Here is a 70,134-nt window from a genome sequence, read left to right on the forward strand (position 1 = left end):
AGATGTCACAACAAACCTGGCTATATTGCTTTACTCCAATTGCAGATAAAGTCCACAACATAAGTGAGTGGCCACAGCTCCTTACCCGTTCATTCTATGAGTGTCAAGGGAGCCTGTGTTTCTTTCCCAGAAAGTGAGGGGTACAATGTCCCTAGCTCCACCTCAAACAAGGGACTAGAGACTAAGAGCTAGTAAGATGTCGTTGTGCTTCTGCGTGGACATGGGTGATTCTTGGTCAGCCTCAGAGGGTAAAGTAGGGTGCAAACTGGAGAGAGGAGAATTGGACCCAGGTCAGAAGTGGTGGGAGCCTTGGGCAGTGGCTCTGAAAGTGAGTGGGACTTGTGTGTGCTCCCAAGTTTTCCAGCACCCAAAAGCTGAAAGTACTGTGGTTTGGGTGGTGGCATTGCTTGGGTGCCATTAAAGATTTTTGGTGCCTCAAAACTGAGGGAAATATGACTGAATAGTTAGAAAAAAAATGTAAGGAGAGTGAAGTAAGAGTATTCATCACAGCCAGGCACCGGTGGTGTATACCTGCAATCCCAGCTACTCGGGAGGCTGGGATGTGCGGATCATGGTTCAAGGCCAGTTTGGGCAGGATTGTCCTGGAAGTATCACCAATGAACTGAATACTAGAAGTGGAGCTGTGGCTCAAAATGGTGGAGCAGACAGTTCAGGGACAGAACCCACACCCAGAGTTCATGCCCCACAACTGACCAAAATATGCCCCCCACTGTGGAAGCAGGCCCTGAGGAAATGTCTAGTATGGCTGATTTGAGTGGAAAGGCTTCTTGATGGACAACATTTGAGAGACACGTGGTGGTTATAAAACAGCGTCTCAAATGTCTGTTCCCATAGCATCTGGTTATAATGATATTAATGACACACGGTGCACAGACGTGAGGCCTTAATTAGAGGCGTCTAGAGTTCACTAAAGGACAGCTTAAGTTGAGCACTGAGCCTGCACCTCTCGAGGGAAATTCTTTTTGCTGAGCAAGCATCCTTGCTGTCAGGGTTAGGCCTTACTTGTCTGGCTTCCTTTATGATGGCTGCGAGCTGGGGTTGTAGGATGGGTTTGGGAGTCTTCGTGGGGTAAGGGAATGTGTGGGCTCGTCTTACAAGTGGCTATGGCAACCGGGGACCTTGTTTTGTGTCAATAGACAACCAAGACAGAGTGAGGGGGCCTGGTAGAAAAGTTGAATGGATGCGTGGAAGGGGTGGGAAGGCAGAAGGGATGTCCTCACATGGTCCCCAACAGCCCAGGTGGGCAGACATGGAGGCTGGACCTGGGCTGCTCCTGAGGGATGAGTCCAGCTTAGCTTGCATAATACCAGGTGCATCAGAGGGCTGACCTTCCTTCCTGACACTTTTGTTTACACAGTTGCTGCCCAGTTTAATCAAGCTTCTTGCTGCACTTGAAAATCCCCTGTCTTGATGATCCAGAGGTGGGAAGGGATGAGCAGTCTATTTCCAGAACCCAAAGAGGTTTAGGATCAAAAGCTTTGTGCTCTGTTCCTCCCACTGCCTTCCCCAGATGAGCTGGACAGCTCGTACCTCTGCATGAGACTGGATGTTAATACCCAGAACTGCTGAAACCGCTGGTCCACTCGCCCACTAATCCTAACTCATCCTGTTCCTTAAGTGGGGGTGGCTCTTAGTTCTAAGACCTAGGTTCTGGGCATCCTCATTCCAGCTTTGGGCTTCACCAGTGTCTGGCAGGGTCTTCTGGTCGAGTGACACCAACTGACTCTGATCAAGAACTGCCACAGGCCTTGGGACTCTGTCCTGACTGTCCTGGCCATCCCATCTGGTGGCAGATCACAGGTACGTGGCCACTGAAACCCAAACCATCCCAGAAACCTGTGCAGGCCCAGGGAGCAGCAAGGATTTGGTGGGGGTAGGGGCGGGTGCAGGAGGCTCTTAATTGTCAATCTGGGGAGAGGGGAAAGAGGCTGTGGGAAAAGAAAGCACCTCTAAGTATGAACTGAACTTAGGAGAGAGAGAGAGACCATGTGTGAATGAGCACAGCCCAGTTATGGCCCAGGTGGTGTCCCTCATGTTTTGCTTAGCTGCTCTACCATTTGAGCCACAGCTCCACTTCTGGCCTTTCTTGTGGCTAACTGGAGATGAGTCTCCTTTTCTTACCTGACTAGGTCTGAACCATGAGCCTCAGATTTCAGTCTCCTGAGTAGCTAGAATTATAGGCATGAGCCATTGGCACCCAAGCAAAGAGGATTCTTAGGAGAGGTGTATTTGAAGTGATTATGTTGTGGATTTTAGGAACATTTTCTGTTTGGTATATGATTCAGTCATGAAAGTGAGTGGAGTGGCACACAGCTGTAAATTCAGCACTGGGGTGACGGAGGCAGGAGACTCATGAGTTCTAGGCCAGCCTGGTGGGCTATATTTTTTTTAAAGTGGGGGGAAGGGAAGAACCAAGAGTTTGGCCTAGTGGTGGAGTGCTTGCCTAGCATGCACAAAGACCCTGGTTTGATTCCTCGGTACCACATAACATAGAAAAAAGCCAGAGGTGGTGCTGAGGCTCAAGTGGTAGAGCTCTAGCTTTGAGAAAGTCCAAAGACTGTGCTCAGGCCCTGAGCTCAAGCCCAGGAATGGCCAAAAAAAAGGACATGGCTATATAAAACAATTTAATTAAATTTTGGTTTTGGTGTTACTCCTGGGTCTTGATCTTAGCACTTGGATACTCTACCTGAGAAAACTCAAGGCTAGTACTCTACCACTTAAGCCATAGCTTCACTTCTGACCTTTTGGTTGTTAATTGGAGATAAGAGTATTTTAGACTTTCCTGCCTGGGGTAGCTTCAAACTAGAATTCTCAGATCTCAGTCTCCTGAGTATTTTAGAATTATAGGCATGAGCCACCCACACTGCATATGATAAGAGTTTCAGATTCAACTGAATAAAATTGTGACACTTCCCAAAGTTTAATCATAAAAGTAAAATCTTAGCTGGGAATGTGGGTTAGTGGTAGAGTGCTTGCCTAGCATGCATGAAGCCCTGGGTTCTATTCCTTAGTACCAAGTAAACAGAAAAGACTGGAAGTGGTGCTGTGGCTCAAGTGGTACAGTGCTGGCCTTGAGCAAAAGAAACTCAGGGACAGTGTCCAGGCCCTGAGTTCAAGTCCCAGGACTGGAAAAAAAAAAGAAAGAAAAGGAAAAGGAAAATCTTGCTGGGCACCAGTGGCTCACTGCTGTAGTCCTTGTTACTCAAAAGGCTGAGATTTAAAGATCCATGTTCAAAACTAGCTGACAGAAAAGTCCCTAAAAGACGTTTATCTCCAATTAACTATCAAAATCTTGTTCAAAGTGGTAGAGCATTAGCCTTGAGCAAAATTGCCCAGAGACAGCACCCAAACCCTAATTTCAAGCCCTACAATCCAAAAAAAAAAGTAAAATCTTTCATTGAGCGGGGAGCCTGTGGCTTACATCTGTAATCCTAGCTACACAGAAAATCAAGATAGAAGGAGACAGAAGGATTAGGTTCAAAGCCAGCCTAGAAAGAAAAGTCCACAAGCCTCTACATCCAATTAACAAGGAAAAAAGCCAGGCTGGTGGCAATAACTCAGGTGGCAGACCACCAGCCATGAGTGACAAAAGCAGAAGCCCTGAGTTCTCCAGAACTGGTATATACACACACATACATACACACAATAGAAATCTAGTTAGACTTCCTGGCGAAGTTTACCGAGAAAAAATAAAACAATTTTAAAAAGTGTATCCATTATTGGCATGAACATTGGAGAAGGTGAAGGTTGAAGTAAATATCCAGTGAACATATGACCTCTCACAAGGTTTTATATTGAGAATGTTCTTGACTTTGGGATCACTGCCTCTTTTTCCAGTCCTCTAACACCTGATATACATCCCAAGGGACTGACAACATGGCAGCCAACCTGAAGACCAGTAAGTCTCATGTCATTTTCAAGAAGGTCTCCAGGGACAAGTCGGTAAGTGACACAGAAGTGAGTAGCTTGATGGGAATCATTGGAAAAAACTCATCAGTGGGACTTTTCCGTGTATAGCTAGGATCCGTCAGAGCACTGTGGGGGCCAGGGGAGTTCTAGGTTTGTTTTCCATCCCTGAACAGGACATGAAGGAAGGATCACTCAGACACATACTTTCTCTTCAACCTCAGTCAGGTTTTAATCCTACACCTTCAGTCTTCTGATCTCTAGGTATCTACACTCACAACCTGACTTTATCTCTTTGACTATCTTGTTAGTACCTGTGATTCATTTGGCCCTTTGTCCCTCTTGTCACCAGTCTGGGGAAAGCCTGGGGGCCCAATGGATGGGATACTTCCTCTTTCTGTGCACCTGCCCCAACATACAAGACATCAAACCTCAGCTGGATCTTCAGAGACACTGGATACAGAGCCAGCATTCTCCACCATGGCCTCCATATTATGCAGGGATGATGCCCATTGCGGCTCCATTGGATGGGCCAGATGTGGCTAGGAACTTGCTGTCCTGAAAGGCCCCTCCCCCAGTCTCTGTTGATGAGGCCTGCAGTTCCACTTGAAGGCTTCTTTGGGTCTAGTGATGTAGCTTAGCACCATTCAGTGCAAGCAATGCATCAAGTTAACTTTTCTAGTAGCCCTATTAAGTAAGAATAGGGGCTGGGAATGTGGCTAATCGTCGAGTACTTGCCTAACATGGAGCCCTGGATTTAATTCCTCAGCACCACATAAACAGACAAAGCCAGAAGTGGTATACTGTGGTTCTAATGGTAGAGCACTAGCCTTGAGCAAAAGGAGCTCAGGGACAGTGCCTAGGCCATGAGTCCAAGACAAATCAATAAGAATGGAACCACACTGGGGCCGGGAGTTTGGCCTAATGGTAGAGTGCTTGCTTAGCATGCATGAAGACCCGGGTTCAATTCCTCGGTACTACATCCATGGATAAAAGCCAGAAGTGGTGCTGAGGCTCAAGTGGTAGAACTCTAACCTTGAGAAAGTCCAAGGATAGTGCTCAGGCCCTGAGTTCAAGGCCCAGGACTGTCCAAAAAAAAAAAAAGAATGGAACCACACTCATGCCTTTAATCTTAGCTACTCAGGAGGCTGAGATCTGAAATTTACAGTTCTAAGCCAGCCCAGCAGAAAAGTCCCTTTGAAACTCTTTTTATCTCCAATAAACTACTCAAAGAAGCTGGAAGCGGGGGGCGGAAGCGTGACTCTAGTGGTAGAGTGCTTGCCTAGCATGCATGAAGCCCTGGGTTCCATTCCCTGGTACCACATACTCAGAAAAAGCCGGAAGTGGCACTGTGGCTCAAGAGAACCAGCCCTTAGCAAAAAGTACCCAAGAATAGTGCCCTGAGTTCAAGCCCCAGGACTGACTGGCAAAAAAAATAATAAAATAGTAAAATTTAAAAAAGCTGGAAGTGGGACTGTGGCTCAAGTGGTAAGAGCACTAGCCTTGTGCACAAAATGGCCCACGGGTAGCACCCACACCTTGAATTCAAGACCCAGGACCAGCAAAAAAAAAAAAAAAAAAAGAATAGGGGACCGGAAGTGGTGGAGTGCTTGCCTAGAATGCACAAAGACCTGGGTTTGATTGCTTGGTACCACATACGTAGAAAAAGCTAGAAGTCAGGCTGGGAGTTTGGCCTAGGTAGAGTGTTTGCCTGGCATGCACGAAGACCCAGATTCGATTCTTTGGTACCACATACATAGAAAAAAGCTGGAAGTGGTGCTGTGGCTCCAGTGGTAGAGCTCTAGCCTTGAGAAAGCCCAAGGACAGTGCTCAGGCCCTGAGCTCAAGCCCAGGACTGGAAAAAAAAAAAAAAAAAAGCTAGAAGTCGGGGCCGGGAGTTTGGCCTAGTGGTTAAAGTGCTTGCCTAGCATGCATGAAGACCCGGGTTTGATTCCTCAGTACCACATACATAGAAAAAAGCCGGAAGTGGTGCTGAGGCTCAAGTGGTAGAGCTCTAGCCTTGAGAAAGTCCAAGGACAGTGCTCAGGCCCTGAGCTCAAGCCCAGGACTGGCAAAAAAAAAAAAAAAGCTAGAAGTGGTGCTGTGGCTCAAATGGTAGAGCAGATCTCACCTTGAGAAAGCCCAAGGATAATGCTCAGGCCCTGAGTTTAAGACCTACAACTTGCACCAAAAAATAAGACAAATAGGGCCAGGTACTGGTGGCTCACGCCTGTAATCCTAACTGTTCAGGAGGATGAGATCTGAAAATCACCATTTAAAGCTAACCTGGACAGAAAAGTCTGTGAGACCTGAATATTCAATTAACTGCCAAAAAACAAAGTGGCACTGAGGCTGAATGTGGTAGAGTGCTAGCCTTGAGCACAAAGCCCTGGGTTTGATTGCTTGGTACCACACATATAGAAAAAAAAATGTTGGAAGTGGTGCTATGGCTCAAGTGGTAGAGCTCTGGCCTTGAGAAAGCACAAAGGCAATGCTTGGGCCCTGAATTCAATCCCCAAGATTAAAGAAAAATAAAAAAAAGAACTGGGCCGGGGGTTTGGCATAGTAATAGAGTGCTTGCCTACATGCATGAAGACCTGGGTTCAGTTCCTCGATACCACATACATAAAAAGCCAGAAGTGGTGCTGTGGCTCCAGTGGTAGAGTTCTAGCCTTGAGAAAGCCCAAGGACAGTGCTTAGGCCCTGAGTTCAAGGCCCAGGACTGGTGAAATAAATAAATAAAATGATGACATACTTCATTTCATTTTTGTGCTGGTATTGGGGCTTGACGTGAACTCAGGGCCCTGCACTCTAGTGTAGCCTTTTTTTTTTTTTTTGCTCCAGGCTGATACTTCGGATCCTTTACTAGTTGAGCTACATCTCCACTTCCACTGAGGACATACTTCACATCCCATTTGCTAAGCTGTGGAAATGAGTTGCGTTTTACATTTATGTGCATTGTCCATCTGGCCACGGTCCAGCTCTCACCCATGTCCAGTAGCTATGATGTTGTGTAGATCTAGCCTCATGCTGATTTCAGAAGCTCATGCTGGGCACACACAAATTCTCCAGTCATTCTGGTGCTATGCACAAAGTCCAGGCTCTCCTCCTAGCTATGAAGTGTCATTTTCAAGTACTCCCAGTCTTTATTCTGGATGCAGCGTGCCATCCGCCAAACGCCTCCACAACCTGTGTCTGTCCACCCTACTTCAATCCGTCTTTTTTTTTTTTTTTTTGCCAGTCCTGGGTCTTGAACTCAGGCCTGGGCACTGTCCCTCAGCTTCTTTTGCTCAAGGCTAGCACTCTACCACTTGAGCCACAGCACCACTTCTAATCTTTTCTGTTTATGTAGTTCTAAGGAATTGGACCCAGGGCTTCATACATGCTAGGCAAACACTCTACCAGTAGGCCAAACTCCTGGCCTCTGCCCCTTATAGAGTATGGCAGAAGAGGTGCTTTTCCGCCAAACTTCACCACTGTTTGACCTGTGGGACTCATAGCTCGGAGCCTCAGCCATCAACTCTTCTCAAATAGCGAAATCTCTATTAGGGTTAAAACAAACCAGACCTTCTTTACATCCTTAGCCACACCCCTTTCCAGTTCACTCCCTCAGTCACTGCTGGAGAGCACAAAACATTCCCCTTGTCTATCTACCTTCTTCCCTTCCCTTGCGCTCTTTGCTTCTCCCTCCTCTCCCTACCTACCAGACCTTCTCCTGTCAACCTACCTCCAAGCTACTGCTACAATGATCCAGATCTTGTTGTTCTCTCATAATAAGGAATCTGTGCCTATCTCGGAGTTGTAGTGTGGGTGAGATAAAAGAGAGTCCTTTGTGCAAACTGGATGAGCTAAGCGCTGCTTGACTTAGGTCTTCAATTGCCTTTTTATAATAATGCTCCTGCATCTTCCTAGATGCTGCAGGCTTAGGCTCTTAAAGACCCATGAGTCTGCATCCCTATCTGGTGGCCACACCCTGCAGAGGGAGCCATAGGCAATTCCAGAAGTATCATCTTTGTTCTGCAGTCCTGGGGTTGAAGGGACACCAGTGGGGTTGCAGCCTAGCTCCCCCACTGAGTGAAGAGATTTTGGTTGCAAGAGGTATGGGATGAGCAAAATGACAGCCAAGTCAAGGCCACAGTGCTTCCTTCCCATCCAGCTTTGCCCCCTCCCTCCCCAGGGTATGGGTTCAGGTTCACCTGTTGCAGCTCAGCTGGTGAGGTTTCAGTGATTCCTCCTGAACTCCTATCTCTTTACTTAGTCTAGAAATTCTATGGATGGGGGAAAGAAACTTTTCACCGCCCCACTGCAATGCCAATGCATAGCAGGAGGCCCATTTATCTAGATGTAGCTTAATCCTAATGCAACTTGGCAAGTCATCCTGATTAACATCAGACCTGGCTTATTGGGGGGGAAGAAGGGGTAGGGTAAATAGGAAGACTTCTTTGAAGCTGCTATGGGGGATTGAGGTCAGAGTACACTATATCTGAAATCCCTCATCCTTGCCCACCCCTGGGAGAGAAGGACAGGACAGAGGAGCTGCACCCGTTTCAAGACGAATGAAAAGGGCTACCGGAGGCCGGGAGTTTGGCCTAGTAGTTAGAGTGCTTGCCTAGCATGCATGAAGACCCAGGTTCGATTCCTCGGTACCACATATAGAAAAAAGCCGGAAGTGGTGCTGAGGCTCAAGTGGTAGAGCTCTAGCCTTGAGAAAGTCCAAGGACAGTGCTCAGGCTCTGAGCTCAAGGCCAGGACTGGCAAAAAAAAAGAAAAGGGCTACCGGGGAAAGAATGGAATGGTAGATTGCCTTCCATGTACAACTTAAAGCCCTGGTTTGGTCTCCAGCACTGCAAAACAAAGCAAGCAAGCAAACTCAAACTACAGAAAAGATTGAAAGATTCAATGGATTTTTTTTTTCTTTTTGCCAGTTCTGAGGCTGAACTCGGCCTGAGCACTGTCCTTGGGTTTTCTCAAGACTAGATCTCTACCATTTGAGCCACAGCACCACTTCTGGCTTTTTCTATGTATGTGGTACCAAAGGATCGAACCCCCAAGTCTTTGTGCATGCTAGGCAAGCACTCTACCACTACGCCAAACTCCTGGTCCCTGCTTTTTATTTTATTTTATTTTATTTTTATCCTGGGGCTTGAACTTTAGGCCTGGGCACTGTCCCTAAACTCTTCAGCTCAAGGCTACCACTCTACCACTTAAGCCACAGTGCCACTTCAGGTTTTCTGGTGGTTAATTGGAGATAAGGGGCTTACAGATTTGCTTGGGCTAACTTAGAACAAGGATACTCAAATCTCAGCCTCCTGAGTAGCTAGGATTACAGGTGTGAGCCACAGGCACCTGGCTGGCTGCAGCCTTCCCATCCAGTGTTCTTCAGTCATGTAGATTGTACACCCATTCTTTCCACAGGTGACCATCTACTTGGGGAAGAGAGATTATATAGACCATATCAGCCAAGTGGAGCCTGTGGGTACGTTGAATTTGAGATCAAATCTTTTATTTCATTTACTTTAAATTTTGTGCCGGTCTTGGGGCTTGAACCCAGGGCGGGGGTGCTGTACCTGAGGTTTTTTATTTTTGTTTTTGCTTTTGGTTTTTTGTGGGGCTATTGCCCTACCCCTGGGCCTGGGTATTGTCCCAGAGCTCTTCAGCCCAAGGCTACTACCCTACCCTTGAGCCAAGCCCCATTTCCCATTTTATAGAGGTTAATTAGAGATAAGAGTCTCCATCCTTGATCCTTTGTACGGGTCCTTGGTCCTTGGTCCTTTTGTCCCCAGGCTGACTTTGAACCTTGATCCTCAGATCTCAGCCTCCTGAGTAGCTAGGATTACAGGCTTGTACCTGAGTTATTGTTTGTTTGTTTGTTTCAATCAAGGCTAGCACTCTACAACTTGAGCCATAGTCCCACTTCTGGCTCTTTTGGGTGGTTAATTGGAAATAAGACTGGCTTGAACCATGATCCTCAGATCTTAGCTTCCTGAGTAATTGGTATTATAGACATGAGCCACCCAGTGCTTGGCTCCCCAAAGAAAACTTTTATGGTGAAAGGATACTTCTAAATCACACACATAATTTTTTTTAATGGGTTGTGGGCTTGAAGCTTTGCCTTGTATGTGCCTGGTTTTGGGTTCTAGTCTAACACTGAAAAGGCAAAACAAACCACACACAAAAAAAAACCCTTCCTGGAAAATTATCAAAACCTAGTAAATGGGGCTGGGAGTTTGGCCTAGTGGTTAAAGTGCTTGCCTAGCATGCACGAAGACCCAGGTTCGATTCCTTGGTACCACATATATAGAAAAAGCCGGAAGTGGTGCTGAGGCTCAAGTGGTAGAGTTCTAGCCTTGAGAAAGTCCAAGGACAGTGCTCACACTCTGAGCTCAAGCCCAGGACTGGCAAAAAAAAAAAAAAAAAAACCTAGTAAATGACTTTGCTAGCATGTTGTCAAAAACTAAATCTAGCTTCAAAAACCATGGAGAGATAAAAAGATTTATAGCTCAAGACCTTCAATACAATATTAATTATAAAGAAAAAATTCACCCTAAATACCCTCACAGAAGGGGTTGGCTAAATAATTTATGATGCTTTATTGAGCATACTAATATGTAAGCTACATGAATATTTGCTTAAGAATATTTGTTTAAGAATAAAGTTTACAAAATATAGTTGAGTGGGCGGGCACTGGTGGTTCATGCCTATAATCCTACATATTCAATCTGAGGATTGTGGTTCAAAGCCAGCCCAGGCCAGAAAGTCTATGAGACACTTGTCTCCAATTTACTACAAGAAAGCCAAAAGTAACCCTGAGTTCAAGCCCTACAACTGACAAAAAAGAAAAGAAAAGAAAATAGTTGAGGGGCCGGGAGTTTGGCCTAGTGGTTAAAATGCTTGCCTAGCATGCACAAAGACCCGGGTTCGATTCCTTGGTACCACATATATAGAAAAAAGGCGGAAATGGTGCTGAGGCTCAAGTGGTAGAGTTCTAGCCTTGAGAAACTCCAAGGACAGTGCTCAGGCCCTGAGCTCAAGCCCAGGACTGGCCAAAAAAAAAACCAAAAAAAACCCACACACAACTCCTGTTCCCAAGGACACAACATTCTACAGGGGAAACTGACATCAAAACAATAAAAATGATGAATAAAAGTATTTAAAAAAAAAAGAAAAGAAAATAGTTGACTAAGGAAAGAAATTAACTGATACATATGTAGTGGAGGATTTTTTTTTTTTTGCCCCAGGCTTGAGCTCGGGGCCTGAGCACTGTCCTTGGACTTTTTCAAGGCTAGATCTCTACCACGTAAACCATAGCACCACTTGCGGCTTTTTCCTAGGTATGTGGTACCGAGGAGTCAAACTTGGGTCTTAGTGTGTGCTAGGCAAGCACTCTGCCACTAGGCCAAATCCCAGCCCCTGTATTGGAGGATTTTTGGAGAAACATTCGTGTGATGAGGTTCTGGTGGCCATACCAGTAATCTTAGCTACTCGGAAGACTGGGATGTGAAGATCAAGGTTGAAAGCCAGCAGGAAGGTCCAAGATACTCTTTTCTCCAGTTAACCAGCAAAAAGCCTGGTAGTTGGGCTGGAAGTTTGGCCTAGTGGTAGAGTGCTTGCCTAGCATGCACAAAGACCCAGGTTCGATTCCTCGGTACCACATATATAGAAAAGGCTAGAAATGGTGCTGTGGCTCAAGTGGCAGAGTGCTAGCCTTGAGGAAAAAGCCCAAGGATGGTGCTCAGACCATGAGTTCAAGCCCCAGGAAAAATTTTTTAAAAAGCCTGGTAGTGGAGCTGTGGCTCAAGTAGTAAAGTGCTAACCTTGAACAGAAATGCTCAGAAAATGGTATCTGAGCCCTGAATTAGAACTCTGGGACCAGCATAAGAAAGGAAAGGACGAGAGAGGGAGGGAACCACATCATAAGTGGGCTTGATGGTACAGTTAGTAATCCAGTCCTATCTCAGAAGCTAAGAGAAGATCTAGAATTTGAGGCTAGCCTGAACTACATCACAAGACTCTGTAACAGAATGAAACAGAACAGCCACACTGGCAGATAAAGCAGAATGCAGTTTTGTAAGATGCTTTGGCCTTGGTCTCAGCCTTCCCGCTCTGTCCTTTGCTTTAGATGGTGTGGTACTGGTGGACCCCGACCTTGTGAAGGGAAAGAAAGGTGAGTCTCTCGCCCTCCATGTCATGCAGGTATGATTTCCTGGTTGGCTATAGCATGGCATTTGTGTATGTTGGGGAGAGGAGGAAGCCATGCTAGCTGGGAGGCAGGGAGGTACAACCCAGAATTTATTCTTGCACTTCCTTGCAGCGTCAGCTGGCTCTTGACTTCTAAGTTGAGATATGTGTGTTGAGTCATTTGATACTAAGGACAATAGTTTACAGGGAATTAGAAAAGACTTAAGTTATGTGAGGATAATGCTGCTGACTCAGTTGCACTCTCAATAATGCCTTCTGAGGAATTGCTACTGGCAACCATGAGGCTTTGTCCTCCACCCAAGATCTGCCCACTAGAACATGCCAGGCATGGGCCACCGACAGTGTCAGAAGCATGGCAGGGATAAGGTAGAAAATTGTCTTTCTATCTTATCCTCATTTTTCTGGGGTCCCTGAGCTCTGACAGCCCCTGCCCTCTGCCACAGAAAGTACAGGGATTATTGGAGCGCTGTGGGCAAAGGTAAAGCCAGGTGATGCCAAGGCCGGGGGCTGGTGCCTCATGCTTGTAATTCTAACTACTTAGGAGGCTGAGATCTGAGAACTGTGATTCAAAATCAGTCCCAGCAGGAAAGTCCTTGGGACTGTTATCTCCAATTAACCAGCAAAAAGCCAGAAGTGAAGTTATGGCCCAACTGGTAGAACACCAGCTCAGAGGGAAAAAGTACTGGCACAAAACAACAACAATACACACACACACACATACACATGCGTGAGCACGCGCGCGCGCGCGCACACACACATACACACACACACACACACACACACACACAAAGCCAGGTGCCTTTCTGTCACACTAGAAGGAAGAGGGGGCAAGTAGTCACTGGATTTTGAGTCTGAGGGGCAGCGGGACTCACGTAGACCAAATCCTCTCCCAATAGCCACTGGAGACTTGGAAATGCTACTTCTGATGGAGCACAATTATTTACGTCTTTAATCATACAGAATTATCCAAAGTGGTGTTAGGAAAATATTTTATAATGCTCAGAACAGTGTACCTAGAAGGCTATAATGGGAGAGTTTGGGGGTTGGCCTCCCAACCCTCTACTCCCTGCCCTCCTTGGCCCATGGCCCCCTCTGACTCTGGCTCATGTCTGTTTTGCTTCCAGTCTTTCACTTCCTTGTCTTCTTCCCCTTGAGCTCTGAGCAGACATCTGGCCCTTCCAGCCCCCAGGCCCTGTGATTATGGGTGCAAAGAAGGGAGGGGTGGGGTGGAGGAAGCCGTAAGGATTGGTAGGTGGCCGCTCTCTGTCTGCAGAGTCCTAGCATCCTGGAACAAGCGTGTGATTACCAGAGAAATGCCTCCCAAACCTGTGACGTTGCCAATTAGGGTAATGACTTCAACCCCCGGGCAGACACGGAGTCTCCTAAGCATAGTATGGCTCATATGGGGCTGACCTTATGACATGGCCGACCCATTCCTCAGGTCAGTGCCAGGGCATCAATGGCTGTGTGTCCCACGGGCCAGCTTAAACCCACCTGTGTCTTGTTCCCAGTGTTCGTCTCTCTGACCTGCGCCTTCCGCTATGGCCAGGAAGACATTGACGTGATAGGCCTGACCTTCCGCAGAGACCTGTACTTCTCTCGGGTCCAGGTGTACCCTCCCGTGGGGGCTGCCAGCGCACCCACCGCACTGCAGGAGAGCTTGCTCAAGAAGCTGGGGGGCAACTCATACCCCTTTCTGCTCACGGTGAGTTCCTGCCTGCCCCCTCTCCTGCCCTGTCTTCTTTTTTCTCAGCATCTTCCATGGGATTGGGGCAAAGGGAAGGGGTTGGAGGGAGGACTTTACCTCTGTGGGTCTCTAAACTGCATCCTGGAAAGAAATTCTAGATTGCACAGTCTGTGATTGTCCATTTAAAATCCTTGAAAATAGCTTCTCTGCCTTTGAAAGCACCACTTCAACCTGCCCTTCAGATATTTCCTTTTGTCTGACCACCTGATTAGATGAGCATGTGTTCCTTCTCTCACTGGCTATAACATTAAACTGGCGCCTGTAATCCTAGCTACTCAGGAGGCTGAGATCTGAAGATTGAGGTTCAGAGCCAGCCTGGGCACTAAAGTCTGTGAGACTCTTATCTCTAGTTAACCACTAGAAAACCAGAAGTGACGCTGTGGCTCAAGGATTAGGGCTGTAGCCTTGAGCTGAAGAGGGACAAGGCCCAGGCCCAGAGTTCAAGCCCCATGACTGCCAAAAAGAAAAAAAGAAAAGAAACTGGCTTTGCAGTTGGCCCCAGGGAGCTCTAAGCAGGAATCGCTCCCTGTGGGACAGGATATCTAACTGGAATGAGATAATCATCTTTTATTGTTTTCTTTCCCTCCAGTGCTAGGAACCCAAGGCTTTGTGCATGCCTGTCTTGAACATCTATTAGAAACCTTTCAGCTGGTGCCAGAAGCTCATGCCTGTAATCCTGGCTATTCAGGAGGCTGAGATCAGAGGATCCTCGCTTCAAACCACAATCCTTAGATCTCAGCCTCCTGAGTAGCTAGGGTTACAGGCGTGAGCCACTGTGTCCAGCCAAGTAGCTAGAATTCTAGATAGGAGCCACCAACAAGCCTGCCTCTGACAGCTTTCTTTCTAACCACATAGCATTTGGAATTAACTAATGCCAAACTGTATGAAGCTTATTTATTGCCATGTTGTTTACAACAGCAGAGAAAGGAAGCCAGGAAAGTGGTGCATTCAAGAGACATTACAGCAGTGGTGCGGGGATGTGGGAAGTGGCCATGAAGCTCTCTGAAGAGGGTTGGGGATAATGAAGTGAGGGTGCAGACTGCAGATCTGGTCCATTTCTGGAGGACATGTGCACCCGCACGCCTCCTCATTGGCATCTGTGCACATGCAGGCCACGTAGGGGAGATTATGAATTGCTCTGAAGCTGGGTACCGGGACTGTAGGTGACCAGGCTTTTTTCTTCTTTCTTGCTCAGTGTCTTCATTTTCCAATCTTGGGTAATGGTGACATGTTGCTCTGTCACATATACAAGAGCCCCTCTTGGAGAACTGTTTGTTCATTTGTTTCTTAACAGTTTCCTGACTACTTGCCCTGTTCAGTGATGTTGCAGCCAGCTCCACAAGATACTGGAAAGGTAAGTTCAAAAAGAGGTCATGTACCTGCACAGTCTTGTTCATCACTGCACTGTTCACAAGAGCCGAGCAATGGGAACGATCCAGATGCCCCACTACAGATGAATGGATACAGAAAAGGTGGTACATATACACACAATGGAATTCTATATAGCCAACAGACAAGAGAAAATAATGGCATTCACTTGGCAGTGGATGGGACTAGAGCAAATCATGTTGAGGGAGACAAGCCAAGACCAAGGAACAACAGGCGCATGGTATCCTTGATACGGGGATACTAGATCTAAACAATACAAGAGGGGCCGGGAGTTTGGCCTAGTGGTTAAAGTGCTTGCCTAGCATGCACGAAGACCCAGGTTTGATTCCTTGGTACCACATATATAGAAAAAGCCAGAAGTGGTGCTGAGGCTCAAGTGGTAGAGCTCTAGCCTTGAGAAAGTCCAAGGACAGTGCTCAGGCCCTGAGCTCAAGCCCAGGACTGGCAAAAACAAAACAAAACAATACAAGAGTGACGACTCAACATTCAGTTACTCCAGGTCACTGTCATGAATTTGGAGATATAAATATATCTATGTAGACATATAGGTTTAGAATAGCATATATATTTTATAGACATATATTGATATATTACATAGATCGATGTGTATCTATGACATATAAAGATTCAGCTTAATTTTAATTATGTTCTTAAATTTATGTGCCAATGATTGCATATAGAGATTTTTTTCTTGAATACTTGTTTGTAGAACAGGACATTTGAAATACGATGTAAAAACTCAGTGTTGATTAAATTTTTTTTTGCCAGTCTTGGGGCTTGAGCTCAGAGCCTGGGCACTGTTCTTGGACTTTCTCAAGGCTAGTGCTCTACCACTTGAGCTACAGTATCACTTCCAGCTTTTTTCTACGTATGTGGTACTGAGGAATCAAACCCGGGTCTTCGTGCGTGCTAGGCAAGCACTCTACCACTAGGCCAAACTCGGGCCCCGATTAAAAAGTTTTAATAAAAAATAAAATGTCAAGGAGCCAGACACCGGTGGCCCGGGCCCGCAATCCTGGTTACTTAGGAAACTGAAGTCTGAGGATTGTTGTTCAAAGCCAGCCTAAGCAAGAAAGTCTGTGAAACTCTTTCTTTTTTTGCCAGTCCTGGGGCTTGAACTCAGGGCCTGAGCACTGTCCTTGGGTTTTTTTCCTCAAGGCTAGCACTCTGCCACTTGAGCCACCATTTCTGGCTTTTTCTGTATGTGGAACCAAGGACTCAAACCCGGTCTTCATGCATGCTAGGCAAGCATTCTACCACTAAGCCACACTCCCTGCCCCAAGAGTCTCTCTTTTTTTAGTGCCTGGGCTGGCTTTGAACCTTTGATCCTCAGATCTCAGCCTCCTGAGTAGCTAGGATTACAGGTGTGAGCCAAGGCACCAGGCTGATATCAGTATGTCTTTGGACCCAGTGCTCATCTCAGCAGTGTTTAGCCATGAACATCCTGTGAGCAGCAGGCCTGACCCAGCCTAGATCTCATGTTAATGCACAGCAATAGACAAAAATAAGTAACAGTGGGACAAATCAGATGACCACAAGCACGCTGGAGTCACTCAAGCTTCTGAGAGGTAAGGGAGAACATGGATAAAGCTGGCTTTCATGGCACACACTTGTAATCCTAGCTACTCAGGAGACTGAGATCTAAGGATTGCAGTTTGAAGCCAGTCCAGGCTTCAAAAGTCTGTGAGACTTTTATCTCCAATTAATCACCAGTAAATGGTAAGTGGCTCAAAGTGGTAGAGCACTAGCTTTGAATGAGAGAGAGCTCAGGGACAGCCCCCAGGCCCTGAGTTCAAGACCCAGGACCACCAAAAAAGAAAGAAAAAAAAATAGCCAGCTCAGGCAGAAAGTCAATTAACCACCAAAAAGCTGAAAGTAGAGCTATGGCTTAAGTGGTAGAGTACCAGCCTTGAGTGGAAAAAGCTTAAGGACAGTGCCCAGGCCCTGAGTTCAAGCCCTAATACAGGCACATGAACACAAAGAAGGTCTGTTAGTAAGGCCTGTTAGAAGGCCATAATTTCCCAGGGGAAAGCCTTCTAGGCAGAGGGAGCAGCCTCAGGGTATACTCTGGGGGCAGCAAGGGACAGGGCACCCAGATCTCCATGGGCCTTGTAGATTCTGTGTGTGTGTGTGTGTGTGTGTGTATGTACGTGCACGTGCTGGTTCTGAGGTTTGACCTAAAAGGGTAGGCACTGTCATTTAGCTCTTTTCACTCAAGGCTGGCACTCTACCACTTAAGCCCTAACTCATTTTCAGTTTTTTGGAGGTTAGAGCCTCAGGGACTCCCTCACCCCCCACTCCTGTGCTGGCTTTGAATTGTGCTCCTCAGATCTCAGCCCTCTGAGTGGCTAGGATTACAGGTCTGGGCCCCTGGTGTCTGGCTCCACTTGTTTGTTTGTTTTTTTACTTTGTGCAGTAGAAGCCACTGGTAGGCTCTGAATGGCAGGCTCTGACTTAGATTTCTAAAGGGTTGCCATGGCTACTTGTTGATCATGGAATTGGGGTTGGTGAAGCAGGAACACACTGTGAGAGCAGCAAAGAGGAGCGACTGGACTGACCCCGCCTCAGGCAGAATGAGGGAGTGGAAGTAGGAAGAGAGAGCAAAAGGTCTAAACACTCAGACCCTGAGGCCAGTGTCCCAAGATGTGACCAAAATAACCTGGATTATGGGGGACAATAATGGAAGATGACAAGGGTGAGGGCAGAGCTTATCATTACAGGGTCATGACCAGTTCATGGTTTATGGTTTGGGGATTAGAGGTGGGATTTAAGAGCTGGAGGTACAGTTTAGCAGTAGAGCACCTGCCTGGCAAGCTTAAGACCCTGAGTATAAGCCTCAATACAGCCGCTCAAAAATAAGAATAAATAAAAAGAAGAGAGAGAGAGAGAGAGAAGAAAGGAAGGAGAGAAAGGGAGGGAGGAAGGGAGGGAGACAGGGAGGGAGGGAAGAGAAAGGAAGGCAGGCAGGCAGGCAGGCAGGCAGGCAGAAGCCAGGCATCAGTAGCTACCCAAGAGCCCAAGATCTGAGGATCATGATTCAAAGTTATCCGAGGCAGGAAAGTTTGGAAGTGGTGCTGTGGCTGGCTCAGAGTGGTGGAGTGCTAGCCTTAAATAGTTCAGGAACAGTGCCCAGGCCCTAAGTTCAAGCCTCCTGACCAACCAAAAAAAGAAAAAAGAAAAAAAAAATCATTTAAAAACCTAGGATGGGGGCTGAGAGTTCGGCCTAGTGGTAGAGTGTTTGCCTAGCATGCATAAAGACCCGGATTCAATTCCTCGATACCACATACATAGACAAAAGCTGGAAATGGTGCTGTGGCTCAAGTGGTAGAGCTCTAGCCTTGAGAAAAGTCTAAGGACAGTGCTCAGGCCCTGAGTTCAAGCCCTACAACTGGCAAAAAAAATAAATAAAAATAAAAATGAAAACCTAGAATGGATGCTGGAAATGTGACTTAAATGGTAGAGCACATGCCTAACAAGAGTAAGGCCCTGGCTTCAAACCCTAATTCCACCAAACACCAAATAAACATGCTGGGATGGAATGGAATAGAATAGAAACAGAATGTATATTACATGAGACAAAACGAAATATTGTATCATGAGTGTGGCTTTGTACTTGCATTTCTACTTTTTAAACTATATTCTAGATCTTCTGAGGTGGGACTTGTGTGGGAGACTCAGAAGTCCCACTGAGGTCTGAGGGCTGAAGGTTTCTGGCAGATACATTTATTTGACCCCTGCGTGCTTAAAAGTTCTTCTTTTTCTTTTTCTTTTTTTTTTTTTCACAAGTACTAGGGCATTGTCCCTTGAACTTCTTTGCTCAATACTGGTGCTCAACCACTTGAGCCCCACAGCTCTACCTCTAGCTTTTTTTTGCCCGTCCTTGGTGTTGGATTTAGGGCCTGGGCACTGCCCTGGTACAATTTTTTTTTTTTCCAGACCTGGGCTTGAGCTCAGGGCCTGTGCACTGTCCTTGGACTTTCTCAAGGCTAGAGCTCTACCACTTGAGCCTCAGCACCATTTCTGGCTTTTTTCTATGCATGTGGTGCCGAGGAATCAAACCCGGGTCTTCATGCATGCTAGGCAAGCACTTTAACCACTAGGCCAAACTCCCGGCCCCCCTGGTACACTTTTGTTCTAAGCTAGTGCTCAACCACATGAGCCACAACACCACTTCTGGTGTTTTCTGTGTATGTGGTACCAAGGAATCAAACCCAGGGTTTCCTGCATGTAGGCCACACACCTGGCCATCACTTCGAGCTTTTTGGTAATTAACTGGAATTAAGAGTCTCACAAACTGGGCTGGGAGTGTGGCCTAGTGGTTAAAGTGCTTGCCTAGCATGCATGAAGACCCGAGTTCGATTCCTCGGTACCACACACATAGAAAAAAGCCGGAAGTGGTGCTGAGGCTCAAGTGGTAGAGCTCTAGCCTTGAGAAAGTCCAAGGACAGTGCTCAGGCCCTGAGCTTAAGCCCAGGACTGGCAAAAAAAAAAAAAAAAAAAAAAAAAAGAGTCTCACAAACTTTCCTGCCAGGTTGACTTTGAGCCTCAGTGCACAAATCTCAGCCTTCCTTCCCAGTAGCCAGGATTATAGGCGTGAGCCACCAATACTTGATTAAGTTATTTTGTTTTGTTTTTGTTTTGAATTAACATCAATTACTTGCATAAGAGGATTATAGGTATAAGATGTGTATGTGTACTCACTGCTTTAGCACTTTCCCACCTTCCCTCTTCTTTTCCCAAGTTGAAAAACTTATACTTCACAAATGAAGAGCTTTTACCCAAAACGAGTTGTTGGCACTGTGGCTGTGGCTGCTGACCACACTTGGCTGCAGTCGAGCTACAGATGGCCGCCAGGGTTGAGCGTGTTCACACCCCCAGAAGGCCTGGGCATTAGCAGACTTCACCCCAGTCCTGCCAGCACCTGCTGTTGGTAGAAAATAGGAAACCAGCAATGGGCATGCTCAAAAAGAGGAGCCAAAGACTCTCAAGGGTCTGCAAGGCACCGTCTGACATCAGCCTTTCACTGTCAGCACACTTCTGCATCTTGTGGTTCTGGGACAGCCTGAGGGACAGGGCCTCCATCCAGCCCCAGGGAAAGGCAGTGCTAACTGCTGTCCTGTCTGTTCTCATCTTCAACAGAGCTGTGGCGTAGACTTTGAGGTGAAAGCTTTTGCCACGGACCTTGTAGATAGTGAAGAGGACAAGATCCCCAAGAAGTAAGAATTATGGGAAAAGGGCTGGAAATGTGGCTTTGTAGTAGAGTGCTTGCCTAGCATGCATGAAGCCCTGGGTTCGATTCCTCAGTACCACATCAACAGAAAAAGCCAGAAGTGGTGCTGTGGCTCAAGTGGTAGAGCACTAGCCTGGAGCATAGAGAGGCTCAAGGACATATTCCAGGCCCTGAGTTCAAGCCCCACAACCAGTGAGGCGGGGTCGGGGAGGGGGGGGCAGAATCTCATGGACTTCCCTGCTTGGGTTGGCTTCAAACTGCAAGCCTCAGACCACAGCCTTTTCAGTAGCTAGGATTATGAGCTACTGGCGCCTGGTTCTTTTTTCTTTACCCAAATAGGTTCCTCCCCTGGCCCTGAGCCCTTCCTAGACCTCCAACCCCCCAAGCCCTCCATGCACATATCTTGAATGTTTACCACAGCAGCCATAAAGCATCAGTGCCACATAGCACTTTGAAGCCTGGTCCCTGACAGCCTAATAGAAGGAAGAAGGCCTCTGGGGGTGCCAGGGATCAGCCTGTGCCATCCCTCCTCTTCTAAGGACATTGGGGATGATCCTGAAGACCCTCAGCTTGTCTATGTGGAGAGGGGGGAGGCCAGGCTGCCAGGACACTAATCCAGACTCCTTGGGCCTTTTCCTTCAGGAGCTCTGTGAGCTTACTCATCCGGAAGGTGCAGCATGCCCCACTCGAGATGGGCCCCCAGCCCTCTGCGGAGTCCTCCTGGCAGTTCTTCATGTCTGACAAGCCTCTGAACCTGTCCATCTCCCTTAGCAAAGAGGTAACTCCTCCCCCACCCCCCACCCCAATCCCAACACTGTGCTGTTCCTGCACTAGATGTGATCCTCCTCATCTTTCTGCAGAGAAAACAGAATTTGTTCTAGACCTTTCTGTAGAGGAAACATTGCTATCCCCTCATCTTCAGACACCTTGATTCTTGTGGAAAGGCTGAGATGACTCTTGAAAGCCCTAAGATCGAGGCGCTGTTAGCTCACCTGGACCAGTAGATACTCAGAAGGCTGAGATCTAAAGATGGCAGTTCTAAGTTTAGACCAGGCAGGAAAGTCTGTGAGGCTCTTATCTCGAATGAAGCACTAGAAAAAGGCTGGAATGGGGGTGTGGCTCATGTGGTGCTCAAGAGTAACAACAGCCTTGAGCAAAGAAACCAAGCAAAGCCCAAGGCTCTGAGTTCAAGAGAGAAATGACAGCACTTCAGTGCATCCTCAGCTGTCTTTGGGGAAGACAGAGAACTAGGAAGAGGTAGAGAGAAGTATGCACAATTAGTAAACAGTATTGATCTAAATAAGGGAGGGAGGGAAAGGAGGAAAGGATCCCCTCTCTAAGGTGAAAGATACCACCTTGCCTGATTCACCTGTCCTGACTCATGTCTAACCTTCCAGCTGTATTTCCACGGGGAGGCCATCCCTGTGACTGTGACCGTGACCAATAACACGGATAAGACGGTGAAGAAAATTAAAGTCTCAGGTAGGAACTTCTTGGTTTGGTTTTGTTTTGTTGTGCTTTTTGCCAGACCTGTAGTTTGAACTCAGGGCCTGAGCACTGTCCTTGGGTTTTCTCAAGGCTAGCTCTGTACCCCTTGAGCCACAACATCACTTCTGGCTTTTTCCTATGTATGTGGCACTGAGGAATCAAACCCGAGTCAATGGGCAATGCTAGGCAAGCTCTCTACCACTGGGCCACACTCCCAGCCCAAGAACTTCTTTGTTGTTTTGTTTTTGTTTTTTCCTTTTTCTTTTTTAATTGTTATTATAAAGGCGATGTACAGGGGAATTACAGTTACATAAGTCAGATAGAGTCCATTTCTTTGGGGGCACAGTCACCCCTTCCCTCCGTCTCTCCTGTCTTCCCTCCCATCCCCACCCAAAAGCTGCCTAGTTCATTGTCACCGTGGTGCCCTGAGGAGCACTGCTGCCTTTGTTCACACTTTGTCCCTCCATTTCTCAGCCCCCCTCGTAGGAGTTTCTTTGAAAACTGGAAAGAAGGTGTTGTAGAATTGCTGGGGGCCAGTGCGGTCGGATGAGGTCTTTCCTCGAGGCCCTGACTGACGATAGGACCCTCGGGTCAGCCTCTTTGCCTTGATGCCTACTTGGCCATGAGCCTCCCGTGCTTCTGTGTTGCTCCTTCCCAGCTAGAGCCAGCTTTCACAGGAAGGCCGGGGCAGAGCCCCGGGTCTCCCTTTGGAGACCACTGAGGAGTTTTGGTGACAAATGCAGTAAGAATTGTGGGAAAGGCACTGAATGGAAAAACTAAGTCTCAGCATTCATGGCAGCTCCCAGCTGCTTCCTCAGTCCTCCCAGGAAGGAGAGCTTTGTAAGGGGTGGAGTGTTACATGTCACCTCAGTGACCACTTGTGACGGCTGACCCTGGTCATGTACTGCCGTGACCGCTGGTTATTCCTACATCATCACATAGGACATCAAGGGGCAGAATGGGTTGACCTGGAAGGGTCCTAGGGTTTGAATTCGAGGCCTGGGCACTGGTCCTGAACCTTTGTGTTCAAGGCTAGTGCTCTACCCCTTGAGCCACAGCTCCACTTTTGGCTTTTTGATAGTCAGTTGAGATAAAGAGTCTCATAGACTTTCTTGTCCAGGCTTGGCTTTGAACTGAGAGTCTCAGATCTCAGCCTCTTGAGTGATCTGCTGCTGTGCTCCCAAGATTTAACTTATAGTTTTATGCTATGTTAGTTTAGTTCACATGCCTTTAGGTCCTCTTAGGTCCTATAATTATGTAGCATGTTACGTGTTTCATCTAATACATCGGTCTTCATACTAGTGGGTGTCTGTCCATTCAGATAACACTAACAACAGACCACAAACTATGTGGATTATAAACTACAAATACTTCTTTTTGACCATTCTGGAGGTTAGAAGGTTCAAGGGTAAGGTGCTGGCAGGTTTCTAGTCTGGTGAAGGCCTTTTCTGCATAGAGTGCTGCCTCACTGTGTCCCTGTGTGATGGAAGGAACCTCTTTATGAGAGCACTAATCCTAGTTATGAGTATCTCACCCTATCTCTTAGTCACTTCCCCACATCCCCACTTTTTATTGTCACCTGGCTCTTAGACTTCAGCCTGTGAGGTCAGAGGACAGGAACAAACTTTCAAAACTTAGCGACAGGGTGGAGAAGGAATCATTTGGTACTTTGATTATATGCCACAGAAGACTGAGGCAGGAAGATGATAAGTTTGAAGCCAGAGGAAGTGGCACTGTGGCTCAAGTGGTAGAGTGCTATGCTAGCCTTGAACTGAAAAGCTCAGGGACAGTTCCCAGGTCCAGAGTTCAAGCCCCACAACTGACCAAAAAAAAGTTTGAAGCCAGACTCAGAAATGTAACAAAACCCTATCTGAAAACACACACACACACACACACACACACACATATTGTTTTTCAAAGTTTTATAAATTGTAACAACAAAGCTACTAACCATGGGAAAAAGTGATGAATTTTCTGAGACAGAATGTTGATAGCTTTCTATCGGCTGAGCTCTGTGCTGAATGTACACTTCGTTTCTCTTTTATCCCTCAAATTTAGTTTTAGAGGAGATTATAAGTCATTTTGTTATTTTCAATTAATTTATAACACAGGGTCTTATGCTTGCTAGGCAGAGAAGCTCTGTCACTTGAGCCACACCTCAGCCCTTTTTTGCTTTAGTTATTTTGTTTTAAATTGTTTAGTTATTTTGGGGTAGGCACCATGATTTTCCTACAGTCAACCTTGGACCTCAATCCTCATACCTAAGTCATCCTTCACTTCTGGAACTACAGGTTTACACCACTATGTCTACCTCTTTATCTCTCTCTCTTCATCTAGTCTATCTATCTCTATCCATCTATTCTATTTCTTTTTTTTTTTCTTTGCCAGTCCTGGGCTTGAGCTCAGGGCCTGAGCACTGTCCTTGGACTTTCTCAAGGCTAGAGCTCTACCACTTGAGCCTCAGCACCACTTCCGGCTTTTTTCTATGTATGTGGTATCAAGGAATCAAACCTGGGTCTTCGTGCATGCTAGGCAAAGCACTCTACCACTAGGCCAAACTCCTAGCCCTCCATCTATTCTATTTCTATCCATCTACTTATCCCTGTCTGTCTGTCTGTCTATCTATCTATCTATCTATGTATATATTATATGGAGTGTCAATAACTATTTGCCTAGGCCGGCCTTGAACAGCTGTCCTTCTGATCTCTGCCTCCCCCCCCCCTTTTTTTTGGCCTGGGGCTTGAAATCAGGGCCTGAACATTGTCCTTGAGCTTTCTCAAGGCTAGAGCTCTACCACTTTTCGAGGAATCGAACCCAGGTCCTGTGCATGCTAGGCAAGCACTCTACCACTAGGCCAAACTCCTAGCCCCTGATCTCTGCCTCCTGAATTTCTGGATTACAGGTGTGAGCCAACACATTTGGTCCAGAACTCAGCCTTTTAATTTTCACAACTTTCCTGTGAGTTGGATGTAATCATCACTCATTTCACTTGTAGGAAGACACAAGCTTACAGGAGCTTAAAAATTTACCCCACAGTTCATAGCTAAGCAGAGAAAATTTGAGCCCATCATCAGGCCAAAGGGCCTATCCTCCTCTCTGCTGTGTTACACCCTCAGATCAGTCAGATCATGCTTCCAGCTGGTTCCTAGAAAGCTTGGAGAATGGTCTGATGCTCCTTAGGTAAGATAAAGGATGTTGGGGAGGGGCTGGTTTGGAGAGCAGGATGAAGGACACCCATGGGAGAGAGGCAGGGAGGGGCTATCAGAGCTACATCTGGCAGTGTGTTTCTCAGTCTGGAGCTGGCACAGAAACAAGTTACCAGTGAAGACAGTTGACCTGAGAACAGAACTTGGAGGACAGATTGCAACCTTTAAGCCAGGAGGGATCAAACCAGAATTAGAGGGAGAAACCTTACTAGACCCCTGGAGAAGCTGGGGGACAACACACATGTGACCAGGGCCTCCGTGTTCATCACCTGACTTCCTGTCCTCCCTTTGCAGTGGAGCAAGTGGCCAACGTGGTTCTCTACTCCAGCGATTATTACGCCAAGCCCGTGGCCACAGAGGAAATACAGTAAGTAGCGGTTGCATTTCCACTTCCTGAGCGGCCGGCTTTTGTTGTCAGGGTCTTCTATGTTCCCTAACTGAAGAAGAAACTAGAACACCCCCATCTCCTGCCCTGCCTTCCATTTCCTTCCCTTTTCTCATTTGGAGGACTGCAAAGAACGTTTAGCCTCTTAGCTGTATGTTTAATCCACTCCATGCAGCCTGTCTCCTAGGAAGTGTGAGACTGGCCATCCTTACCAAGGAGTGAGGGAGAAGAGGAATCAAGGTGGGAATGCCCCTGTGCGGGCAACAGGGCCTTTCTGGGTAATCTTGGCATGATTTGTCAGATGGCCAATGAATGATCACCCAAGCCAGGACTCTTCCATTTGTTTGAACTCAGAGCTTGGGTTCTGTCCCCGAACTTTTTTGCTCAGGGCTAATGCTCTACCACTAGAGCCCCAGCTCCACATCCAGCTTTATTTTTTTTTGGAGTAGTTTACAGAGACAAGATTTTCCTGCCTGGGCTGGCTTTGAACCAAAATCCTCGCAATCCTCAGATCTTAGCCTCCTGAGTAGCTGTCATTATAGTCATGACTTTTCAAAACCAAAGGGGAGTCCTGTGACGACTCCTTTATGCTGTCAGGCTTTCATTTGTGCCACACTGTCAGATAGATTCATTTAATACCAGGAGTGTGTGTGTGTGTGTGTGTGTGTGTGTGTGTGCAGTGTTACACATCCCTTCTTCTTTACTTGGAAGGTCCTTTTCTCTTTGCCTAGCTGGTATGTTCAAAGCACTGTCACAAAAACCATCACCAAGGTTACAGGAAGTTTAGGGTGGAGTAGAAGGGTGAAAATGTGAAAAGAGAAGCTAATTTACCGAGCTAATGTTACATAATCTTAAAAGTAATACTTAAAGTAAACTATTGCTCAAAACAAATTTGACTTGAAGTCTAAATATAGATCTACAAAGGAGGGAAATAGGAAAGAAGCACAAGTCATTCTCTGACTTTCTCATGCCAGCCCTGTGGTTTGTCAACGGCATAACTTTGTCTTTTTTGGCCCCGGGAGGAGGGGGCAGGTGTCTTGGTCCTGGTTTGTCTTTGATAGAAGCTCAGCAAGGGTGGGCCAAATGTTTCAGAGTTTTCTCATCAGTTAGACTCCATTATCTTGTTCATTTTAAACCAATGAGTGTTTGGTGGCTGATTCCCACAAGACTGAAAGCCATTCTTATGAGGGTTGGGGAGGGAGATTGGAAGCTAGGCTAGATCCTGTTTGCCACTGATTAGCTTTCTATCACTGAGACAAATAGGACAACAACTTAAGAAAGGCAAGATTCAGGGCCGGGAGTTTGGCCTAGTAGTAGAGTGCCTGCCTGGCATGCACAAAGACCCAGGTTCAATTCCTCAGTACCACATATGTAGAAAAAGCTGGAAATGGTGCTATGGCTCAAGGGTAGAGCTCTAGCCTAGAGAAAGCCCAAGGACAGTGCTCAGGCCTGAGATCAGCCCCAAGAGTAGCCAAAGGAAAAAAAAGGAAGAAGGAAAAGGAGAAGGAGAAGATTCACTTTGGTTGTGCTTCAGAGGTTCCAGATTGTCATGGCCAGGAGGATATGGTGGAGCAGAGCTCCCATCATGGCAGCCAGGAGGGAGGGGGGCCTAGTCAGCTCTCTTCTCCCTTTTTATCTCACCTAGGCCCCCAGACTATGGGGTAGTACTGCCCACATTCAGGGTGAGGCTTTCTGCTTTAGTTAATTTCCTCTAAAATCTATCTATATCATATATCATATATATATATATATTATATAGTGTGTGTGTGTATGTGTGTGTGTGAGGTTATACTGGAATATGGAATTGAGACATCAAGTTTGCTAGGCTGGCGCTCTTCCACTGAATAATGTCCCTAATCCGTCAATCCCCTCAAGCTGACAATCAAGATTAAGCATCACAGTGCATCTAGAGGCCATTCAGAAAACCAGAGTGTGGGCCAGTATGCCAGACCTGGCACCTGGCACATGGCAGGGCCAGTTTTCCAGTTTAGACGCAACTGTATGATCCCAGTGATTCTGTATCTCTGGGACTGCCCCCACTTTTTTTTTTTTCCCCGTCCTGGGCTTGAGCTCAGGGCCTGAGCGCTGTTCTTGGACTTTCTCAAGGCTAGAGCTCTACCACTTGAGCCTCAGCACCACTACCAGCTTTTTTTTTTCTATGTATGTGGGACCAAGGAATCGAACCCAGGTCTTCGTGCATGCTAGGCAAGCACTCCACCACTAGGCCAAACTCCCAGCCCTTGCCCCCACATTTTGCCTTTAGCATGAGGGTCCGGTAGTCCAGCTGCTGATGGAGCGTCTCCTACAGAGAAAGAGCGTGGATGGTTTTGAATACCCACCAGTCTGCTCTGTGTGGTTCACAAATGCTTGCTGTGGCTTCATCCGCTCACCAGCCCACCAGTGCCCATGTGCTGACAGTCCTCATAGTGACAGTTTGGGTAGAAAATGACCTCTTTGGCAGGTGCTGGGGTCTTATCCCTGTAACCCTAGCTGCTTGGGGAACTGAGCTGCGGACTGAAACTCAAAGCCAGCCAGGGCAGACAAATCCAGGAGATTCTTAGCTCTAATTAACCAGTGCAAATCCAGAAATTGAGATGTGGCTCAAGTGATAGAGAACCAGCCTTGAAAAAGCCAGTTGAGAGTGTAAGGCCTAGAGTTCTGGTCATAGTCCTAGCACACAAAAAAATACAAAGAAAGAGGGGCCAGGAGTTTGGCGTAGTGGTAGAGTGCTTGCGTAACAAAGACCTGGGGTTCAATTCTTCAGTACCACATACATAGAAAAAGCCAGAAATGGTGCTGTAGCTCAAGTGGCAGAGTGCTAGCCTTGTGGTAGAAGCCCAAGGACAGTGTTCAGGCACTGAGTTCAAGCCCCAGGACTGGCCCCCCCACCCAAAAAATGAAGAAAGATAGTCTTTCCCATATGTGTTTGCTGGTGACTACCACAGAGGATCTGCTGTGCTCTCTGGGCTTTGCCTGGCCTCAGGAAATGCTGTCTGGGGGCTCTGAATTTGGGGCAGGTGGTTTCACTTAGTGTTTGGTTTTTGTCTTGTATTTTGAGATAGGGTCTCACTAAGCAGCTCAGGCTGGCCTTGCACTCTTCTTGCCTTGGCTGCCTGAATGCTGGGATTACAAGTGTGTGATTCCATGCCCATCAGGAATCTTTGTTTGTATGTGTGTTTGTTTTTGGTCATAGGGCTTGAACTTGGGGCCTGGGAGCTGTTCCTGAGCTCTTTTTCTCAAAGATTACACTCTACGACTTGGAGCCACAGCCCCACTTCTGGTTTTCTGGTGGTTAATTCAAGATAAGACTCTCATGGATTTTAGTATCAGGGCTGGGCTTTGAACCTGATCTCAGCCTCCCAAGTAGCCAGGATTCCAGACACGAGTCACTAGTGCCTGGTTCTATCCATAGTGCTGGATAACTGTGCGAGATGTTCTATAAATTCAACCCTTAACCCTCGGCAGAGGGGCTCGAGGAAATGGGCTGAGCATCCCTTGATGTCATGTCCTTGTCCTAGTAAGTCTCTATGGAACTTTGATCCTAGAAAATGCTCCCTGGCAAATAGCGTCCCATGGGGTTGATAGTGACTTTGATGGTTATAAATGGCCTTTGCCCTTCTTTCTTCAGAGAGAAAGTGCCACCAAAGAGCACTTTGACCAGGACACTGACTCTGTTGCCCGTGCTGGCTAATAATCGAGAGAGAAGAGGCATTGCGCTGGACGGGAAGATCAAGCATGAGGACACAAACCTGGCCTCCAGCACCATGTGAGCCCTTGGGCTGGGAGGATAGCCTTCCACATGGCTGACACGCGTCTGTCCCCGGAGTCTGCATGCAGACACCTCACCAGAACAGGATGGAACAGTGTTAATGGCACAGCACACAGACCTAGGGCCCAAACAGGGTCCTCACTCCTTCCCTGGCATGACTTCCCCAAGGGGTACAGCCTTGCATTCACCCAGCCTCATTCCCTCCCCAGGGGGCACACTCCCTCCCCAGGGAGCACACTCCCTCCCCAGGGGGCGGTGCCAGACACGTGACTTGAGCTCTTTGAGAACCTCAGTTTTCTTATCTGTCCAGTGTGTGTGTGGTTAACAGGTGCCATCTCAGAGTGATGAGGACTGTGTGTGTGGGGGGGGGGATATTACTCACAGCACTGTGGTTTGCTAAGGTTTGTGCCTTGGCTCAGGGATTTCCATCAGGCTGGCCTGGCCTGCCTAGATTAGAAAGTGGATCTAGACAAAGCTGTACAACAGAGGTCCAAAGCTGACATCTGCTGTCACCTCTAGATGCCCACTCTGATGGTTTGGGGTGGGAGCCCAGATCCAGGCCTGAGGCCTGCTTGTTTGCATGAGTATTCCCTTCTAGACCCACTAGAATACCCTTTTGGTGATGCCAATAGGCAAGAAGCAGGCAGATTTCACCTTTGTGAGTCCAAAAGAGGGGATAGTGATTGTTGGGCAGAAAATAGGTAGGAGGGAGTCAAAGGGTTTGCTGAGGATAATTTACCGCGTTACTGCCGAGATTCAAACGTGTTTCTGAGGCTCCAGAGACAGGCTGACAGGGAAACGGCTGCCCAAGATCAACTTACTGGGGACGTAACAGCTTCATGGTAGAGTACTTGCCAAGCATGTCTGAGGCCCTGCTGGTGCCATCAGTCAGTGGGCCTGGAAGAAGAGGAAAGTGTCCCTTCACTGCTCTGCTTCCCAGTGCTCCTCTCATCCTTCTCTCTTCTATTCGGGCAGCATTAAGGAAGGCATAGACCGGACTGTTCTGGGCATCCTCGTGTCTTACCACATCAAGGTGAAGCTCACAGTGTCAGGGTAAGTGTCGCAAGCCAGTGTGTGGTATGTTCCATCTTGGTGAGGATAGACAGGGCTAGGCCTGTCCTGACTGACTGACATACCTACAGACAGACTGCGAGGGAGGCCCGAGTCCTGCTGATTCCTCAATAGTCTGAAATCTTTGGGGGGAGAGATTTAATTTGTCAGCGTTCCTAGCTCTATCTCTTTTCCATGTAGGAGTGCTGATATTGTGAGGTTTTTGTTTTTTTTATTCCAGTCAATCTTGGGGCTTGAACCCAGAGCTTGGGCGCTGTCTCTGAGCCTCTTTGTGCTCTAGGCTAGTGCTCTACTACTTGAACTACAATGCCACTTCTGGCTTTTTCTGAGTGGTTTATTGGAGATAAGAGTCTTGGACTTTTTTTGCCCGGGCTGACTTTGAACCATGATCCTCAGATCTCAATATCCTGAGTAGCTAAGATTATAGGAGTGAGCCATCACACTCATATACCTGGGAAATCCTGATTTGGGAGCCTGCCCTTGAACCAAAATGATTCTGTTTCTTAGATAATCCTCTAGAGAAAGAGAAGAAGTCACAAGCAGAGGGGAGAGGTGGTATTGGACAAGATGGGGTGGGTGCAGAGATTCCCAGAGTTGTGAGTTAGTGAAGGTGGAAGCGTTCTGCTTCTGAATGTGGGAAGGGAGAAGTGAGATGACAGTCACCAGAGCTTTTGTTTCGTCTTTCCTAGATTTCTAGGAGAGCTCACATCCAGGTAAGCTTCTTCTCCTTCCTTGATTCCCAGGAGGCCAAGGGCAGTGAGATGTGGGAACTGAAAAGAAGCTGGCAAAAGTTAGTTTTTGAGCATCTGTGTGTAATTGCGTAATGCCCACTGCCTCTGGGTATGTGGCAGAAGGTTTGGCTAGTAGGTATGCGGCCAGAGAGACTGTAAATAGGCCTGCCTCCGGACAAGGACATGCAAATACACCCCAGCCTCTGAAAACTAGCAACACAACTCCGTGTGTGTGTGTGTGTGTGTGTGTGTGTGTGTGTGTATCATTCAATGGCATTAACTATACTTACAATGTCATATATTCATCCTCACTAGCTAGGTCCACTGAAAAGGAAACTTTCCAGCATTTTGGTGGTTAATTGGAAATAAGAGCCTCACAGACTTGTGTGCCTGGGCTGGCTTTGAACTGTGATCCTCAGATCTCAGCCTTCTGAGCAGCTAGGATCATAGGCATGAGCCACTGGCACCAGACTAAGACTGTTATTGTTGTTTTGCCTATCTTGGGCCTGAGCTATGGGCCTAGGCACTGTCCCTGGGTTCCTTCTATTCCTCTACCACTTGAGCCACAATGACACTTCTGGCTTTTTCTGTGATTAACTGGAGATAAGAGTCTCATGGAGGGCTAGGAGTTTGGCCTAGTGGTAGAGTGTTTGCCTAGTATGCTTGAAGACTTAGATTCTGTTCCTTGGTACCACATACATAGAAAAAAGCCAGAAGTGGTGCTGTGGCTCAAGTGGTAGAGCTCTAGCCTTGAGAAAGCCCAAGTATAGTGCTTACGTCCTGAGTTCAAGGTCCAGGACTGGCAAAAACAATAGAGTCTCATGGACTTTCCTACTCAAGATAGCTTCGAACTGCAATCTAGGATTCCAGGCATGAACCACCAGCTTCCAGCCTAATTTTTTTTTCTTGTCCTGGGTCTTGAACTCAGGGCCTGGGCACTGTCTCTGAATTTCTTTTGCTCAAGGCTAGTGCTCTACCACTTGAACCACAACCCTACTTCCAGCTTTTTCTGTTTATGTGATAATGAGGAATTGAACCCAGGGCTTCATGCATTGAGTCACATTCCTAACCAAGAATATATATGTGGGTCATGAGGCTTGACCTCTGAGCCTGGGCGCTGCCCCTGAGCTTTTCAACTCAAGGCTATGTCCCTACCCCTGGACCTGGGCATTGTCCCTGACCTCTTCAGCTCAAGGCTACCCCCTACCCATGAGCCCAGCCCCACTTCCAATTTTTTTTTAATAGGTTAATTAGAGATAAGAGTCTCAGGTTCTTTTGTACCCTGGCTGGCTTTGAACCTTGATCCTCAGATCTTAGCCTCCTGAGTAGCTAGGATTACAGGCATGAACCACCGCACCTGGCTTTAAAACTAATTTTTGACTAAATTTTCTCCTCTGCTCTTCCCACAACATGTCACTAGCACTACGGACCAGGTGTGTGCGGACCTAAACACACTGGCTGCTTCGCAATACCTGGACCACATGCAAGAGAATGCATTTCAAATGTCTGCTTAACCACCTCCTCACTCTTGCTTCACTTGGTTCCAAATCCCACTGAATTGTCTTTAGTCAGTCTCTGCAGTGCAGTTTTCCAAGTGTGATCTGTGTGTGTGTGTGTGTGTGTGTGTGTAGACTTACCCATCTGCATTCTTCTTTCCTTTCAGTGAAGTGGCCTCTGAGGTGCCATTTCGCCTCATGCACCCTCAGCCTGAGGATCCAGGTCAGTCTCTAGCCATTTACTACTAGCAGATGTACTACAGATTCATCCCTAGTCTTTTTTTTTTTTTTTTTTTTTTGGGTGCTAGTCCTGGGGCTTGAACTGGTGCTGTCCCCGAGCTTTTGCCTGTAATTTAGCCACAGATCCACTTCCAGCTTTTTGGTGGCTAATTGGAGATAAGAATTCACATACTTTCCTGCCCAGACTAGCTCTGACACTCAATCCTCAGATCTCAGCCTCTAGAGTGGGTAGTAGAATTACAGGTGTGAGCCATGGGTGCCCAGAAACCTAGTCTCTCTGAGCCTGGGTGTTTCCAGCTGTCATTCACAGGAGCTCAGTACTGAGCTCCCCCTTCTCCTGTTTGCATGTAGAAGTTGGAGCATCTGTGAACTTAGAGGGGGATGACACTAGAAGGTTTTGTCAGGAATGGGTTCAAAGCAGAAACTTTGCTGTCAACAGTCCTGGATTTAGATTTAGTGATGATCTGGATAGTGCATACATTGAAGAGGCTGGGACTTCTGGAAATGGCCTTATGTTTTCATTTGAAAGCATTGACAGGCTCACACATGTAATTCTAGCTACTCAGGAGGCTGAGATCTGAGGATCACCGTTTAAAGCCAGCCTGAGCAGGAAAGTTCATGAAACTCTTATCTCCAATTAATCATTAGAAAACTGGAAGCAGAATTGTGGCTCAAAGTAATCCAGCACTAGCCTTAAGCAAAAGAGCTCAGGGACAGTGCCCAGACCCCAAGTTCAAGCCCCACAACCAATAAATAAATAAATAGAAGTAAAACAATCACCGTTGTGTCATGAGAATCTAGAGAGTTAGAATCCAGGACAAATCACCCCGGGATTGCAAAATTTGGATTTCCTAAGGTTTATGAGTGACTGAATCTCTTACCTCTTACCTTCTGACTTGCCCACCTGATTCTTGGTTCTTAAATCTATGTGGTGAGGTTCTAAGAGAGAGTGCACAGAGCTGAAGTTTGGCCCCACCCAAGCCAGAGGCCAAGAAATTTATATCTAAGAAGTGCTGAAGGATTCTGGAATGCTATCATTTCTTTTTTTTTTTTTTTTGTCTTTGTCAGTCATAGGGTTTGAACTCAGGGCCTGGGCTCTGTCCCTAATACTCTACCACTTTGAGCCACAATATCACTTCAGGTTTTCTGGTATTTAATTGGAGATAAAAGTCTCATGGAGCCAGGTGTGGTGGCTCACACCTGTAATCCTAGCTACCTAGGAAGGAGGCTGAGATCTGAGGATGGCAGTTCAAAGCCAGGCTGGGCACTAAAGTCTGTGAGACTCCTATCTTTAATTAATCACCAGAAAACCAGAAGGAGTGTGACCTAGTGGTAGAGTGCTTGCCTAGCATGCTCAAAACCGTAGATTCAATTCCTCTGTTCCACATACACAGAAAAAGCCAGAAGTGGTGCTGTGGCTCAAGTGGTAGAGTCCTAGCCTTGAGAAAGCTCAAGGACGGTGCCCAGGCCTGAATTCAAGCCTGGCAAAAAAAGTAGAAAGAAAAATCTCCTGGACTTTCCTGCCCAGGCTGACTTCTAATCACAATCCTCAGATCTCAGCCTCCTGAGTAGCTAGGATTACAGTTGTGAGCCATTGGCATCTGGCCCTCAGTAGCTTTTAACCATGCCAGACCTTCTCTAGGTGGACAGAAAGCTAAGAAAAGAACAAAACCCACTCAAGATAATGGAAATTGCAACACAGAACAGAAAGACCTGACTGTGAAAGGGCAACATGTCAGCAGAAATGGAAGAGGGAAGAAGAGCCTGGGGTGGCTGGCCTCAAGTTCTCGTGCAACCTTGGGGTACTAGTCAAGGTCAGGGCCCAGGTGCCAGCCTTGAGAGCCTGGCAGGCTTGTGCCTGGAGCTGCATGGTTGCCCACGATGACCATGGCCTGGAGATCAAGTGGCCAAACGTAGGCAGAAATGCTTTGAAAAGATGAGAAAGGGCCTTAGAGGTGCAATGGTAATGATTTCATTTCAGGGTTGTGGTACTCTGTTAAAAGTGATAGCTGGTCTGGGGGTACATCTCAGTGGTAGCATGTAAATCACATGCAATGACATGAATGATATATCTCTAGTCCCCATGACCCCTCAAACTACAGGAGATCAGGAGATTTGCTGCTAATCTCTCTCTCTCCCTGTCTCTCTATCCCTCCCTCCCTTTCTCCCTTTGCCCCTCCTCCCTCCCTCCTCTGTCCCTCTGCCCTCCCCCCCTTGTCCCTCCCTCCCTTCCTTTGTCTTCTCTTTCTTACCATTTACTGGACTTACAGCAAAGGAAAGGTAAGCCATTGGGATGCCTCTCTGTTTACCTGTATCCTGTGATTTTTGTTCCCATGCAGACCCCTCTTCCAGTGTCTGTATATGTTCCTTGTGTTGCTTTGCTCCCAAGCGCTTAAACACAACTCAGTTACCCTGGGTGGGTATGTGTGTGTATGTGTGTGTGTGTGTGTGTGTGTGTGTGTGTGTGTCTGGTGCTGGGGATTGAATTCAGGGTCTTGCACTCTCCCATAGCTCTTTTAGCCAAAGCCCAGTGCTCTGCCACTTGAGCTGTAGCTCCACTTCTGGCTTTTTGTTGGTTAGTTAGAGATAGGAGTCTCCTTGGTTTTCCTGTCCAGGTTGGCTTCAAATTGCTATCTTCAGATCTCAGCCTCTGGAGTAACTAGGATTACAGCCCTGAGCCACTGGTGCTAGCTATTTATCTGTTTCAGTTTGTTAAGGAGTCTTTACACAGAATCTCTCGAGGAAAGTGGCATGCTTGATCATTTCTTTTGCTGCAATTAAAAAAGAGAGGGAGAGCTCAAGGGCTTTGATTCATTGGAGATTTCATCCGCAGCTTCAGAGTATGCATTGATCACAATATTTGTTTTCTTTTAGTGTCCAGGATGAAAATCTGGTTTTTGAAGAGTTTGCTCGCCAAAATCTGAAAGATGCAGATGGCACAGAAGGGAAGAAGGAGGAGGCTGGGCAGGATGAGTGAAGACATTCCTGACGTCTCAAAAGGGCTGGGCTTTGTTTCTGGGCTAAGGCAGCCCAGCCCCAGTCTCCCTAGGGCCACCCCCCTACCCCCTTCACCTTTATTCTAGATGTGAAAGCATGAATCTCCCTCCGGAAATAAAGCTGTGTTTAGAGTCCTGCGAGCATGAGTCAGGCTGATTTGCTAGGGAGCTGGGCTGGTGTCTTTTAGGGTTCCTGGAACTGAACCATAAGGGAAACATCTAGATGGAAGTCTCTGCTCACCTGGTGTGTCCTGGTGGGAGCAGGCCTTCCCAGGGCTCTAGTCTACACATTCTGCTTCTCTGAAAATATATTGTGTGGAAGGGGGCGGGGGAGTTCATTTCCCGACTAATCCTCTCTCCAGAATCCCTAAAGAGAAGTTTTGGAATAAACTGGTGAGGAGACAATTGTAGGCAAAAATACCCTTTTATCACTGATTCAGCTTTGGTGTCCACGACCGGCTGGAACTCTAGGCTGTTGATTAAGTTTCTATGGAGTACAAAATCAGACGTGTTTAAGATGAAGAAATGGATTAATAAAAGGGTCCTGGAGGGGAGTAGTTAACCCCCCTGCTTTTATTTTTGCCAGTTCCTGGGGCTTGAACTCAGGGCCTGAGCACTGTCCTTGGGCTTTCTCAAGGCTAGAGATCTACGACTTGAGCCACAGCACCACTTCTGACTTTTTCTACATATGTGGTACCAAGGTATTGAACCCTGGTCTCCGTGCATGCTAGACAAGCACTCTACCACTAGGCTAAACTCCCAGCTCAAGAAACCCTTATTGAAGATAAACATGAGCTGCCAAGCCTGGGGTAGACAGAACCCAGCAGAGCCCCAGAGGCTCTGCCTAAGAGCTGGAGGGTGTGCTGTCTGGGTTTGGGTGCCCCAGTTCCTGCTCTCTCAGTTTGCTGTATTGTTTTGTTTTTCTTTTTTTTTTTGTCATGGGGCTTGAACTCTGGGCCTGGGCGCTGTCCCTGAGCTCTTCAGCTCAAGTGTAGCACTCTACCACTGTGAGCCACAGCGCCACTTCTGGTTTTCTGGTGGTTAATTGGGTATGAGTCTCATGGACTTTAGTGCCCATGCTGGCTTTGAACGATGATCTTTAGATCTCCATCTCTTGAGTAGTTAGGATCACAGGTGTGAACCACCAGCGCCCAATTCTGGTTTGCAGCTCTTGGCAAGAAGAATCCAATAGGCTTAGCTCTGGCCTTAGCTCTGGATCCCTCTCCTGGCCATGATACCCACCAGCCTGGGGCCTGCTGCTGGTGCCAGGGAGACTGAGCAGCTCCCCTGGCAGACATAGGAGGCTTTGGGAGCTGTAGGCTCTGCTCATTATTTCAGATAAAAGGGGTCTGCAGGCCTGGCACCAGAGGTTCACACCTGTAATCTTAGCTATTCAGGAGGTTGAGATCTGAGGATAGCAGTTTACAGCCAACCTGGTCTGTGAGACCTCCACAAAAACAAAGTAGAACTGTACTGTAGCTCAACTGGTGAAACAGTTGCCTTGAGCAAAAAAAGCTCAGGGACAGCACCTAAACCCTGAGTTCAAGCCCCAGAACTGGTACATAAAAGGGGTGGAGAAGGGCCTGGAGTGTGGCCTAATGGTAGAGTGCTTGCCTAGCCTGCATGAAGCCCTGGGTTTAATTTCCTGGTACCACATACACAGAAAAAGTGGGAAATGGTGCTGTGGCTCAAATGGTAGAGTGTTAGCTTTGAAGAAAGCTCAAGGACAGTGCCCAGGTCCTGAGTTCAAGCCCTAGGACAGGGAGAGAGAAAACAAAAAGGGCAGGGAGTGGGAAGACCTGCAGATTTCTCCATGGCTCTGCGTGCTCACTGAAGGCAGGGTGTGATGGGGACGGGTTTTATGTGGAAGGGATCCTTCCAATTGGGTTTCTGGGACTAACAGCAGCACTGGAGGACAAGACAGGGCATGAAGTTGTCCAGTAGAATTCAGACTGACTTGTGTCATGAGCCTGGAAGCTGGAGGAAGATCCACTGCCTGTGAGGGCACCTTATGTAGATCCCACAGGTGAAGCAAGGTTTGGATCTGTGTGTTGATTTTGAGGCATCCTAGTATTGGCAGGAATGAAGGTTCATATCTGGAATAATAATAATAATGATCATAACTAGAAGACTGGTCCTTCAGTCTGTGGGTTTTGAAGGCCAGACAATCTTCTTCAGTCTTTTATTATTTCCTTTTTTCTTTCTTTCTCTTCTTTTCTTTCTTTCTTTTTTTTCTGCCAACCCTGGGGCTTGAACTCAAGACCTGAGCACTGTCCCTGAGCTTTTTTTTGCTCAGAGCCAGCACTACCACTTGAGTCACAGCTCCATGTCTGGTTTTCTTTTTTTTTTTTTTTTATTGTTTTGATAATATATAGAGGGGTTACACTTACATTCTCAAGGTCGTAGGTGCATAACTTCTCACACACTGATACCCCTTCTCATGTTTTTGTCCCCATCCTCCCCCGCCCCCACCACTTCTGATCTTCTGGTGGTTAGTTGGAGATGAGTTTCATGGATTTTCCTGCCTGGGCTGGCTTTGAACCATACTCTTCAGATCTCAGTCTCCTGAGTAGCTAGGGTTACAGGCATGAGCCACAGTGCCTGGCTTTATCACTTTATTTCTCTCACAAAAAGGGAACAGAATTACTAATCCACACCTCTCTTTCAGGAAACCTGGGAAATAAGGCTTTTAGGGCATCCCTGGCTTTGAGGAGTCTCAGGGCTGTGATATGATGATGAGCTTTTCTCCTGCCTTCCAGCAGAGGGCGCTCCTGGAGGAACTCTTGGGCCAGCAGTGTCGGGGCTGGCTGTCCACCCTGCAGTACCAGTTGAAGAGATGGTTGAGTCCTGCATTGCTTGATCCCAGGACATCCTAAGTCAGGGTTGACATGAATAGATCTGACCTTTGTAACTGTATGGTGGGAGAGCAGAGGAAAGGGCTGGAAAACCAAGCCCTGGAGATCAGAGGTCAGAACTGCCCCAGCACTGCAAGTTATTTTGGTTCTAGAATGTCTAATATGGGCCTCCAGGTGTTGGCTTGTTCAGATCTACAGCTAGCCAGCCTGGGGAGGAAGCAGGGACAGGAAACCAGCAGCCTGCCAGCAGCCACACATGAGGAAGCAAGCAAGCAAGCAAGCCTAGTCTTTGCCGGCATGCAGACTTGAGAGAGGCAAGAAATCGGCAGGCAGGTTGAATATGTGGCCCACAGTTGTGTGGGGGGACGGGGGTGTGTGTGCAAGTGCAGAGCATAAAACAGGGTAGAGAGGAGTTGAAAGTGCAGCACAGAAAATGGTGGCTGAGGATGTGGGGCAAATTCTACAATCAGTAACCAAAGGGTTGGAGGTCCAGGGAATTCCTACATTTATTTTAATGTGTGTGTGTGTGTGTGTGTGTGTGTGTGTGTGTGTGTGTGTGTGTATGTGTATGTGTGTGTGTGTGTGTGCTGGTCCAGAGTCTTAGACTTGAATTCAGGACTTGGACGCTGTCTCTGAGCTTTTATACTCAAGGCTGTGTTCTACCACTTTGAGCCAAAGTACCATTTCCAGATTTTTAGTAGTTAATTGGAAATAGAGTCCCAAAGACTTTCCTGACCAGGCTTGTTTTGAACCGAGATCCTCAGATCTCAGCTTCCTGAGTAGCTAGGATTACAGGTGTGAGCCACCAGTGCCTGCCCTGATTATAGCCATCTAATATGACATGTCAGGGATTGAGACTGATACAGTCCACAGTATACCTATCTGACTCCAGTCTTTTCAATCTCACCTCTGTTCCTGTGCATTTAGTTCTCTGCAGTTTTATTACATGTACAGTTAGTTTTTCTACTTTAGGGTATTTGTTTTCCTACTCCTTTAACTTAAAAAAATGCGTTCCTCAGTATATATTTCCCAAATCTGAATACTGACCTTAAGGTGGTATGGTGGGTTGAGGAGGGTGGGGTGGGAGTTGGGCATCTGGAAATGTATTATGGTCTTTTGGTTGTCACAAGACTGGGAAAAGGGGGTAGAGGACAGAGAAACAATGTCATATATAGTAAATAAAAACTTTCCTGTCCCAAGTGTGAACTGTAATCCAGGTTGGGGAAAGAGGACTGGCCAGTGTTCCCAGACAGATAGTGAAGCCGTTCTTTCATTCTTTCCAACAGGTTTGCACTCTTGCCTGCCATGTCACCGTGCTGGCCTGGGTCAGACGTGAGGTGTGTTATTATTGCCACCTTGATAATGCCCTCGAGGCGGGTGAAGCCGGGGCTGTAGCATCTCCTGAGACATGATTCACAGTGTGACTCATGCTGTCAGAGAGGCACCCGAGGGAATGTTTTTCCTGCGAGCTACTCTGGAGAGCTGGTGGCTCAGCCTTTCCCCAGATCTCCCAGGGAACAGCACTGCACCTTCAAAGGGAACAAAAAGGCTTCTTCATGCGTTAAAAAAAATCATGCCAGAGTTAGGCTCTTCTGCCTTCAAAACACAATGTAATTCTTTTTGTTTTTGTTTTGCTGGTCCTGGGGCTTCAACTCAGGACCTGGGTGCTGTTCCTGAGTTCTTTTGCTCAAGGCTAGCACTGTGTCATTTTGAGCCACAGCATGACTTCTGGTGGTTCACTGGAGGTAAGAGTCTCCCAGACTTTCCTGCCTGGCCTGGCTTTGAATTGCGATCCTCAGATCTCAGCCTTCTGAGTAGCTAGGATGACAGGTATAAGCCCCGAGGGCCCCTCCTCAGTTTCTAACAGGTGTAAGCTACACTATGCCTACAACCAAGAACAAAGTCATCTTCATACCTCTAGGTGCTCCTGCTTAGTGATGCCATCACCCCTGCACCTTCAGGAGGATCCGTAGGGTCTTCTCTGTCACCTCCATCTCTGGCCACTGTCATGGTTGCCATCCAGCATTGCATGGAGTAATGCAATCCCTAACTCCGTGAGAGGCAGACACTTTTTGTGTCTGAATTAGTTCATACCGTTTCCCATAACATCACAGCCAAGGCTGCTTAACCAATAGGAATCTACTGCAGAGCTGAGATCCAAGTGTAGGTGATGCCTGAGGCCTGTCCTCTTGGTTTGTGGTCTTCTCCCTAGATTTTCACCAGGTCATAGCTCTGTGTTTGTGTCCTAATCTTCTTTATAGGACACCAGTCAGACTGGATTAAGGACTACCCTAAAGACCTTATCTTAATTCAATTATATTTTAAAGACTTTATGTCTTAGTGTACCATTGCATTCTGAGGGCCTCGGGGCTGGCTGGACCATTTTCTAACTATGGACTCCCATAGGCCTCTGCTTCCTGGCAGAGGAACCCTGCAGTACTGGGGACTAAGGAATCACTCGATCGGGGTTCAAATCCTGCCTGTGTGGGCCCTGCTCACCCATACCTCCCTTCAGGGCCGGTCACTGCACTTGTCTCCCTCTCAGCCCCACTCAGTACTTCAGGGTGGCCACCGGCCCCCAAACTGCTCCAAAGCTTGGATGGGAGGCCCCAGCTTTGTGACCCGGGAGTACCCAGGCTTGAATCCCTCCAGGGCTTCCCAGGCCTCCATAGAAAAGGTCAGCGAGGATCTGGTCCAAGGAGCTTGCTGTGACCTTTTCAACCCCAGGCTTCTATCTTTATGCCATCTGCAATCGGAGCTCCTGTGTCCTTTCTTTCTTGCCTCAGGGCCTTTGCACAAATCTGGTCTCTGCTTGTAACTGCAGTTCCTTCCTCATCCTTTAGGAAAGAGTGCTGTCACTCTCCATCTTTTTCCTCCCTCCCATCCCCGCTAGCAGCATGCATGCCAGCTTCAAGCCTGATTTCCCGATTGCTTAGCTAACATGGACCCCAGCTTCCAGGGGTCCCTTGTCTATTTATGTGAGAGTCTTTAAAAAAAGAAAAATAATAAACACAACAAAACAGGAGGGAACACGGCAAGAAGAAACTCAAGGTGTTCCAGAACCCAAGAGCAGAGCCCCCCGAGGCAGGAGGGCCTAGGGGAGCGCTGGCACGGGAACGCCAGGGGGCGCGGACCGCCCAGGCCCCGCCCCGGACCTCCCAGACCACGCCCCCGGCCCCGCCCCGGGATCGCCCCGCCCCTCGCTCGCCCCGCCCCCGGGCTCGCCCCGCCCCGCCCCCGCCGCGGCGCGCGCGCTGGCCGGGCAGCATGGCGGCGGCGGCGGGCGCCCCTCCGCCGGCTCCGTCGCAGCCTCCTCCGCCGCCGCCGCCTGAGGAATCTTCGGACAGCGAGCCCGAGGCCGAGCCGGGCTCCCCGCAGAAGCTCATCCGCAAGGTGTCCACGTCGGGCCAGATCCGCCAGAAGGTGAGCCGCGCGCGGCGGCCGGGAGCGCGCCCCTCGCCGCGGGCTCCGCCGACGCGGCCGCCCAGGCCCGGCCCGAGCCGGCCCGGGGTCCCGCGGGCGCGGCCAGCCCGTCCGGGCCCTCGAGCGCACCCCGCCGCGGCAGCGGGCCGGAGCCGGGGCCGGGCGCGAGGGCGGGGGCGCAGGTGGGCGGCCGCGGGCCGGAGGACGCGGAGGCCCGGCGGCCGCGGAGGCCCGGAGGCGGGGGTCGCGGCTCGTCCCGCCGCGGGGTGGGGCCGGCGCCTCGGCGCAGACTCACCTGGGACTCCCGCGGACGTCGGGTCCCCGCGGCGGCCGGGCTCCCGCTCCGCCCGCCCGCCCGCCGCCGGCTGGACGCCCGCGGGCGAGGAGGGCCGAGGGGCGCCGCTCCACGCCGAGCTGCCCCCGCTCTGTGTTCCCCGCCGTGGGGCCTCTTGACAGCTGCGTGCGGTTCTTGCGCCCCGGGAGCCCCTCCCCGTCGGAAGGGCCGCGGCGCGCAGGTGGCGGGACAGGTGGCGGGCGGCAGGTCGGATCCGCCGGGCAGCCCTGGCAGTTCCGGCTGGCACGGCTCTCCGCTGCTGCTGCTGCAGTGCGTTCCTCCTCTGGGGCCAGGGAGTCCCTTGCCTGGGGGAGCCATTTCTCGCTTTGCCTTGTGCCGGTCTCCGATTCCCGGGAGGGGGAGCCGCCGGGGCGGTCACTCATGTTCCCAGATAGGTTTGTTGGAAAGGCCTCCAGGTATCTGGCTGTTGAACGCCTGAACGATCCCGGGTAGAGCAGCCGTCCATGCAGGGGTGAGGGAGCACGCAGTGGTTCTTCAGGGCTCTGCTGTGCGTCAGGCACCGGCTGGCCCTAGCTTGGGATTTCACGGGGACTCATTTTCTGTGGGAGGCGATCACCCAGTGAGTAGGACCGTTGATCTGTCATCCTGGGTTTCTGGCATTAGATTGAAGTGGAGAGACTTAGGTGACCTCACCAGCATCTGGGGGGAGGGGTGGGGGCGGGGGTTGAACCATGGTGAAGATCCAGCGTGGATCTAGAAAGGCAGCACCTGTGCTTGGCCATGGCCGTCCGGAAAGTGCTGTGCAAGTGTAGAGGACGGACAGGTGAACTGCGTGGGGAAGCAGGGATGAAGATGACCCCTTGGAGAGGGAATAGTCAGTGGAATTTGGAAGAGGCTGCAAGGCAGACCAGGGCCGGTTTGTTGGAAAGGTTGGCTTTTTTGGCCTTGGGCAAGAGAGCATGGAGTGATGGTCAGGTCAGGACCATCTCCAGGGAGCCCTAGGTGGTTCTGATAGGAGTGCCTGCTCTTGATGTTTGGTCCCTCGGGGCAGGATTCTGCCCAGTATGGGCAGGGTAGTGCCTGGTGCAGGATAGAACTGACCGTCTGACTTGTGTAATCATGCCGGGAGAGATACATCTCAATGTGGGTTCAAAATTTTGTTCCTTAGGAGGTTCTTTTTCTTTTTTTTTTTTACTTTCTCCTCTTTACTTACACCCCCCCCCCCCCAATAAAACAATAGCAGCAATACCAGCTGTTCTGGTTGAGGGGGAGTGACGGGTACAGTGTTAAAAATACACCCAGAGGACTTGCTTTTCTGAATAGTCACATCTGCTGTACAGATAGCTTAAGGCTGACTTCCTTCTGGCTGCCTGCAATTTTCAGAATGTAGGAAATGTGAGGGTTATGGCATATGCAATAACTCCCTTCTGTAGCAAAGAGGCCATTCACAAAATTCCTCTGGAATACTTGATATGTAATAGAAATACCCAGATGCCATGGGGTATCATTCTGGGTGGGGAAAGAAACAGAATCCACTTTGAGCCAGAGGGAATTAAATGCAGGGCAAGAGGGCACAGGTGCAGCCAATGAGGCAACCCGGAGATGAAGCAGCACACAGGAAACCACTGCCACCACTGAGCCCAGGGACAAAGGGAGGAGATACACAAGTGACTGCAGGGTAGTGAGTGGGGCCGGGACCCAGAGGTCCATCTGGCTCAGCCTTGGAAGCTGCACTGCTGTCTGGGAACCCCAGTCTGCAGGGGTCACTTCCTTTGCAGCCTGGAATAAAGCGAAAGAAGGAAGAATGGACCTGAGGACAAATTGGCCGGTGACCAGAGCTGTATGTATGTCAGGTTTTCAAAATACGAGGCTAGTGCAAGCTCAGTCTCTAAATTTAGGGATTGGGAGGGAAAAACTTCTTTTCTTTTTCCTTCCCTCCCTCCCTCCCTCCCTCCCTGCCTGACTGCCTGATTTATATCTATCTATCTATCTTTCTTTCTTTCTTTCTTTCTTTCTTTCTTTCTTTCTTTCTTTCTTTCTTTCTTTCTTTCTTTCTTTCTGCTGGTTGAACTGGTACTCTGCCACTTGAGCCAAACCTCTGCTTACAGCTTTTTGCTGATTAATTGAACATAAGAGTTTCATAGTTTCCTGCTTGGGCTGGCTTCGAACCATGATCCTGACATTACTGGCACGAACCTGCATCCTGATAAAAACAATCTTTTGATAGTGGTCCTCAAATTTTAATGTGTAGATTTGTCTCCTGGAAATCTTGTTAAAATTCTGATTCTAGTTGGGGAGGTCTGGGTGGGACCTTACTAAGTGTGTTTGTGACAAGTCTCAAGCGAAGCTGGTGTTGTGACCGTAGAACCCACTTTGAGAAGCAAGACCTTACAATATTCAAGTCGAGAACATGAAGCTCCAGATACATCTTTAGGTTATGCAGTGTTTTTGTTTTTGTTTTCTTAAAACTTTCCTATTTTGGGGCCGGGAGTTTGGCCTAGTGGTAGAGTGCTTGCCCAGTGTGCATGAGGACCTGGGTTTGATTCCTCGGTATCACATACATAGAAAAAAAGCCAGAAGTGGTGCTGTGGCTCAAGTGGTAGAGCTCTAGCTTTGAGAAAGTGCAAGGACAGTGCTCAGGTCCTGGGCTCAAGGCCAGGACTGGGGGTGGGGGTGGGGGGACAACAAAAAACTTTCTTTTCTATTTTTTTTGAAAATTTGGTCTGTGTGAAAAAAAATATTTTTTTGGCTTAGTATGTCAGGTGTGTCTGTTGTTTTCATATGTTCGATTCTCCCCCCCTTCGCTTTTTTTTTGGTTCCTGTTTTGGTGCTTGAACTCAGGGTTATCGCTCTACCACTTGAGCCACAGCTCTACTTTCAGCTTTTTCTGTGCTTAATCAAAGATAAAGAGTCTCATGAACTTTATTCCTGGGCTGGCTTCCAGCAATGATCTTCAGATCTCAGCCTCCCGATGAGTAGTGAGTACTGCAGACACCGGCCACTGGTCCCCTGTCACACGTTTGAAGACTTCATTTGAATGTCCTGACCACAGGACTCTAATGGTTCCAGGACCACATAGCTAGTAAGGAAAAGGGAAAGAGCCGAAAGCTCTATGAAATGAATAAGAAAGAGTGTTCTGTGAACTGTCAGTTAAGCTAGAGTTTATGTTTGTAATCCATTTGTGAACGTACAAGTTTTCTCCTGTTGAAATGAGGTAAAAAGTTTCATGTATCTTTTGTTGTTGTTGATGTGGGGCTTGAACTCAGGACCTTAAATTTGCTGGGCTTGTTTGGCTGATGCTCTACTGTTTGAGCCACATTCTAGTCTGACTTTTTGCTTGTTATTTTATGTCTTTTCTTTTCTTTCTATTTTTTTCAATACCGAGGTTTGAACTCAGGTCCTTGTCTATTAGGCAAAGCACACTATTCCTGGAGCCGTATTCTCTTTTTGGAGACAGTCTCACAGACTTTTAACCCAGACCCTCCCAGGTCTCAGCCTCCTGAGTAGCTGGCATTATAGGAGTGAACCACCAGTGCCTAGTAAGGTTCATTTTTCTTTTTCGAAGATCTGAAAAACTCAGCTTTAGGAGATACAATTCATATACCATCCACTTCACTTTTAAACAGTCCAGCTAAGTGTGGTAATATATACCTGAAATCTTAGTAGTTGGGAGATTGATGCAGGAAGATCTCAGTTTGAGACCAGCCTGTGTTATGTAGCCAGAACCTACTTTTAAGAAGTGCAAAAGCAAAACAAAACAACCCAGGAACTACACAGTTCAGTGGTTTTTAGTATATTCACAGTTGTGCAATTGCCACCACCATCAGTTTTAGAACATTTTCCTCACCCTACTTCCCCCCTCATCCCTCCATACGTATCTACCAGCCTGTTTTCTGTCTGAGTGTATTTGCCAGTTTTGGTCATTTCATGTAAAAGGAATCATACAGCATACCGGCTTTGATGTCTGGTTTCTTCCATTTGGAATCTTTTCAAGGTTGCTCCATGTTCCAGTGTTCAAACTCCACTCATTTCCATTGCTCAATATTCTGTTGTGGAAGTAGTGCTTGTGGCTCAAGGGGTAGCATGGTAGCCTTGAGCTGAAGTGTTCAGGGGCAATGCCCAGGCCCAGAGTTCAAGTCCCATGACCCCAAAGTAGTAGTAGTAATAATAATACTCTATTGTAAGGATATACTTCATTTTAGTATCTATAAGTTGGTGGATATGTGGGTTCTTTCTACTCTAGCTTTTCTGGATAATGCTCCTGTGAACATTCATATATATGCATGTTTTTCATTTGTCTTAGATATGTATCCAACAGTGGAATTGCTAGGTTATATGCTAACCCTGAGTTTAATTAATTGATTGCTTGTATTTAAGCTGTACCATCAGTCCTTTTCATTCTGTTGATTCCCCCCAATGGTCCTGGGCTTGAACTCCAAGCTTCTTTTGCTTAAGGGTAGAGCTTTACCACTTGAGCCACAGCACCACTTCCAGCTTTTCCTGAGTAGTTTATTGTAGATGAGTCCTGTAGGCTTTTGTGCCCAGGCTGGCTTTGAATCATGATTCTCAGATCTCAGTCTCCTGAGTAATTAGAAGTAATTTTTTGCCCATACTGTCCTGTACTGTGATCTTCCTGGTTTATACCTGTAGCTGTAGTTGAGGTGATAGATGTGCACGCTTTACAGTTTATAGGTATATGTGTATCTGTTCTGTGGGTTCTTGAACTCAGAGCCTGGGAGCTGTCTCTGAGCTCTTTTGCTCAAGGTTAGTGCTCTACCACTTTGAGCCACAGCTCCATTTCCGGTTTTCTGGTGGTTACATGGAGATAGGAGTCCTTTAGACTTTCTTGCCAGGCTGACTTTGAATCGTGATCCTTAGAGTAGCTAGGATTACAAGTGTGAGTCACTAAAACCCAGTTCAGTTGCTTTTTCCCCTTGAACTGGACTCCTATAAACTTGGTTGTCTGGGCTGGCAGTCCTGGTGGGCTGACAGGTGTGACCAAGTGGTACTTAGCTCTTTAACCTTTTGATGTGTACTCAGCTCTAATCTGTATTTATTTTGACTGGCATTCTCACTTTGTTGGACTTCCCTGCTAAAAGCCCTGTATCTCCAGTTGGTCGGAGGAGTCTCTGACTTTCCTCTGTCAGCAGTTTGCCATCTTCCCTGATTCTGTTTAATTTTTTGAGGAACTGCTAGACTGTTTTATAAAGTTGCTGTGTTTTTTTTCTCCCACTCCTGGGGCTTGAACTTAGGGCCTGAACACTGTCCTTGGGCTTTCTCAAGGCTAGAGCTCTACCGCTTGAGCCACAGCACCACTTCTGGCTCTTTTCTATGTTTGTGGTACCAAGGAATCAAACCTGGGTCTTCGTGAATGGTAGGCAAACACTCTACTACTAGACCAAACTCCCGGCCCTGCTGCTCTATTTTATATTCCTACTAGGGGTATGTGAGGAAAGCTCCAATTTCTTCAAATCCTTGTGAATATTTACCTTTCTTTTTTATTATAGCATCCTTGGGAATGGCAGGTATTTTTTTTTTTTTTTAGTGGTGTTAAACATCAAACCCAGGTTTTGTTTTTGTGTTTTGGTGGAGGCGGGGAGAGTAGTGTGCAGGTTCTGGGGCTTGAACTCAGGGTTTGGGCACTGTCCCTGAGCTCTTGTACTCAAGATTGGGTCTCTATTGCTTGAGCCACAGCTGTTCTTCTGGGCTTGTTGATGGTTGTTAATTGGAGATAAAAGACTCATAGACTTTCCTGCTGGGTTTTCTTTGAATGCGATTCTCAGTCTCAGCCTGGTGAGTAGCTAAGATTCTGGTCATGAGCCACCACCATGTTTTAAAACTAGTGTGTTGCAGCACTATGGAGCTTGCTCTTTGGTGTCAGATGAAGTTAGATTTGCTTCTTATAAGGTCTACAATCTCAAAGCTAAATTCCTTTATCTGTAAACAGGGGATGATACTAGTTTTTGACTAACTTATACTAAAAGTAATTATCTGTTTCGGAGCCTCAGCTTCCATATCTGCAAAACAAGATGACAGTTCTCATATGTATAAATGAGGATGGATGGGACAAGCAGTCTAAAACATGTTAACAGGCTTTTCCACAGACACAGGCACCGTGTGCTGCTATGATGGTTCCCTTGTTGAGTCCTACGCAGTGGTTAGCTTGCTAGCCCTCGCTGGTCTTCTCCTAGCTCAGTCTTGGCAACTGGAAGGGCACATTGAGACAGCTCTGGCTGGAAATTAGTATTGAGTAGAGACCATTCACTTGCAGAGTGCTCATGGGATACCTCTGCAAGGATATTAAGTCTCCCCACAGTCAGTGCCTGGCACAGGCACTGAGTGCCTGCGTTGACTCCCAAGGCTAGCCCGCTAGGGTTCAGACATGTCTTGAGTGGGACTGCTCCTAGAAGAGCTTCGAGAGGTCCAGGTGGGCTCTGTCAGGGCTGCCTGGGGCTCTTGAGGATGTGACCTTTGGCTTGGGTGAGAGCAGAGGGAAGGAGCAGTGGTGGGCTCAGTGCCCGACAAGCTGACTGGCAGTGTAAGGCCATGGCTGGGCTCTAGGGAGAACAGAGGTGTGTGACTGCCATAAGAGTGGCTTCAGGGCCACTTTGGAGCATGGAATCACAAGTGAGGTCCGTCATGGGCATAGTTTTCTCAAAATCCAGTTTCCTCAGAACCTCACATGTGAGCTTAGGATGTGTGCAGAGATAGTTAAGAATTTTGTGCTAAAACCATCTTGAAATCAGTTCAGGTTGAACTAGAGTTCTGATGCCTTTCAAGAGCAAGGAGCCGAGCAGTGGTATTCACTAGATGCTGTGTTGAAAACGAGCTTATGCAAGTTGTGGGTGGAGTGGGGAGGGAAAAACTAGGAGAGAGTGAGGGAAGGGGTGATTCTGTCCAGAAAGGAATGGACTCTTACTGTGCAGCAAGGCTCCTACCTCTAATCCCAACTACTCAGGAGGCTGGGATCTTAGTTTCATGGTTCAATGCCAGCCTGGCCAGAAAAGTCTTTGATATCTCCAATTAACCACCAGAAAACTGGACGTGGTGCTGTCGCTCAAAGTGGTAGAGCACTAAGCTTGAATGAAAAAGCTCAGAAACAATGCCCAGACTCTGAGTTCAAACCACTGGACTGATTCCACACCCCTCCCCCACCACCGAAAAAAAGAAAAAGAAAAAGAAATATTTTCTTGGCCACATGCCAATAGCTCAAGCGGATAATCCTAGCTCTTCAGGAGGCTGAAATCTAAGGATTGTGGTTCAAAGCCAGCTGGGGCAAGAAAGTCCCAGAGACTTTTACCTCCAATAAAAACTTCTCAGAAAAAGCTGAAAGTGGTGCTGTGGCTCAAGTGGTAGAGCTCCAGCCTTGAGCAAAAGAAGTTCAGATAGAGCCCAGATCCAGAGTTCAAGCCCTAGGACTAGCTATTAAAAAAAAAATGTTTTACCTGACTTATGGAATTCTGTAACCCCTCTGTATATCAGCTTTAGAATTAAAAAAAAAAAAAAAAAGCCTGATGCCTGTAATCCTGCTGCTTGGGAGGCAGAGATCAGAGGATTGCAGTTTGAGGCCAGTCCTGGCAAAAATTCTCCAGATTCCATCCCAACAAAGTGGCTGGGTATGGTGGTGCATCCTTGTCATCCCTGATGACCGGAGGCACAGGACAGTATGAAGCCAGGGATGCTTTCCTTGAAAGTAGTTAGTGCAGATAGGGGCAGGAGGTGTGTTTCAAGCGGTAGAGCGCCTGGGTAAGTGAGACCCTAAGATCAATCAAAAATCAAGCCTAGCAGGGTGTGGTGGCGCACATCTGTAATCCTAGCTACTCAGGAGGCTGAGATTTGAGGATCATGGTTCGAAGCCAGCCCAGGCACTAAAAACCGTGAGATTCTTATCTCTAATCACTAGAAAACTGGAAGTGGTGCTGTGGCTCAACTGGTAGAGCAGTAGGCTTGAGAAAGCCCAAGGACAGTGCCCAGATCCTGAGCTCAAGCTCCAAGACTGGCAAAAAAATAAAAAAAAATACATCAAGCAAAACAAAACAAACATAAGCCAGGCACTGGTGGCTCATCTTTATAATCCTCGCTACTCAGGAGTCTTCAGATTTGAAGATCACAGTTGGAAGCCAGCCCTGGCAGGAAAGTATGTGAGACTCTGGCTCAGAAAAGGATGAAAGTGGTGCTGTGGTTCTCGTGGTAGAGTGCTAGCCTTGAGCAGAAATGCAGGAATAAATGCCCAGGCCTTGAGTTCAAGCCTCAGAACTGGCAACAACAACAAACAAACAGCACCACCACAAACACTGAGAGCAGGAAGAAGCTCTGGAGAGGAGGCGGTCCTATGGAAACAGTGGGATTACAGCTGTGCTGCTGGGAATTGCCCAGCGTCCAGGGCCACCCGAAGGGACAGTGATTGGAATCATCTCTAAGCTTGCAGACGTTCAGTGCCAGCATTGTGAGATGGTGCATTTCCTGTGATTGAAGTCCAGAGTCGATGGTACTTTGGTGCTTGGTTCTGTGGCTGTGAGCTCAGGTGGTAGGCTGAGGGATGCTGAGAGACACTGGGACTGCAGCATGCAGCGTTCTACCTGAAGGCAGTGATCCTGAGAGCACTACCTGCATACAGGGCAAGAGCACAGAAGCCATTCGAGGAACAGAGATGAGGCAAGGGTAGCACTAGGGTAAGACTATACCCCTGCTTCATCCCAAGTCCCTCACAGAAGCAGACCACCCCCGTGGAGGGCAAGGCCTTCAGCCACTTCACAGCCACCCGAGTGACAGTCATCAACACCGATGACAGCTTCCCACTGCAGACCCAGCCTTTGAAACAGTTATACTTGCTGCACTCTAGAAGATAAAAGACCAAACTGAGAATTTTGGCAGAGATCTAGAAGCTGTAAAAAGGATCCACATGAACATTCTAAAACTGAAAAATGTAATAAAGCTAAGTAATCAGAGGAAGATTTGACACTTTTAAAAAAGATTAGTGGCCCAAGATTAGTAACTCAAAGGAAAATATGTGCAGGGCAGGCAGAACCTGTCCCCAAACAAACAAGCAAGCAAACCCACCAACAAACACAAAAATCTAAAGATAGTGTAGGTGGAGATAGAGGTTATGAGATGATGGGATTGTCTGACTGAAGTCTGCTTGTCAGGAGAGGAGAGGCAAGAACAAATGGAGCAGACATCTAAAAACTAAAGGCCCTGCCACAAGGAAACCACGGCTGCTGCCATCTCACCAAAGTGGTATAGAGATACCTGATGCAGCCACTGACCCAGACCCTTCAAAATGCTCCTGGTGGAGCTATGGAATTCGGAAGTTAGATAACATTTCTGTGCTGAAAGACATTGTGAACCCAGGATTCTTTATCCAGCCAAGAAATCCTTTAGAAATTAGATTGAAATAAAAAGGACAGCGTTGATGCCAGCCGACACAGGAGAGGAACCATCAAGGTTGTTTTGTTGGTTTGGCCACAAGAAAATGACCTCAGTTGAAAGGTTAGAGTTGTTGGGTGAAAGGTTAGAGTTGCTGGAGGGAGTGAAGGGCAAGCCCCACACAGTCTGTGGAAAAGATCATGTGACTGTTGAATGTAAAAATCAATTCTGGTGGGCTCCGGTGGCTCACTCCCGCATTCCTAGCTACTCTGGAGGCTGAGATCTGAGGATTGAGGTGCAAAGCCAGCTGAGGTGGGAAAGTCCGAGAGACTCTTGTTTCCAATAAGCCACCAGAAAACCAGAAGCAGCCCCAAGTTCAAGGACCTCCCCCCAAATAAAATTCTGACTTTGGGTTTGAAATATGTATAAAGGGCCAGGAGTATCACCTAGTGGTAGAGTGCTTGCGTAGCATGCATGAAGCCCTGGGTTCAATTCCTCGGTACATATATAGGAAAAAGAAGCAGGAAGTAGTGCTGTGGCTTAAGGGGTAAAGTGCCAGCCCTGAAAAAGCTCCAAGACAGTGCCTAGGCCCTGAGTTCAAGCCCCAGGACTGGCAAAAACAGAAAAGAAAAATATGTATAGAATTTGCAAGCATGATAGTAGTATCACTTAAGACAGGAGGTAAACGAGTAAATTGTTCCAAGGTCTTTGCATTTGCAGGAAGAAGGAAAAATAATGAATGAATGAATGTTAGGACAGTCAGGGAGATGGAGCATGTCAGCTTTGTAACTCTTTGGAGTGGATGCTAGGGAACAGAAGGTTTGTGGTTTATATGAAGAACTGGACAGTGAACCCTTTAATCTTTTTGGTGGTACTGGAGTCTGAGCTCAGGTCCTTGTGTTTGCTAGGCAAGCACTTTTCCCTGAGCCACGCCTCTGCTCTTTTTGGCACTGATGATGATGCTGCTGATTATGATTGTCGGTCATGGGGCTGAACTCTGGGCCTGGGCTCCATCCCTGAGCTTTTGCTCAAGACTTTACTACTTGGAGACACAGCACCAGTCTGGCCTTTTCTGAACAGTTTATTGGAGATGAGAGTCTCTTGGACTTTACTGCCTGGACTGACTTCCAACTGCCGTGTTAGATCTCAACCGCCTGAGTAGCTAGTGTAATAACCTGTCAAGCTTAGCCGCCAGTTTCTGTTTTTGTAAAAATGCCTAACCTGCTTGACCACTTGCGTGTGGTTTCGTCCTTGTGGTTACTGACTTAGGGCATTGTACTGATACTGTAACGGACACCTGCCTGTGGTAATGGCCACCTTAAAAACTCAGCCCCAGGGCCGGGAGTTCGCCTAATGGTAGAGAGCTTGCCTCGCATGTATGAAGACCTGGGTTCGATTCCTCAGTACCACATACACAGAAAAAAGCTGGAAGTGGAGCTGAGGCTCAAGTGGTAGAGCTCCAGCCTTGAGAAAGTCCAAGGACAGTGCTCAGGCCCTGAGTTCAAGCCTAGGATTGTCAACCCCCCCCAAAAAAAACCCCCAAAATACTCAGCCCCTCCAAGGCTTGGGCTGTTCTCTACCAGCCTGAAGGCAGAGAGCAGTCCATGCATAGCTACTGAAATGACTCCTAGTTCACTGAGTGCTGGTGACTTCATTGGGACAAGTTTGAATCCCATCTGAATGGCCAGGTATGACAGCTAGGATTACAGTTGTGAGTCACCAGTGCCTGGCTGGCACTGAGTATTTGTGAGATCGGGTCTTGCTTCCCACCTGGATGTCTGCTATGGCAAGGATAACATGTACCACCATGCACACCCTTTTCTGTTGAGAGTGTCTCAACTTTGGCCTGGGCTGGCCTTCAAGTCTCAGCCTCCCACCAAGCTGAGTGACAGGCATGGCCCTGCCCTCAGCAGAGGGTTGAGAAAGGGTCTTGAACATTTTTTTTCCTGTACTGGCCTTGAACTGTAATCCTCTGGATTTCAGCCTTCCACATAGCTGGGATTACCGATGTAAATGTGCCTGGCTTTAGCGAGCTGCTTTTCTGAGATAGGAGGTCCAGTGTGTACCAGGTCTGGTTTGGGTGTTTGTGTGGTGGAACAGTACAGGGCTTGAACTTAGCTAAGGGCCTGGGCGCTGTACCACTTAGGCTGTAACTGTTTCCAGCCTTTGCTTATGGATTTTTTTTTTTTACCGATCCTGAGACTTGAACTCAGGACCTGGGCACTGGCCCAGAGCTTCTTTTGCTCAAGGCTAGCACTCTACCACTTGAGCCACAGCGCTGCTTCCAACTTTTTCTGTGTATGTGGTACTGAGGATTGAACCTAGGACTTGATACATAGTAGGCAAGCACTCTACCACTAAGCCACTTCCTGGCACATACTTCCAGCCTTTTGGTGGTTAATTGGAGACAAGAGTCTCACAGTCTTTCCTGCCTGCATTATACCCTCAGACGTTGGCCTCCTGAATAATGAGGATTACAGGAGCTACAGGTGCCCAGCCAGTTCTGGGGATTTTGCTCTCACTTGGCCCTGCTGCATGCTAACCTGGTCAGGCTTCATCTCCCTCTTTCCCCAGTCCCAGGCCTAGACCATCACATGGCAGCAGCATGCATGGTTCATGGAGACGCCAGGTGACAGAGGGTCATTGGTCAGTGGTGATCAGAGGCTCTGTGGACTTTTAGAAGTGTGCAGAGGAAGAAGGATGGGAGAGGGGAGTCAGGAAAGGAGGGGGAGTGGGTAAAGAAGGCTGGGGAAGGTAAGTCAGTATTTCAGCATTCAGAAAGAGGGACACACTTTACCTCTTACACACCTACTAGACATAAGGATAGGTTCCTATATAAAATTGATTGTAGCCACCATCTAACATTTAATATGTAGATTATTTTCTTTCTTTCTTTCTTCCTCTTTTTCTTCTTCTTCCTTCTTCTTTCTTCTTCTTCCTTCTTCTTCCTTCTTCTTCCTTCTCCTTCCTTCTCCTTCCTTCTCCTTCCTTCTCCTTCTTCTCCTCCTCCTCCTCCTCCTCCTCCTCCTCCTCCTCCTCCTCCTCCTCCTCCTCCTCCTCCTCCTCCTCTTTTTTGGTGGGTCATGGAGCTTGAACTTGGCCTGAGCACTGTCCCTGAGCTCTTCAGCTCAAGGCTGCCACCCTACCCTTGAGCCAAGCCACATTTCCTGTTTTCGAGAGGTTAATTGGAGATAAGAGTCTCAGGTGTTTTTGTACCTGGGCTGGCTTTGAATCTTAATCCTCAGATCTCAGCCTCCTGATTAGCTAGGATTACAGGCATGTAGATTAGATTATTTTCTAATTTATACAGTTGAACCAAAAGTATCCTTTGTGGCCTCCCTTTTGGGAACCAGGTACCAGTCAAATGTATACATTGTATTTGATTGTCATACCTCTGTAGTTTCTAAGAGAAGACTGCTCCCTCACCCACCTCCCAGCCTCTTTCTCACTTCAGCTTTTTTTTGTAGAGACAAGGCAGTTGTCTTGTAAAATCTTTCTGGATAGGTCTGATTGTTTCCTTATGGTTCCTTGTACATTGTTCTTTGATCCTCTGTATTTCCTGTAGGGAAGAAGTCAGGTCTCAGCAATTCCCGTCTGTTCCTGTGGGCTGAGGGGAGGCCTGGATGTGGACTGCTCTGCCGTGCTTCCTGCCTGGCTTGGTTAATGTTATTACATGGTAAATGTTTGCAGGGCTGATGTGGTAGGTGTTTCTAGGGGTGACATGGTAGATTCTTACAGGGGTGATGTGGTGGGTGTTTATAAGGAGCCCTCATTTCAATCAGCTGGGAGATGCTTTGTCCACCATCTTTACCAGAGTTTTCAGCTTCAGCAGAGCACTTGTCTGAATGGACTTACTCCTTTCCTTCTCCTTCTCCTTCTCCTTCTCCTCCTTCTCCTTCTCCTCCTACTTCTCTCTCCTTCCTACCTTCCCTCCCTCCCTCCCTCCCTTCTTTTCTTTTCCTTCCTTCCTTCCTTCCTTCCTTCCTTCCTTCCTTCCTTCCTTCCTCCTCCTCCTCCTCCTCCTCTTCCTCCTCCTTCTTCTTCCTCTCTCTCTCTGTCTCTCTCTCTCTCTCTGTCTCTCTCTGTCTCTCTCTCTCTCTGTCTCTCTCCGTCTCTCTCTCTCTCTCTCTCTCTCTCTCTCTCTCTCTCTCTCTCTCTCTCTCTCTCTCTCTCTCTCTCTCTCTCTTTTTGCCAGTCCTGGGGTTTGAAGGCCCTTGGATACTTTTTGCTCAACGTTAGCACTCTGCCACTTGAGCGACAGTGTCACTTCTGGCTTTTTCTGTGTGTGTGTGGTACTGGGGTGTTGAATCCAGGGCTTCATGCATGCTGGGTGAGCACTCGACCACCAGGCCACACTTCCAACCCTGAATGAGTCTCTTAGGAGGCTCTCCTTCTGCTATTGATTCTACATGGACTTTTCGGATGCCTGGGGAAGGGCAAGGCAGTGCCACTGTCTCTGGAGCCACTAGTGAGCACAGTGAGGGTCTGGCGTGAGTCACCTTGGTGGGGACTCATGTCCCCTCCTCTCCTCAGGCATCAGTGTGCATCCGTGTGTGTGACTGTCAGAGTTTTTGGTCCTGCAGCCTTTTGGATTAGGGCCATTTTGCCCTCCTCTGCTTTCAGTACTAGTCTTGTGCCCGTGGTTTTCCTCTTCTTCGAGGATTAGTGTTTTGCCCCATAGTTTTCCTCTTCCTCTTCCTTCTTCTCCCCTCCTCCTCCTCCTCCTTGAACACAGATCCTAATGCTTACTAGGCAAGTGCTATACCTGACCCACGTATCCCCTCCTTTTTTACTTTAGTTATTATTTAGTTATTTCCAAACCATTTTAACAAACTGGTTTCCAGCTTTCAACCCGATACTTAAAATACTGGAGCTTGGATTAGTAGGTATGGTCTCAAGTTTATGCCCAGGCTTGGCTTCTCCTAGTTGGAATTATACATACATACTGCCATACTTATTTGTTGAGATGGGTATTTTGTCAGGCACGTCTGTTCTCTGCCTTCCAAGAAGCTATGCCTGTGCTTTTTTTTTTTTAAGCAGGACTTACTGTTTGTAGTATATGTGATCTTTCCTCTCCATGAGCTTTTCTCCTACAGCATTCTATGAACCTCACAATTAATTTTGTTTTTCTTTGCCAAGGATGATTTCTCTTTGTATATTTTTCCCATTATCCCTTGAAGTTGGATTTATTTTGTTGTCCTGTCCTGTTGTCTTTTTTTTTTCTCTAGTATTCAAGTCCTGAGGCTTGAACTCAGGGCCTGTTCTTGTCTTTGATACCCCCCCTCCCCAAAAGCTAACAGTCTTTCACTTGAGCCACAACTCCACTTTTGACTTTTTGGTGGTTTATTAGAGATAAGTGTCTCGTAGACTTTCCTGCCTGGGTTGGAAGTATAGTATTCAGAGCTCAGCCTCCTGAGCTTTTCATTTGATCCTGCCCTCATTTTGGTACACCCTGTCCTTTAAAAATGTTTAATTTGAATAAAAAAAGAGGCATTACCATCCTTGATCTTATTAATGAGAGAAGGAAACCCATGTTTTTTTTCTTTTTTTTTTTAGTTGTTATTATAGAGGTGATGTACAGGATTGCAGTTACCTAAGAGAGATAATGCATACGTATCTCTTTGGACAATTTTACTCCTTCCCTTTCTCTCACCTTTTTCTTTCTTTTTTTTTGTTTGGGCGCTAGAGATTGAAGCTAGGATTTAATGCATGCTACACCCCCAGCCCAAGATGTACCTCTTTTCTAGATAATAATTCCCATTTTCAATAATAATTCCTTTAAGATTTATGAATAGACATTATGACACATTTCTTTTCTTTCTTTCTTTTTCTTTTTGTGGGTCATGGGGCTTGAACTCTGGGCCTGGGTGCTGTCCCTGAGCTCTTCAGCTCAAGGCTACCATCCTACCCTTGAGCCAAACCCCACTTCTCATTTTCTAGGGATTAATTGGAGATAACAGTGTCAGGTCCTTTTGTGCTCGGACTGGCTTTGAACCTTGGTCCTCAGATCTCAGCTTCCTGAGTATCTAGGATTACAGGTGTGAGCCACCAAGCCTGACTTGGCATATTTCTTTTTCAGACCCTCCAATCTTCGCAGTTTTTTTTTTTTCCCCAGTCCTGGGGCTTAAACTGAGAACCTGAGCACTGTCCTTGGGTTTTCTCAAGGCTAAAGCTCTATCCCTTGAGCCACAGTACCTCTTCTGGCTTTTTTTTTGCCAGTCCTGGGCTTGGGCTCAGGGCTTGAGCACTGTCCTTGGACTTTCTCAAGGCTAGCACTCTACCACTTGAGCCTCAGCACCACTTCTAGCTTTTTGCTATGTATGTGGGGTACCGAGGAATCGAATCTGGGTCTTCATGCATGCTAGGCAAGCACTCTACCACTAGGCCAAACTCCTGGCCCCCTCTTCTGGCTTTTTTTGTGTATGTGGTACTGAGGAATCCAAACGCAGGGCTTTGTGCATGCTAGGCAAGCATTCTACCACTAGGCCACACTCCTGGCCCCCAATTTTCTTTTTACTTAGTGGTCTTTGAGTGATATATGCCAATCTGTGATCCTGGGGCTTGAACTCAGGGCCTTGCATTCTTGCTTAGCTTTTTCCGCTCAAGGCTGACACTCTACCACTTGAGCCACACCTGCACTTCTAGTTTCTTGCTGGTTAGTTGGAGATAAAAGTCTCTTTGTTTTGTCTGTTCATGCTGACTTCGCACCAGGATCCTCAGATGTCAGCCTCCTTGAGTAACTAGGATTATAGGTGTGAGCCTCTGGAGGCTGGTCCACTTAAACTGTTTTAAAGTGTAGAATTCAGTGTCACTAAGTACATTAACAATATTACACCAACAAGGTTGTAGAACTGTTGTCTTGTTCTAGACCTTTTTGTCCCCTGTATGGAAGTTCCTGTTTCCCCCTCCTGGCCCAGGACAACCACAAATCTGCTTTCCTTCTTGCTGGATTTGCCTTCTGGACATTTCATATACATGGAGTTATACAATATATGGTCTTGTGTGTCAGGCACTTAGTATAATATTTTCAAGGTTTATCTGTGTTGTACCTGCTTCAGAACTTTACTGGATATGGCTAAATAACACTTCATTATATACATATACAGCATTTTGTTTATTGATTATTCTGTTGGTAGACATTTGAATTGCTTTGGTTTTTGGAAGCAGTAGAGCTGTTTTTAAAGGCTCACATGGATAATTGTTTGAATATATGTTTGTTTGTTTTTTTTTTAATCCCTATGACTGGAATTATAAGACAACTTTGTTGAGGAACTGCAGAAGTGTTCCACATAGTGGGCGCATTCGTTTACATTCTCAGCAGCCATATGGGGATCACCATTTTTCATCCTGGTACTTGTTATTCTTCTTGTTTCGAGCAAGACTATCCCGTTTCCTTAGCGACTGAGAATGCTGAGTATCTTCCCTGGACTTGTGGGCCAGCTGCAGGTCTGTTTTGAAGAAATCTGTTCAGTTCCTCTGACCACTTGAAAGTGAGTCATCTTTTCGTTGATGAGTTGTAAGAGTTCTTCCTATATTGCCTATGTTAGACCCTTATCAGATATGTGATTTACAACTTCCCCCTACCCCCAGGGTAAAGACCTAGTGTCAGGGCCCTAGTGACAAAAGATAAAAAAAAACAAAACAAACTGGCAAACACATTCAGTGGTCAGGTCTAGGCTAAGAAGCCCTCCACTGGAACCTCCAGTTGCCTGATTACTGTGCCAGTGATGCCAGCTGCCAAGTACCGGCGCTGGCCTGGGCGTGCGCACACGTGGATTTCCGCCTGTCACCTGTGCATACCCATGGGGGAGGTGGTGCCCTGGGCCCCGGTCAACCTGCTGCACATAGCAGATCCTGCCAGTGGGGCCCCCCCCCCAGGTGATGGAGGAATGTGGGAGCAGCGCTTACTTGGGGAGGAGAAGAGGCAAACTGTTCACAGATGTATTTCTGCAGTGTGCAGTTTCTGAAATGATACCGAGGTTCAGGTCTGCCAGTGGGCTCAGGTTATTTTTACTTTACATCTGCGTCCTGCATTTTCTAAAATGAGCATGTGTTATTTTTCACTAAAGAAAGAAAAATGAGAGCATCACGTGCTGGCCTTCAGGGAAGATCCGCCGGTAAGCTGCCATGTCTGGGCGCAGCTGGCACAGGCCTGGAGATGGACTCTCCCCCAGCCTCTGCTCTGGGATGTTTGAAAACACAACCGAAACAATTAGAATTTTTTTTTTAAAGATCAAAACAGATTGAATTAAAGGAGCCAAATAACAAATGGGTCTGACATGTAAAAACATAGGGCTTCAATTTCATAATATCTTAATAAATGTGTACATTCTGTGGAGCAAGTTTGTGATGTTGACCCTTGATTAAACTTAACTGCTCTGTTGAAAATAAATTTAAGCTTACCTAAGCAGAGAGTTGATATAAATAAGATACATTTCAGCTGAACATTTAAACCATTTGCCGTGCGGACATGTCAGTTTTCTCATAGGTTCATAATTAATGTCCACTTCCTTTAGTGTCTGAATAAATTAAAACTATCTATATGAGGGAATACAAAGTAAAGTTGTATTAAGAAGTTTATTAAGTAATTTGTAAGTTACATCATTCCATTTCCTGTTTTTGTTTGTTTTTTTGTTTCCTGGAACCACTTCCTGTTTTATGTGGAAAACAGGCTGGAGGGGAACTATTAGATGAAGAGCGTGGTCCATGAGCCATGGCTAGACCAGGCCAGTGGCGCGGCTATACGTGAAAAGTAGGTGGCAGAGAGCGGGGCTGGGCTGTTTAACACAGGGCTGTATTTCTAGGGGAAGCTTACCAGGTATTGGAGTTTGAGCTTTTCCCAGGAAGGAAGCTGGCATTGGAATACTGGCATTGTCTGCACAGCTTTGCATGGTCAGTGTGGTTCCTGGGTAGTCATAAGGCACGAGAATGGAGGGGTTGAGCATCAGAGACCCTGTGTGGCTCCTTCAGGCCTGTGGGGTTTTTTGTTTGTTTGTTTTTGTTTTTGTTTGCCAGTCTCAGTGCCTGAGCACTGTCCTTGGGTTTTCTCAAGGCTAGATCTCTACCACTTGAGTCACAGTACCACTTCTGGCTTTTTCTATGTATGTGATGCTAGGGGATCAAACCCAGGGCTTCATACATGCTAGGCAAGTGCTGTACCACTAAGCCATCTTCCCAGCCCCTGTGTGTCCTCTTGACCCCTGAGTTTCAAGCTTCCCATACTCTCATGGCATCTGCTCGTGCTTCCTAGAAGTTTCCAGACAGACATGAAGTAGAGGAGCTGAGTTCACCCCACTCTGGCGTGTCACTGTTATCTTTCTTTACCTCTTAGTACCTCTTTGTGAATGAAGTTTCCCTCTGCCCACACATGGCTTCTTGGGCCAAGTATCTGTCTCTTTCATCATCATGCTCCCTGAGTGTTTGATAAATATTTGCTTTGTTCCTGGCTCCACAGGGATAGGTTTTACCCTGCAGACTCCTTTCCACCTTTACTGGCCATGAGCATCTGAGGAAGTGCTCTGCTGGTGGTCAAGGTCAGCTCTTGGTGTGTCGATAGCCCTACCTCCCTGTGTGGGAAGATCTATCTATTCAGGAAAAGTCTGAACTTGTACAAGCACAACTAAGGAGAAGAAAAGCTTCCTCAAGCATATGACACATTTTCTCATTTGCTATGGAAGATGGAGAAGTTCTGAATCTGTTTCTTCTCTGCGGATGGTAAAGCCCTCCCTCTGGCCCTCAGTCTCTCTGTGAGGAACTTCCCTAGGTGATGAGGCTGAAGTAACACCAATTGTAAGCACATTGGCTGCTGCTTCCCTGCTTGGTCAGTGGGGACAGCCATTTGCTCTTGCTCCCTTAAGAGGGTCATGTTGTGACAAAGAGGGCAGCTATGGACTGGCTTCTAGGTGGGTGCTCTCCTCACCCCTGTGCTGGGCTATATAGGAGTCCAGCTCCAGAGCCCTGGTGGTGACCTGTCTCTGGACTTGGTCCCTTTCCCCACATAAGTATTTAGTCATTTTTATTCTCGTATTTCTTGAGTTTATCTTCCTATTGTTCCTTTTTGAGGTATATATTCCCTTCCCTTCTAGCTTCCCTTATGGGTTGCCTCTTTTCTTTCTCCTTAGCTGCTGACCAGGCAGTGGACATTTGGTTCTTTTCAGTCTTTTGCCACACTGATTTGCAGCAAATGCTGCTGTGGAAGTTCGCTTTGTCTTTTGGAGGGTGTGTTTGGGGCTCAGAGGTCAAACTTAGTATTCCCCTATACCCTGAAAAAGTGTGGTGACAAGAGGCCTTTTGAAGAGCCCCGGGAGGGGGTGGGGAGTGGGGGTGGGATGGGGGAGACGAGTTGTCAGAGCAGAGCTCAGGCCCACCAGTCTTTCCTCTGAGACCAGGGTGGGCTTGTGACTGGGTCTGGATTTTCAAGCCTGGTGCCATAAACATGGTGGCCCCTGTATACCCCCTGCCATGTGTTCTGTTTTCACTGATAGGGTGAAACTGTGTTTGTGTGTGTGTGTGTGTGTGTGTATGTTCTTTCTGAATACAGAACCCACAGCTTGTCCCATGGCAGGAAATTGCTCCATCACTAAGCTCCACCTCCACCCCTGAGGTTATACTTGGAGAGATACTGAGGCGTAGAGGCAAGAAAGGAAAGCCTGGGGTGGGAACCTGAACTCAGGAAGAGGAGGGGTACAGTCTTGAAGGTTTCAAGAGGATCAGTGGTGTGGGGAGCCACTTAGTGACGTGTATAAAGTAGTCGCAGTGCCTGAGGATGTACAATGGCCTGCAGAGGAAGCACAGGTGACAGGGGTGAGTGGGGTTGGAAGGGTCAGAGTGAGCAGAGTTGGGGAGGTGCCCCAGACCCTGGGACAGCAGCATTTCGTTCAGTCCTAGCCTAGAGTGGACAGGACCTTTATCAGGGGAGTGTGTGGGGCTGCTCGTTGTTACCATGTTTTGGTGTGACTACCCCAGCCCTAGCTGTGTCTGCGTTCAGGGCAGGGGCTGAGGCCACCTGTGGCGCAACTTCCACTTCCTCGCCAGCAGAAACTGGGCTTCCTTCTTCACCTTGGGTCCCATTCAGGGTGCCTAGTGGCTCTGTGCGGTGCCTGGCTGCCTGTTCCACTCCACGTGCATTAACCTCCCAGGCCTCCCTCTGACCTCGTCGCCCGGTTTGACATCACCAGTCACCTGCAAGTGGTCTTCTTGTTCCTTCCTCTCTTCTTTTCCATCTTTGATGTAGGGATCCTTGTTCCCTTAAGCTTCCTGGACTCTCACCTCCTCACACAATCAAGGGAACCTTGTCAGGCATCTTTACAAATTGTCTGTTGGGGGTTAAAGTGCTTGCCTAGTATGCACGAAGCCCCGGGTTCGATTCCTCGGTACCACATACATAGAAAAAAGCCAGAAGTGGTGCTGAGGCTCAAGTGGTAGAGCTCTAACCTTGAGAAAGTCCAAGGACAGTGCTCAGGCCCTGAGCTCAAGTCCAGAACTGGCAAAAAAAAAAAAATAACTAAAAAAAAAATTGTCTGTTGGCACTGGTTCTGTTCTGAACTCCCCAGCTATCCAGTACCTGCAGACTCAACATGTCTACAGTGAACAAATCCTTCCTTTCCTTGAGCTGGACACTTGTGGACTCACCTGGGCTTTCTATCCTGTATCCATCTATCTTATCCATGCATCCATCCATCCATCCATGCATCCATCTTATCCTGTTTCTGTTGTGGGGCTTGAACTCTGGGCCTGGGCACTGCCCCTGAGCTTTTTCTTCTGCCCCCGCTACTGGATTAGGTCCCTCACTGATTCCTTCCAGAGTGCTTGTTTGACCAAGGTTCCTGATGGACTTCTGGCTCCTCTTCTTCCTCCTCATCTCGCTTCTTTCTCCTTCCCCCCACCTTTTTCTTTTCCTTTCTTCCTTTCTTCCTTCCTTCCTTTCTCTTTCTTTCCTTCCTTCCTTCCTTCCTTTCTTCCTTCCTTCCTTTCTCTTTCTTTCCTTCCTTCCTTCCTTCTTTCCTTCCTTCCTTCCTTCCCTCCCTCCCTCCCTCCCTCCCTCCCTCCCTCCCTCCCTCCCTCCCTTCCTTCCTTCCTTCCTTCCTTCCTTCCTTCCTTCCTTTCTTTGCCCAGTCTGGGGCTCAAACTCAGGGGCCAGGTACTTTGCATTATAGTATTTCACTCATCACTGGTGCTGTACCTCTTGGACCACACCTCCACTTTTGACTTTTTGCTGGTTAGTTGGAATAAGCGTTTCATAGACCTTTCTGCCTCAGCTGACTTTGAACTGTAATCCTCAGATGTCAGCCTCCTTGGATAGCAGGCATGAGCCACCAGCACCCAGCTGGAACTGTCTTCTTGAGTAGAGACTGTTGGAAACTCCTGGTTCCCCGAACACTGGCTGTGTATCTGTCGTGTCAGGAGGTGGCTGTGGCGTCCCGTAATGTGTGGGCTTCTTCACTCGGGCTCCAGGTTTTGCTTCAGGACTCATCGTCTTTAAAGCTGGGAATGTTGGAGTGTTGGCTTCCTACTTGCTGCTCTTCTGCCATCTACTGATGGCCAGGCATCTCCTTGGCATCTGTGTGAGTTGCAGGCCTCTGATTATAGCAAGTACACTGCGGAGGACTGAACTGTGGTTAGCCTTCTGTGTGTTCAGAATTGAGGTAGGGAACTCGGCTGGGCAGGTGCTGCCAGCTGGACAGCCTTTCTCTGGTACCTCTCACATGGCCACCAGTGCAAAACATGGCGTGTGGTTTTCTTGACCACCTTTAATTTAGCTCATTGTGTTGGCCTGGTATTTAAAAATATTCTGCAACATGCCTATAGAATTTCGAAGCAGCAAATGAGGAGAAGAAATGTACTTTCTGAGGAAGCTTCAAAGAAATACTGGTCTTTATCTTCTCCCCAACCTTTTCCGCTGAAACCCACCAGTCTTCTTCTGAGCATGCTTGCTCTATAAATAGAACAGCAGGTCTCCTTGGTTGGCCTGAGATACAGGCTCTCATCCGCTTTGCCAAAGATTGTGTGTGTGTGTGTGTGTGTGCGTGTGTGCGTGCGTGCACGTGTGTATGTGTGCGCGCACGCGCACACATGCATGCAAGCAACACAGGCTTGTTGGGGTGGATTGAGTTTTTGTTTTGCTTTTTCTTTTATGAATGAGTAGCAGGAGATATAGGAAAAAGTACTTTAGCCTCTGTTATTTAAAGATAATTTGTAAACTTTCTCGGGCTTTGGCTTGCTGGTTTTGTTTTGTTTTTGTATTTTTAAATTTGCATATAGGAAAGAGATGGAAGGAATTTGTTTCCTTGTAGAGGTAAGGAAGATCCGCAGGGGTGGGGGCAAGAGGCGTCTGTGTGGCATGAGTTGGCTGAGTCAGGCATCTCGACTGCTGTTGCTGTACGCTGATGGACTGACTTGGGTGTCACCCCGTGGTCTTGGATCTGGAAGGATGCTCAGAAGCAAAGCTAGTCACTGCTGCTTCTGGTCTGCCATTGGTTTGTGTCTTAGCCACTCTACCTTATTCTGTACTGAAAAAGCCTGGTGTGCATCTCCCTGGACTGTGGGCTATTGTTGGCTTTCCATTCCTTTTTTCCTGGGAGAAGGGATAGGTGACCTCTTCAGAAATAGGGCAGTGAAGGGAAAAGTGTGAGAAAAGACTCAGAAAATTTTGAGGAAGTTGGAGGAGGCTGACAGCAGGATTGGGCTGGTCCCAGAGCAGACTCCATGCTAGTGTCTGTGGGGGAGAGTGGGAGCCTCTGGAAGTGTGGGTGTGTGCTGGCCTAGGCAGCCCACCCAGCCTGGGAGGTTGAGAGTTATCCTGAGGCAGGGGAGAGACCCTCTGTTCAGATTCTGGCCTGGGTGGCCAGGCCTGACCCTTGGTGTGTGGTAGGTGGGGTGGGGGTTAGCTTCAGGAGTCTCTTCTGCCTTTCTCTTCCTGTGATGGACAAGCTGACGGGAATCCAGACAGGCCAGTATGCTTCTCGCACATCCTGGCCCATTTAGATGACCTGATTGACTCTAGGTTTACCTTTGTTAGTATAAAGTAGCTCTGGGTGTCCTTTTTTTATACCTGGTTCATACACTATTGCAAAGTCAGCTAAAGTGCAAAGTTGTATGGGACTGCTGTGATTCCTTGTGGCACAGGTGTTTGTTAGACCAATGTGTCAGGGTTTGTTTTTGTTTTTTGTTTTGCCAGTCTTGGGCTTGGGCTCAGGGCCTGAGCATTGTCCTTGGACTTTCTCAAGGCTAGAGCTTTAATACTTGAGCCTCAGCACCACTTCCAGCTTTTTTCTATGTATGTGGTACCGAGGAATCGAACCCGGGTCTTCGTGCATGCTAGGCAAGCACTCTACTACTAGGCCAAACTCCCGCGCTTCGCCCCCCCCCCCTTTTTTTTTTTGCCAGTCCTGGGGCCTAAAGTTAGGGCCTGAGCACTGTCCTTGGGCTTTCTCAAGGCTAGCACTGTACCACTTGAGCCATAGTACCACTTCCAGCTTTTCTATGTATGTGATACTGAGAAATCAAACCTGGCTCTTTTTTTTTTTTTTTTTTTTTTTGCCAGTCCTGGGCTTGAGCTCAGGGCCTGAGCACTGTCCTTAGACTTTCTCAAGGCTAGAGCTCTACTACTTGAGCCTCAGCACCACTTCCGGCTTTTTTGTATGTATATGGTACCAAGGAATCAAACCCGGGTCTTTGTGCATGCTAGGCAAGCACTTTAACCACTAGTCTAAACTCCCAGCCCCAAACCTGGCTCTTTGTATATGCAAGGCAAGCACTCTACTACTAGGCCAAATTCCCAGCCCCTCTGATTTATTTTTGTTTTATTTATTTTTTGCCAGTCCTAGGCCTTGAACTCAGGGCCTGAGCACTGTCCTTGGGCTTTCTCAAGGCTAGAGCTCTGCCACTTGAGCCACAGCACCATTTCTGGATTTTTTCTATGTATGTGGTACTGAGGAATTGAACCCAGGTGTTCATGCATGCTAGCCAAGCACTCTACCACTAGGGTAAACTCCTGGCCCAGCCCCTCTGTTTTTTTTTTTCCCCCTCTTTTCTTTGCAATGCCAAGATTGAACCCTTGTCTTGCACTTGTTGGGCTGGTGCTCTGCCACTGAGCTCTGTTCCCTTCCCACGTACTACATGGACTATACTTGTGGCTCTGTGTGGTTTAGGGCATCTTCTGACTGAGAAGCTCCTGAGCACATGCTGTCCCGGTGCTGTGTCGAGGCTCTCCTGTGTGAGGTGGTTTATCAGTGGCAGGTGGTACAGCCACTGGGCTTTGGCACTATTTTCTCTCAATGTGTGCAGGTTAGATGCCCATACTGGCCGGTGACCAGTGCAGATGGCCAAATGGAGCACAGGCCTGGAACTGTGCTGAACCCCAGAGATGGATGTAGACAGTTTGGCAATGGGATCCTGAGAAATGGCAGGAGGCCAGAGAACATGGAGACAGGGCCAAGAATAGCTGGAAAATACCAAATGCTGAAGTTGGAGAATGCACCAGACCTGTGTCCCAGCTGTCCTCCAGCCACTGCTTACTGCAGTCCCATGAGCCTCAGTTTCTCGTTTGCTAATCAGTATATATTTAGGGCACATGCTGGGCCTCTGCTACCCTGCCCCCCACAAACACTCCATTGCCCCCCTGGAGGATTGGGGCACCCCTCCCCACCCCTGGTGCTTGGTCCCCACAAGGGTCAAGGTTTGCCAGAGTGTGAGAACTATTTTCCTGGGTAGGCTGCTCGGCTCCTTGGAGACATGAATGCGCATGGCCACCACAGGGCCTGTTTCAGTTGGCCGGGTGAGGAGGCCTCTCAGAAACACACGCTCACAACCATGTTCCTGTGCTTTCAGACCATCATCAAAGAAGGTATGCTGACCAAACAGAACAACTCATTCCAGCGATCAAAGAGGAGATACTTCAAGCTCCGAGGGCGAACCCTGTACTACGCCAAAGCTGCGAAGGTGAGGGTCGGCGAGAGGCCCCAGGGCGCTATGGGCACAGTGTTCCGGGCGGGAAGCTTGAGTGCCGGCCAGTTACTTGCCAGGCTAGTTTGTTGTTGTTGCTTTTAAACACTCGAAGGTGTCAGAGTTTATTTGTTACACAGCATGTTTTCTTGCTCATAGTACTGTTTCTGTTCACTTTTCTGTGAGAATGGAAAAACGATTACAGAACTGTGATCTATCTAGTTGGATATCTTCAGAAAGATGTGGGTCATAGACCAAAGATCTCTATTCTGGGCTAAATGTTGTTTTGAAATTAGTGTGTGAGATTCTTCCTTTCTAATTTTAGTATATGTACTTCTGAAGTGAGTACAGAGGTTCTTTATTTCTAGGCTTTCCAACAGTCTGCCCTCATTCTGAGTGTCTGCTGCAGGAAAGACTCCCAGCAGGAGAGCCACCGGGCCGGTACATTTCACTGGTGCTCACCAAGCCTGGGATGTCAGACAGTGCAAGCACTAGTGTGTGGGCTGAGAGTCTCAACTCTGTGCTGGTGGCAGTCGTAATACTTAAAAAATCTGGAGATCGTTTTGAGATGTGTCCCTAGAGAGTTAGTGTGCTAAAATTTGAAATGGAGTAAAGCAACTTGCTTAGAAAGGCTTCTAACCACAGCCCTCAGTTTTTAAAAAGGCTATTTTGGGCCTGTTGGTGGAAGAAGATGAGGTTATTGGTATTTCCTCCAGGGTTCACAATGGAGGAAGTGCTGATGTGGTTCAAGAGTTAGAGTGCTGGCCTTAAGAAAACCTTAGGATAGTACCTAGGCCAGATCTCAAAAAAAAAAAAAAATTAAAAAGAGACTAGAGGGAACAGGAAGGTAATGGAGTAAGGAGGGATCTGGAATAGAAGTTACATCAGGGGTGTTGAGGGAGAAAGGAAGGAACACTGGGGAGAGGGTATCCCTAAGCCTGATTCCCACTTCTTGCTTGGAGCTTGGTGGCTTTCCAGGATAGATGCCTTCTGCCCGGCTCCCTGCTTTTCCTTATTGCTGGATTTCCTCTATTAGGGTCTCTTTTCCTATATGGTAAATTACTTTAGCCTGGGACCTTTCATACGTGGGCCAACTGGAAAAACTATAGCCAGAAGGCAGAAGTCCATTTGGATTGGGCTGGAACATAGACTGAGGATATACTTTACATTTAAAAGCAGGGAATGTTACAAAACAAAACAACAGTAATCAGGAGGCTGAGATCTCAGGATGGTGTTTTAAAGCCAGCTCAGACAGGAAAGTCCTTGAAACTCTTATCTCTAGTTACCCAGGAAAAAAAAAAGAAAACAACAACAAAAAACCCCTGAAGTAGAGTTGTGACTTAAGTGATTAAGGACCAGCTTTGAGCAAAAACCCTAAGGGAAGGGTTTGTGATTTAGTTTAGTGGAAGCTGGCAAGTGCAAAGCCCTGAGTTTGGTCCTCATCTCTGAATCAAAGGGACAGCACCTAGGTCTTACGTTCCCAGAATTGGCACACGTGCACATGCACATAGACACACACACACACACACACACACACACACACACACACACACATTCACACAGATAAAAGCACCAAAAACCAGAAACAGTGGCATTAATGACAGTGTTTAGTACAAAGAATAAATATAAAAGTATTAGAATTTGCTGTTTGTCTTGTTTTGGGCTCCAGTGCAATCAGTAATGAAGTTTTGTTTGTTTGTTTGCCAGTCCTGGGACTTGAACTCAGGCCTGGGCACTGTCCCTGAGCTTCTTTTGCTCAAAACTAACACTCTACCACTTGAGAAACAGCATCACTTCCAGCTTTTTCTGTGTATGTGGTACTGAGGAATTAGACCCAGGGCTTTGTGCATGCTAGGCAAGCACTTTACCACTAAGCTGCATTTCCAGCCTTTCGGGAATGAATTCTGTGAATCTGTGAACTCAGTGCTGGTTGTGAGAAGGAAGTGGGGTAGGTGTTAAGGCAGCCTTGGCTGCTCAAGGACCTGGGGTCGTGTGGGTGGCGATAGCGTCAGTGCCGCACCAGCCAGGGCTTGGGATGCCCCTGCCCAAATACCTGTATGGGCTGGTTTTTTAAATCCATCCATATTTGATGCTTTGTTTTCCTCCAGTCAATCATATTTGATGAAGTGGACCTGACAGATGCCAGTGTGGCCGAATCCAGCACCAAAAACGTCAACAACAGCTTCACGGTGAGCTTCCTACTCATGTTGAGCTGCTGTGAGGAACCACTTCAGACTCTTCTGGCTTCCTCTCTTTGATCTGAATGACTACTGGGAAAAAATGTGATTCCAGTGCTGAAAATAATTCTGTAGTTGAAATTAACAAAATTTGGTAATGTAAAGCACAAGATAACAAAAAAGCTTAAATGTATTTTTTTTT

The 70,134-nt window shown here is 47.6% G+C and overlaps 2 protein-coding genes across 3 annotated transcripts in view; both read left to right on the plus strand.

Moving 5' to 3' along the window:
• Positions 1–3,897: 3,897 nt before the first annotated feature.
• Positions 3,898–36,001, plus strand: Sag (S-antigen visual arrestin). Its single transcript, XM_090354342.1, has 15 exons — positions 3,898–3,963; positions 9,343–9,403; positions 11,975–12,091; positions 13,638–13,831; positions 15,168–15,227; positions 20,402–20,478; positions 21,135–21,270; positions 21,890–21,974; positions 25,481–25,553; positions 29,200–29,337; positions 30,316–30,393; positions 31,101–31,124; positions 32,806–32,861; positions 35,149–35,158; positions 35,753–36,001. The coding sequence occupies exons 1-15, from the start codon at positions 3,898–3,900 to the stop codon at positions 35,853–35,855; spliced, it is 1,278 nt and encodes a 425-aa protein (XP_090210468.1). The 3' UTR covers positions 35,856–36,001.
• Positions 36,002–41,996: 5,995 nt separating this feature from the next.
• Dgkd (diacylglycerol kinase delta) overlaps positions 41,997–70,134 on the plus strand; it is a 91,896-nt gene continuing 63,758 nt past the window's right edge. The window contains exons 1-3 of one of the 2 annotated variants that reach the window (XM_090355065.1): positions 41,997–42,152; positions 67,642–67,752; positions 69,864–69,944. In XM_090355065.1, the coding sequence (XP_090211191.1) occupies positions 41,997–42,152; positions 67,642–67,752; positions 69,864–69,944 (348 nt within the window). Of the gene's footprint in view, positions 42,153–62,428; positions 62,608–67,641; positions 67,753–69,863; positions 69,945–70,134 lie in introns of those variants that run through there. The other variant, XM_090355066.1, reaches the window with a different exon arrangement.

This window comes from Megascapheus bottae, chromosome 21 (genome assembly GCF_031878675.1).
Source record: "Megascapheus bottae isolate mThoBot1 chromosome 21, mThoBot2.hap1, whole genome shotgun sequence".
In the NCBI taxonomy this organism is placed as follows: domain Eukaryota; kingdom Metazoa; phylum Chordata; class Mammalia; order Rodentia; family Geomyidae; genus Megascapheus; species Megascapheus bottae.

Excerpts from the sequence above, each read along its gene's own strand:
- Sag (XM_090354342.1), top strand. The coding sequence starts at position 3,898 with ATGGCAGCCAACCTGAAGACCAGTAAGTCTCATGTCATTTTCAAGAAG. Across the intron at positions 3,964-9,342 it reads AGGTCTCCAGGGACAAGTCG|GTGACCATCTACTTGGGGAA; the intron begins GTAAGTGACACA and ends TTCTTTCCACAG. Across the intron at positions 20,479-21,134 it reads GAGGACAAGATCCCCAAGAA|GAGCTCTGTGAGCTTACTCA; the intron begins GTAAGAATTATG and ends CTTTTCCTTCAG.